Raw genomic sequence first — 72,089 nt, 5'->3', positions numbered from 1 at the left:
TTCAATAAACTTTGCACAAAACTTTCACATAACATTCGAACATGCACAACCACCTCCTCACAACTTTGTCTACACAACTACTTCTACACTCAATAATGCCCTTCAATTGGTCATTGACATTTGAAACTCTGCACACACTACCTTTGAATAACCAGCTTCGCACAAGCACCTTCGCACAACTCCTTTCGCATAACTACTTTTGTAGTTGTGAAAAATGTTCCTAAATAATAATTAAAAAAGAGACTTGTATATTTATTATTTTAATAAACCCTACACAAAGCGTTCCGCACATTCTTTTTACCGCACAACACTTCTTCTTCACACAAATCGAAAACATAGTCTATTTAGCACCCTTGTCTATGCAAAAGAGCCCCAATTCTCCCACACATACTCCTTAATAATATCAATTAGAGATTTGTTCAATGCCCCCACCCCCCACCTCTCCTCCCCAACCTATGTAAAAAACTTGCAACCGCACCAATTCTCACAACATTGATCAAAGCACTAACATAACATTGCCCCCTAATCGCATGCCACAATGATTAAAACACGATTTATTTAATATTGCATAATAAGAGTAGCTTTTATAGTCCAACAATTACAATGATTGCTAAAAAAAGCGATCCTAGCTCCCTCTACCCCCTTGTCAGTGTTAGAGCACCCCCATTTATGCAAAAGACCCCAATTCTACCGCACATACTCTATCCTCCGCACAGTAAAATTTCCACACAACGAAACCATACCAATTACTCTGTCCTTTGCACAAGGAAACATAATAATATTAATTCGACATTTGTGCCTATGCAAACAATCTGCAACTGCAACAATTCATGTATTATTGAACATAGCACTAACATAACAGTGTCTTGTGATTGCATCAATTCTTGCATCATTGAGCAAAGCACTAACATAATAGTGATAGTGTCAGAGTACTCACTGATGTAATGGCCACTCACAAAATTACTTTTATTTTAACTTTAAAATGAATTGTCACGCATTGAAAAAACGAAAATAAAATGCCCTCCACCAGGGGAATTATGTTCCATTAGAGCTTCCTCAGCTAATAAAAAATTAGAAATAAAATTTACTAAAAATTCGAAAAATATTTTTGAATTTATGCAAAAATAGAAATATTATGCATTTTCCCAAAATTTTAGTTAAAATTGCGAAAACACAACCAAATAATGCACAGTCAACACAACTTGACCACAAGGCGAATGTTATAGTAACGAGGCAGGGACCAATAATGATGTGAGAGTGTTGAGGAAAATATGTAAAGAAGGGACAAGGTTAAGGGGAAGAAAATTTCTTGAATTAAGATCAAATTCACCCTTAAGTGATAAAAGTAATAATAATTTTTTTTTTCTTTCAAAAATCATCAATATAGAGAAGATAAAAAAGTCAAAAGTATATATATATATATATATGTATGGAGTTGAACCAATATTTCAGATAGACATTCTATCCATCCTTACTTCCAAAAGAAGCTTTTTGAATGTGATAATAATAATAATATATTTTTTTTCAAAATAACTTTTGCTATTATCAAAAAAGTTATTTTTTGATAATATAAATATAAGAAAAAGATGTTGGTACAAGTATAAGTACAGGTGGCATTGTTCACCTAAGGTACAGGTGGCATTATGAGCTCAAGAAGGTGATCTTGAGGGAGTTTACCTACCTATGTATAATTTTTTCTTTTTTAAAGCTTGAAGGACTACATCTTCATTATGTCCAATATATCACTTTTATTGGAGCTAAGAATTGAACTGGTGACTTTACATCAAAGAGTGCTTTAAGAGAACACTCAATCACTATCTATCCAAAATCCCGTAAAAATATTAAGTTTTGATATAAAAAATAAAAATATTATGATAATATCTAACTAAGATGGATAATAAATTGCCAATTTTGTGAAGTATTACCCCCTATATGAGGAGATGATATTTTGATTCCTCTAAAATTACCAAGCTTAGAATAATTTTTTCTAAAATATTTATTAGATTTTTTTATTTAAAGCTTGGCAAGACTACCATCTTCATTATGTCTAATATATCACTTCCATTAGAGTTGAGAATTGTATCGATAACTTTACATTAAAAAATGCTTAAAACACTAGATCATTATTTATCCAAAATCCTATAAAAATATTAATTTTTGATATAAAATATAAAAATATTATTTTTTTTTATCAATAATATCTAACTGAGATGGATAATAAATTATCAATTTTCTGAAGTATTACACCCTATATGAGGAGAGGATATTTTGATTCCTCTAAAATGAGCAAGCTTACAATAAAATTCTCTTTCGCATAATTTAGGGTCTTAGTGTATGATAGACAAGGAATAAAATTATTAGCAAATATTGAACATCATTACGCATATTTTTTTCATATTATAGCATACGGGCACGCGTAATGATAATGAAATCATAAAAGTTAATATTTTGTGATATTATAGTCAACAAAATTATTTTGTAGATATGGAGATGAAGACTTATACCTGAATCAACGAACTTTCTATTTTGTTTTGTTGCATTATGTTTATGAATTTATTTATTTAGAACTTTCATAATCTTTATTTGTGTTTAATAATTTAGAATATAAATAAATATTTATATATTTTATTTTTTAAAATTGTTTTTACAAAAAAGATATATATATATATATATATATATATATATATATATATATGGAGAAGGTAAAAATAAAATCAATATCTATATAATCTATAAATAAAAAAATATTCGTTTTTTTCATTTTTTTTTAATAAGAAAATATTAACAAGCTTTTAATTAGATAAAAGTTTTTTATATATACTTGTTTGTCTATATCATCCTCATATTCTTATAATCCAACTTTTTAAGTATCACAATGTAGACTTTATGTCGGGTATATATCTAGATCATGGATCTTTAATTTCTTACAAAAAGTTATGTTGATCTACTTTCAACTTCTCACATTAATTAGACTTTCATATTTTCTGTATAATCTTTCTAGACAAAGAAATAAAAATTAAAAATCCATTAAAAACTACTATGCAAAGAAACTACATAAGTGAGTTGCTTGAGTCATCAAAAAGCAAACACTGTTGATTTTGAGTAGCTTGGGAGGTACTCCAAGCCCTAGGGTTCAGGGTTTGGAGGGAAAAGCGCCACAAGAGTCACTTGTGGGCTTGGAACCCAAGGTTGGGGTTTTGCACCCATCGTGATTTGGGCCAAAACCATGAGCACATTTCGACATGTGATGGATGAGGATGATAGCTCTTGTCGAGACGAATCTGACACAACGAAAATCATCTAATTTCGAGTTGTAGAAATGGAGATATGAATTTTTGAAGTTTATGGTTGGGTTTGCACATGAGGAGTCTAGGTCAGCTTGGTGTTAAGAAGGCATGTGACAGTTGTACAAGCCCTAATATGACGTTTTGAGGAGCCCTCTCTATGTGTATATATAGGAAGTGATTATGAGTTCATTTACTCATCCAAAAGTGCAACACATCACAAGTAAGGAGCTTGTTGGAGGAGAGGATAACTATGTTTTGGGCTACAGGCAAGAAGGATAGACCAACGAGGGTTTGAAGGATTGTTTGGGCTTCTTCTTAGTGTCTGGAGTGCAGAAAAGGAGGGTCGAGGTATTGTTCTAGAGAGTCGAGGCAAGAGGGACTTATTTATGGGTTGTTTGAGGGAGGAATATCCCTATTTGGGTAAGCCGCAGGCCTGTTCTAGGCAACATCGGAGGGTCATAAGGCTTATTCAAGGGTGTTGAAGCAATGGGACAGGCAGTGTAGGCCAAGGTCTTAAGGAAGAAGGGAATTTGCAGCAATAAAAGGATTATTGCATGGTTTTGTGAGGGTTGTTAGGCACAGTGTTTTGTGTCCTAACTAGACCCAGATTGCAGTAGTCAAGGAGACCTCAAACAGTGAGCTAAAGGTATGCATTTTGGTGCATCTTGTGAGTGTTGGATCTATGTTTTGTGGGTCATTTTGGATCAGTTTGTTTAGCAACCTGTGGGTGCCATTTGGAGGACTTTTTGTGGAGGTCAAAAGTCTATCCTAGGAGCAGAACTTGCAGTGAAGGATTGGGTTTCATTGATCTCGTGGAGGGTGGTGCGTTGGCTAGCCAAAGTAGCCCTAGACTAGTAGTCTCGAAGTGACAAAGATAGCTGAAGATTGGGTAAAGTTTGTAGCCTCATGAGCAGCACTTTGATGGGCGAAAGAGGCTACTAGAAGACAGATTGGAGTTTAGGTATTGGCTAGCCTAGAGAGCATATTAGATCAGCCCATGTACATGTAGCATGAGTGACTTGCAACAGTGTTAGGTTGTAGCTCGCTTAGAGTATTTATGTGTTGTCCTTTGAAGTACTAAGGGGCGACTAGAGAGCAGTACAAAAGTGAAGGACCAGCAAGACAAGATACAACATAGCCTACGCAACATGTTTATCATTGTATCTTGTATACCATAGGCTATTGTATTATTCAGATTGGTTTAATATAATGAATATTGGGTTGTACATTATTGTACAATATTTGTTAAAAATTGTGTATACTTGTGCATATGTGATTTACTTCTTTATATTTTCCATTGTGCAAAGTAGTTCTTGTTGATATTCTTGGTTTGATAGCATCAAAGATTTCAAGATTCTAACCGAGACCCAAGATCGTGGAAATTCAGCAGACTGAATATGTGATATTTATACTCCTAGAACTTCATAGAAAATCATTGAAAAAAGCTAAGAATTTAATCTCACCCAACAGCCTGCTACATCCCTCCTTAGACAAAGAATTTGCTAAATAATTATGTGCCCTGTAGATATGTGAAAATGACAAACTCTAGATATTATCGATCAACAATCTAATGTGATGCATCCAATTTATGAGAAAAGGTGGCTCAAACTTTGATCTCTTCAAAACCCAATTGATAATCACTTTGGAATCTCCATACATCCAGGGATCTAATGTCAAGACAACTTGCACAGAAGAAGACCCCCATAAAGCTAAAAGCTTTGCTCTATTCTTTGATCCAACACCACTATTCTAACTAAAGATATAATAAACTTAGAGCTTCAAAACAATATAAACCCCATTGCTACAAACACCATTTGATGTCACTCCATCAAAGAAACCGATTGGAAATCTTCTCCACATATCCACTAGCTGGAAATCCCTCCTAGATAATTTTTTTCATTTTCAGCCCAATCTCCATAAAAAAATTGTTATCTTCAAGCATGTGCCTCTTACATCTGCCGGTATTTCTTCAAAAGTGTATGCATTCTAACACCTCCTAATACCACATATAATATAAAAAATCAATGTACAATATTCCTTAAAGTTTGAGAACCATTGTTCAATACATTTCTCAATAGAACTCTTATCCTAATCAATAGAGATATTAAGTAATTTCAACACACCATACCATACAAAAACTACAAAGGGACAAGATAGGAAAAGATGCACCATATCTTCGCTATCTGCCCAACCAGGGAAAATTTTAAGGATGGAAAATTATCTTGAAGTTTAAAAACATTGGCGAATCTCACTAGTCTCTAATATGCAAACTATAAAATGTTTATTGATGTATTTGTATAATTATTCAAGTTTATAATGATTTTATATATACTCTCTATATAATGTTGTCGATTTTTAATGTAAAATAATTTTATATTGTAAAATTTGGGCAAATCATTTTTATAAAAGTGGAAATTAGAGAATCTTTTTTTTTGAAAAATCATGGAAAATTAGCCCACTTTCAAATATTAGCCCCTAATATTTTCCATGTGCGCAACATAAAATGCACCTCTCGAGACCCAAGAAGCCTCTTTTGAGAAGATTATCCCAAGTTAAGATTATGTCCCTCAAAAGTATCCAAGTGAAAAATTTTATCTTAAGAGGAATCTCCCACTTCCACATTTTCTAAAACCATAAACATTCCACCCTCGAGCTATAAAAAGGGGATAAATAGTTGTAAATGTCTTTTACCAATATTTTCCCCTTGAGTGAAATTCCATCCCATGTAATATTATCCACATATCTAAACTCACCATGTTTAAATGGAAAATATACTTCTCCCATTTTATGGCTAGCAACCCGGAAAGGCCAATCTCCCTTTCACATAACCATGAATGTGATAGAGAAAAAGAAACATAAGGCACATAGATTTGGTTTAGGAAAAAAATATCAGTATTATGAATGTACCTGAGAAGTGGAACAAATAGTGTATGATCACGACAAAATCCCTTAATGGAATCGAATATGATCTCTAGCAAGGATCTAGAGCTAACCTCCCATCTTTGGTTCCAAAGAAACCATAATTCAATCTTCATCATGCTCCTCCATATGAATGATGTTGAATTTTGGAACCGACTCGCTCTTTCTTTAATCCATGTGATCACATAATGCTTGTTTCTTAAGTATTTCTATTTGATTATCAGTGTCCAAATACCTTTTCCATACAAAGTCCTCCATAAATTCTTGACCAGCAATGCCTGAAGAAAACATTAAGTATCTTTAATACCCCATCCACCATCTTCCACATGTCGAGAAATATCTTTTAGAAGAATGAGGTGATTTTTCTTGACATCACCAATCCTTGCCCATAAGAATTTAGTGGTAATGGAATCAATGCATTTAAATATGCTCTTACGAAACATAAAGAGGTGCATCCAAAAAAAATAAATACTCTGTAAGACTAACTTTATCATAACCAACCTCCCTCCCATTGTGAGCCATTTATGTGACCATACAAACACCCTCTTCTAAAATTTTCCTATCATCCATTCTCAGTTTTCAATCCCATAGTTGTTAGGTTTCAAAATGAAGCCAAGATACTCCAAGTTGCAATGCATAAAAAATTGAAACCTCTGAAATCAAAACCTCATCTATAGATGCAGCAATCAAAGAAGATCTAGATTTGTTCATTTAGAGGCTTGGTGCATCACCAAAATAGGATAGGATCTGATGTAAAGCACACCATACAAGAATATAAATCTTCCCTATTAAAAGTACATCATCCACAAACATGAGGTGTAGAACGATTATATTTTTAGTCACCCTGTATCTGGAAATTATGCCCTGAGAGCATGTTAATGTGATCCTCCTACTCAGTCCATGAATGACCAACAAGAACAAGAGAGGGGAAAGAAAACATCCATGCCTTAAGCCTCTTGATGCTTTAAAAAATCGAGTAGGATACCCATTAACTATGACTGCAAAATTTACTAAACTAATGGAATGCCATTATCCAATCCACAACATGCACCCCGATACCAATCCTATGAAGGGTCATTCTTAAAAATTCCCAATCTATGCAATCATTAGCTTTTACTAAGTCAATTCTCATAAGACACACATCCACCTTACGCACCTTGATCAAATGAAGGCATCTTGAGTAATTTCTACCCATCTTGTATCTTCCTATTGTCCAGGAACCCAAATTACTCTGAAGAAATGTGTTTAGACAACGATGCTTTAATCCTAGAGGCTATGATCTTTGAAATCATTTTCTATACAATATTTCATAATGAAACGGGTCTATAATCTACAAAATAGGATGTAACTAACACTTTTGGAATAAGAGCTAAGAAATTCCTATTGAGTGAGCTAGTAGTTGAACATTGTGAATGCAACTCCTCAACCATGTTTAGAAGATCCTTTCTCATGATATCCAAGAAGTGTAAAAATCATTCCAATGTCCATCCATCTGGGCCAGGGCTCTTGGGCCTTGACCAATGTTTTTAAAACCACAATCGATTCTTACATTGTGATTGGCCTCCCAATTTGCTCACTTTCCTTTGCATTAAACATGTTAGGATACAAATGAATGAATTCCAACTGGTTTTAAATATTGATCCATTCCTTTGATTTATATTGATAACTGAAATATCGAACTACTTCCTGTTGAATTTATTTTTGTGTTGAAATGTAATTTCCCTTTCCATCCAAAGGGGCCCCAAATGAAGTTCTCTTTTCTTCTTTTTGATGCATGATTGTGACAATTTTTTGTGTTTTTGTCTCCTGCAGCTACCCAAATGGCACAAATTTTCAACAGTCATTCCTTCTCTTGTAACTTTAATATCTAACACTTGTGTTCCACAAGAAGAAAAATATATTTTTTTTGTAAGCTTGGCAAGATTACATCTTCAACATGTCCAATATATCACCCCGATCGGGGTGGGGAATTGAACCCGTGACTTCACATCAAGGAGTGCCTTAGCAGAGCACCCGATCACCGTCTACCCAAGGCCTCGCGGACCTCAAGAAGAAAAATATTATGTTTGGGACCTATAGAGAAATATTTCGGATCTGTTGGATTTCTTCTCTTATTATGTTGAGTTACTGTAGAAGAGTAAATTCATCATACTTATATGTAAGTAGTAAAATTTAGAAGAAGGTAATGTCTTACTATTTAGAACCTTTTTAGTTTGTGTTTAAAATCTAATTAGACAATCTTTGTGAGAAATGTAATTTTAGATTAATTAAATAGTTGTTATAACATTTATGTTAAATCCCGCTCTATCAAGCCCCGAGAGGATCAAATTTCTTGAGGTGCAAACTTTTTTTAAAGTGGAAAACTTGAAGAAAGGTTTGTATCTAGATAGACCGATGCTTAACATTGATTTATGTTGGTTATTTATATCTATGTTATGTGTCAAATCCATGCTAACCATGAAAGGAATTACACATAGCCATTATCTTGAGCAACACTAATAAAATGTTTTAACCATCAATTTTTTTCATTTACTTTACATATTCTATCTCTATTTACATTAAATTCTTATTACTATTTAAAATGTTACATAGAAACTCCATATTAAGCATGGAAGGAATTACTAAACTCTCCTCAAATTTTTTAAACTAATTTATTTAAATACCACATATCAACTCCTTATTAAAAATTGAATTAATTACACATTATTTTTTTTATTTTTTTATTTTTTTTATTTGGATTACTTTATATCTCCTTATATATAAAGTTTGATATAATTTTTTGTTAATATGGACATTGAAATATTTTATTTATGATTGACACTAATTTCTTTTGTTATCAATATAATTTTTTAAATTTGTAGTTAAATAATATACGAAATGACATTTTCTCAAGGTATTTTGTTCTGGGTAATTTTAACCAAAATTGGACAGATATTGTTAAAAACTTGAGAATTCAAGTACCCCAGGGGTTTTTGGGGACATCCATTTATGCATTCAAAAATATATTTTAAACAACAAAACATCACAATCTTGCTTGAAATTGTATCACTAGATTCCTGTGAGAAAGGTCATTCGTCTATAAGCTATATTGTACCATTTGTTAAATACCACATGCAACTAAACATAAAATGAATTATACATGTGTAATATCAATATTATTTTTAGATGTTACATATCAACTCCATATTAGGTAATGAAGGAACTACACATCTCCCTCATATTATAAAAACAATTATATAGGAAATTAGAATATATATCTATACATATAACTTTCAATTACTTTATCTCTCTATATAAAATTAAGATGAAAATTTAAGTATAATATTTATGGACAACATTGAAATATTTTGTTGTTGTTACTATTTGTTCATTTGTTAATGTAAATATTATTTTATTATTTTTAAGTGTAACATTACATAGCAACATCTCCCTTATATCGAGTTATGAGTTGTAGAGCACCTTTCAGTACAATCACAAAAATGGATTCAATGCCTTTGACCAAACCTTTAGTGCAATAGGATTGAGCAATTTTAACATTTGATATTTGTAATGTTGTCAATCCAAAATGATACAACTTGGATTTCAAATGAACATTGTTGGTTTTCCAAAATCTAAACTTTTCATATGGTTACTATTAAGAAACAAAAGGCCAACTTGCAATAATTTGATGCAAATTTCTTTCATTTAACGTGATATTTGTCCTTTATGTAGTGTTGATTAAAAAACAATAAAACATATGCCCTTTCACACAAATTTCTTCGAAAGAACTACAACAATTTTCTTGGGATGAACTATCCATTGAAGAGAACCTAAAAATATGGTTTAACAACACCAAAAATAGTAAGTTCAAAGAACTATTGCTTTTGGTAGTCAAGGTGGTCTAGTTGGAAAGAAATCATGCAACTTTTGAAGGAAAAATACCGAGCTCCACCAGGGAAGCCATAAACAACTTGAGGAAATCCAAAGCTTTAATTCATATTTCCAAAGAAAATGATCACTCCCATCGGAAAGAAATATAAATAAAAACAAATAGATCTTGGGCCTTCTTTGATGGTGTAGCCTAAGGCTCGCCACAACTAGGAGGGGTTGGAGGAATTCTCAACCTTAATGCAAATATCTCCGATCTCCATATTTGCAAACATCTTCCATGTAGAAATTTGATAGAAATTGCAACTGCTCAAGATTTCGAATTGAAAACAAGAGACACAATTCTACTCTACTAATCCATGAAATGAAATCACAATTTAGAACAAGATTCTTAGACATGCAACAAGAAAAACCACAAGTACACAGTGATTTCTAGGGGAACCCAACTGGGAAAAACCCTTCAAACCTCTTTGCATTAATCAGTTGAATAGAAAAACTATTACAATTGTTTGCTCCATATTTGAGCACAACCCGCAAAAGAATAATTGTTCTCTCTACTGATTAAGGACATCTAACCAACACTTAGCCACTTTATGCCTCCATTAGTCTCCTATTTCCTTGTGCAATCCTTGAGGAAATTAGCTCCTAAAAGATATGAATTTCCTCCTATTTTTCTTGTGCAATTCACAAGGATTGATCTCTTGACCTCATGCAACAACTGTACACTCAAACTAGTATATAACTCACGTTACACTTCCTTGTAATCTCCACTTTAGCTAAGACATTCAAATTCCATGCATGCATTAACTATTTTGGGTTGATTGTTCAGTTAGCAGACAAATCTGAGTTAGATTATTGTCCCACTGCACAACTGACCTTCAACTGACTCTATTAATTGTTAGAGGCCAGTTAACTGAGTACAACTAAAAATAAATGAACTAGATTGCTAAAATTTAACAGTCAACACATGCATGATTGAACTCTAAGCCTATAACTCGAATTTACTGAGTTCACTGAGTGAAAAGAGCCATGTCACAATAGTTAACTACCTCCAAGTTGTCCCACTGATGTGGAATTTTGATTTACTCAATTTGACTAAAGCTAAATTCAAATTGACCCTTTCTTGCTACATTTTCTAACATGCCATACTATGCAAAATTATTTGCTCTTAAAATCATACTTTAACTTGCCAAATACCAGGGGGTTTTCAAAATTACAGATTTATGGGGACTCTCAAATTGTTATAAAGTGGATGTTGGGTATAACATAAATTAAAATTTATTCTCTTTTACCTCTATTTCAAAAAGTATGTTAGTTGAGAGCTTATTTCAATGACATCTCTTTTGATCATGTTTATAGGCACAAGAATTTTGAAGTGAACGCCATTTCAAAAATTGGACTAGATATAGACCAAGGCCCATGAAATGTCTCTAAAAAGGAGAAATGACAGGAACACGAATATTGAAAAAATGCACAATTTAAATTGTCTTCTTGTTAATATTTTCTTACTGTCTTAAAATTTTGATGATATAAATGATGTTCCTATAAGGATGATAAGTTTTTTTTTTAAGATAGTCCATTGTTGGATAAAACATAGAAAGGATTTTGCATATTGACTAATCTGGAAAGAAAGATAGGGAATTAATATAGATATTTATGTGGTTTACACTTCTAAATATTTTTTTGATCATATAAATCTCCCTATAGAGATTTATATGGTTTTCTGGATACTTTGTCTTCTATTTTGTGATATAAATTATTAGATGGCTAAGAAATCGCCTTCCTTGGACTCAAGGAAACGGGTTAATGATGCAGAGACATCTCATAGGAGTGAAACTTTCCCCCCTAAGGACCACCAGCGGGTAATTCCACATGGTGTGGTTTTCCTTGAATAACAATGATGAGTCAACCTACATTCATTGATAGCAGCTAATGATAGTTATCCTCCAGATGGCGTGGTTTTCCTTGAGTAACAATGATGAGTCAACCTATATTCATTGATAGTAGCTAATGATAGTTATCCTCATTGATAGTTTGACAACTAAATTATGATAGATTGGTTTTCCTTAAATAACAATGATGAGTCAACCTACATTCATTGATAGCAACTAATGATAGTTATCCTCATTGATGATTTGACAACTAAATTATGATAAATTTTACAACTATTAAAAAAAACGAAACATAATTTTTAAAATTTATATAATATTTAAAAATTATTTTAACCAATATATAAATATAGTGTAAACATTTTATACTTAAATAATTGTTTTTTATAATTTTTCTTTTTATTAATTATAATATTTAAAAATGTTAAAACAAAATCTAACGCATATATATGAATTTTGTTTAATATATTTTCAAAAATGATTAGAATAATATATTCAAATTAATTATAATATTTAAAAATGTTAAAACAAAATCTAACGCATATATTTGAATTTTGTTTAATATATTTTCAAAAATGATTAGAATAATATATTCAAATTATAAAATAGGTCTAAATTAAATAAAAATAAATAAATAAATAAATATATATATATATATATATATATATATATATATATATTTTAATTTTTTATTTATTTTGTATTTAATTAAAAATAAATTTTAGGGGTGGGGAGTAGGTGGGTATTCTAACTAGATGGAAAAACTGAAATTAAGAATAGTTGGGGTTAGGTAATTGTGTAATTAATGTGGAATAGGCATATGGATTACTGCAAGTGCTCTTTTTGGCCAAAAAAACAAACATAAAAAATTTGGTGGTGTCCAAAGATTTGGAGTTGCTTATTAATCACCTCGTTCATGGATCTTTGCCTAAGGATTCCAAGTTGCTAAGCATTATCAATCAATCAGAATATGAGACTAGCCTTCTTTACTGTTAGTTTCTTTCATGTGTTGAGAATGAACAATTATGTTGTAGATGATCTAGCCAATAAATGTGTAAACTTGGACGCACGAGTCCTAATGAGAAATGACATTCCTTGCCTGACCACTATTCCTTAACAATGGGTTGCTATGCAATTGAAATTTTGTGGATATCTACACGTGTTTTGGAGCATCTAAACCTTCAAAAACCCTATGTCCTTTGGGATAGTAAAATGGCTAATAAATATTGAGAATAAAAACCATCATAAAAACTACTTACCTATTTATACTATTAAAAAACATAATACTCATCCACATTATGACCATATTTTCCACACATACGAGATCAATACCACCGAACGCCGATTCCTATGCTAAACCATTTTTACTACGGTACTAAACTTGTGCGTGCCTTCCAAAAATGAAAAACATTAAATATTTAATGCAATCGTATATTATAACTTACCGTGTGATTCATTCCATATAGTCAGGTTCATAGGGCTGAGCCGCAGTTCTCGCACCTCTCACCACCAATCAATTTAGGTCAATGATCCGGTCAGAAACCGAAAAGAGCGGTGGGTATTCTGAAATTAATTAAAATATTGTAAAACACGAAAGACCTTCTCACTGTAAAACCCATTAATAATCATAGTTTCAAATTAATTATTAAATGCCTCGCGGAGCACATAATCGACAATTTCCATGTCGGATCGACGACAAGAATGTTATACGAAACAATGGATCGAAAAAGTGTGTTACTGGCACCATCACGACAATCAATGCGGTCACATGGATCATTATTCCCATGGCATATGATGTCGAGACCGTGCAACTATCTAATCCGACGACCTAGAATCGCGCTGAGTAGGTTTGTCGGCGTTCTCTGTATGACACGTGCAAAAGACGCGGAGTTAGTCCGTCACCAGCGGTGGAGCCGGTCTCCCACTGTGCGACCCAGAGAGGCCCACCCAGTCCGGGCACTCGGAGGCTGAGTCCTTCATGCCTTCACCAAACAGCTACGCGTTTATCTTCTTTCTCCCATTTTCGAATCTTGAGAGTCGACGACTTTTACAGGAGATTGAAATTTCCGACGAACGATCTGGAGCGGTTTCATTTCATTTTCAAGGCGATTCGAGAGCTATGTTATGATTTTTTCCAGTACAATTTACAGGTAAAACGTTCGCTTTTGTCCTTGCCTCTTTTGAACTGCTGCGCATTACTTTTAACCTGACTGGCCTGAAATTTCTTTAAAGAGCTTAGCTTTTCAAGTGCTTTGTTTAAACTTTAATAGGATTTGAAGCTGTAGAGATGGCTATTTGATGCGAACGATATCGATTTTGGAGATTATAGGCGCCGTATTGCATCTTAATAGTTCTGTTCTCTACGTGACGGCTTGAAGAGGAAAGGGAAATCGACGTTTCCTGCTTTTTGTCGTGTGTGAGAAAATGATTATTAAGTTAGACGTGTTAAAGAGGTTATCTTGTGTGCCGATGGAGCTTGCAAAATATCCAGAGAGAGAATTGTTGAGAAGGATTTAAATTCCCCCCGGCGCATACTCTTGCAGAGTAGGAATTGTTGTGAAAATTGTAAATGGCCCGGAGCATATTCGACATAGGATCCTTGTAGCGTCGGATTTTGTTAATTTTCTTCGAAGTTTTGCTAGGCACGGTATCCTGATATTTTTAATTAGAATAATCACGAAGATTTTGTCCGATGAATTTGTATTAGAGATTTTCTGATCCGTTTTACTGGATCGGCTCTGCATTTGCTATAATCTCCTTATCGATAGCGAAATCGGTCGTAATTATATTCGCTTGAGGGTAAAGTTCTTGTTACATAATATTATCAAGAACCACGGAACAGGATTTGCAAAATTTAACTGAGAATCGGATTGAAAAATGATCTGTGCGGATGCACATATTTTACGGACCTTTACCCGATCCGATGTTCTCTTTTTAAAACTTGACATTTTCCTTTTCTCGGTTGGGCTATGGGCTAGGTAGGCCGGTGGGAGTCCACCCCAACAAACTGACTCAGGTGCACTGGTTCCATGATGAACTGAAAAGATCTGAAGCTCCTTCGGTGATCAGCATTCTCTGGTTAAGCATGCTTCTAAATCAAGCGTGCTTAGGATGTTTAGGGGAGCTTGGATGAATTTCTCTGCTGACAATGCATTTTAGCATAACAGGCTTGGACTGTTAAATTCGCAGAGGTTTCCTCATTTGAGAAAACTTGGAGGCAAATATCTTAATTTCGCTCAAGAATTTGCTCTTAGAATTCAGCATTTTGCTTGTTTATTCATGTTTTTGTGTGTAATCTACGATTTTTCTGGTTTCCAGGCCGGCACCGACACTGACACTGGTCACGTTTTCTTAAGGCATTCCCGTATCTTGAGGTAATTTGTCGCGAACTTCTAAAGATGTTATAGCTTTATCTTGCTTTAAGAAGGTACAAGTGACAATGTCCTTGACCAGAGCTGCCGTTCAAAACAGGCGCATCTTCTTGAACGCCAAAATATGGAACTGAAACGGTTCCATCGCTCTGAGCCGAACATTTACGCGATTGCAGCGGGGTTTCTGGCCGTGTCCAGCGTCTCCGCCGCACTATTTCTCTGGGGTCTCGGTAAGCTAAAAGCCAAAAAGTATATTATTTTCCCTTTTCTCTTCCGTTTCAAAAGTTGTAGAATTTGCAACACCTTAAAGTACGTGAGCTCATAAAGCTAGCTTCCGTCTCGAAAGTTGCAGAAGTTGCAGCACCTTAAAGAATTTGAGTTCATAAAGCTATCTTTATGCGAATTCTGTGCAGTGAAATGGCGTAAAAAGTCCAAAGAAAAAGCGTCAGTGTCTATTAACAGTCGAAGTGAAAATGCTTTAATTTTCCCAGCTCCGACGCTACCGCCATTACCGGCCTTTCCGCCCGAGTCCTACAATGTTCGTATCAGCGATTTTATCTTCGATCCTGAAATCGACTACGCACAGGTAAATCAACACATTGTGTTTGTCCCAATAATTATTTACTTTAATCATATTTCTTATCTTACTTAGTTTTGGTTGTGAGTGCAGGTCTTGGCTGAAGCTCAGAAATTCGTGGCCGAAGCAAACTTGCCAGAAACGGCGACGACGGCCTTATCCACAAAAGCACGGCCGTCTCAGGGCCATACGTCGAAGTCCGGACAAGCAAAACTATTGATGGATAACACTTTAGAGGAAAATAAGTCAAAATCCTCGTGGAAGAATTCGTGGCTATTTTGGCAGCGATCCAAACGCAACGACAGTGTGAATGCATATTGCAGCGTTTCAACGACGCCGGCATACCCGTCACGGAAAGCCCTAAAGAGATCCTTATCGGGGCCAATGGCGTCATATTCCAGCACCAGAAAATCCAGTTCCAATTCTGGCCCTATTTACAGTGACGGTTTGCCTCTTCGACCTGCAAATAGAAGCAGATCGGGTTCTCTCAGCGGCTCTGCCACGCCTGACCGTAGTTACGGTATAGAGTCACCGTATGAGCAATTGAACTCGAAGGCACATTCTACTTACAGACATCTGTATAAAGTCTAACACACCCTTCAATCTCTCTCCTTTTCTACTGGTCTCCAAATTTTATTGATGTAAACCCGCTTTCCGCCAAGAACGGCTTCGTGTCTTTTGTGCGAGTGTTTGATATTTTAACTAAAATATTTTATAGAAAGTATGAGAAATTTTATCGCTTCGACGTCAATGTGACAAAGTAATTTGTCAAAGAAATACAAATATTCTAAGTGCGCATTTGATTATTTTAGTGGATTTAATGATTTTTTTCAAAGATGCGTATGATATTGATCAATCATGCTGTGCATTATAATAACGTGCGACATAATCTAGATTTTCTTTTTTATTAGTCTTTACCATCGTAGTTTTCTATTCAAAGAATTTTTAACTAAAATGTTTTTTCGATTCAGTTGAAGTTTGAAATTGATTGAAAAATTAGAACCATTACTTTTCCCCGGATCTTACCCCATTGCACCTTGAAAGGAAGGGACACAATTTAATCCTGTGATTGCAACAACGAATTAGAGAGGGTTGTTGAATATGACATGGTCAGAACGATACATCCACAGCACCACCATTTCCAAAAGGCAATGGATAATTCCACTTGACTTTTGGTTTTTTTAGTTGTAACCATCATTCCAAAGCTTTGTTTGGAAACAACTGTATGTGTGAATGAAAATGGTGAAGACAACTGTATGCATGAAAGAAATTGGTGAAAACAACTGTTATTATGTATGATGAAAGAAAACGGAAATAACAGGGAATAGTTATAATAAAACAAAATAAGGAAAGTCGTTGTGACCCCATAAACAAAACAAAATAAGAAAAAGGCGTTGTGCATATCTAAGTTGAAGTTGAAATATGGAGCCCATCCTTCCCTCTGCACTTTATGCGGGGTCCATGCATTGAACGTAAAATAGCGTTCCCACTTTAACGCGTTGTGAGGCCTCGAGAAACCCTAAAAAATGGGAGGAGGTTTGAGAACGATGGTTTCGATGGAGGGATGTCTGAGCCATTACTACTTTGAAATGCGAATGAGTTGAATCACATCCGATGTTGGTCCTTGGATTATAAATGAGTTCTATTTTAATGCAAATTAAGTTTACGAGGTAGGTTATATTTTTAGGAACTGTTTATTTTAATAGACAACTTTCAAGTAATTGAGGGGAAAATAAGGTAGCTCCTTGCTTTCATGTTTGGCATCGTAGATTTATAAGTTCCTAAATTTTCATGTCAAGTTCAGGTTGTGGGTTTGGACAAAGCTCAGGTGTATTTACAGTTTGAGGGTGCACTTTTTAATTTTAATAAAAAATTAATTAAGTAAAATATGATCAATCTCGTGAGGTTATAGTGAGGTTTCTAATAAATCTAATAGAGATGGGTTTTTGAGGCATTTGAAGATGGTGGACATAATCAAATGTATTTCAAAGTTTTGGTGTTTTGGGAGATCTCTCAAGAGACAACATTATTAGTTAAGGTACATTCATTTTCAACTTCTAAAGGTGATACTTATATCACTAAAATCACAAGAATGGTCTATTTTGTGATCTTTTTGGTGTGCATGAGTCTTCTACCAAATCTTCTTCAATTACAACATTAGTAGAGGTGATTCCAAGGTTAGATATCATATGAGGTAAATGGAAATTCATATTTTGGTAGTGGACATGATCTTCTCTTTCTAGGACCATTAGACTCAATATTTATTACAACTCATTACTTTGTCCAATAGTGGTTCCAAAGTAATTAAATGGAAGGAAATGCCAAAATGATACTCTTGTAGTATTAGGGTTTCTCTAGGATTATTTTATTTCTAAAAAAGCCCATGGGAAGCTGGAAATCTATGCCTCATACTCCTTTTTGACATGATATGAATATATAAGGTTTTATTCCTTGTAAAAAAATTCCTTATCACTTAACCATTATTAAAAATCATCTTTTTTATAAAGAAGCCTTCAATCATTTAATGAGAGTAGCACATAAATTTGAGTAAAATAGATTTTTGTGTAAGTAATCTATATAGTTTCAAAGATCAACTTAGTGTCTCTCAAAGACACGGATAATGTTGGAGAGATGTGAAAACATCTTGCAAATCTCATGTAGCCAAAATTGACACTATACTAAACCCATGTATCAATAATAACAACCAATAGAAAGGTCAAGCATTGGAGACATGTGCACACCCAAGGTCAAAATGCACCTTGAATTCCTAAATAATGGAGGAAGATATATCTATGTAATAATACTTGAAAAGAGTTATATGTGTGTATTGATAATAGAATGGATGGTTACAGGTGATGGTAGAGACCCCTTTTGTAATGATGTCAACACAAAAATCCTAACCTGTGTCCCAAGTTACCTTCATGGGTTAATTTGACTCTTATTTAACTATTACCATTAATTGGACTAATTATCTATCTTAAGCCTTAATTAGCATAAGTGGCCATACACAAAAATATCAAATACTACACTATTACAAACTTATTAACTTGAATATAAAATATCTTATATATTTACTCCCTCACATTAAAATGTTGCATAATATGCCCTCCCTTTTGGGATGCTTTGTACCAAAGCTTGAGGAGTGAAGTGTAGCATAGTTGCGTCTTCTTCTCTTGTTGGGTTTTCTACCTTTTCTTAACTATCATCATATAAATGTGCTTAAATACATAGAAGTTTTGAGAGAGGGATTCCTTAATGAACTAAATGAAGTCATTGATTCTAATTTAAAATGCTCAACAAACTCATTATAACGATTTATTCAAGTACCATTCTGTCGCCGAGATGCTGGGAGCACTAAGATCAAAAACATCATCCACATAATTACAAAAGATTGGGTGTCAAGCTGGAAAGGTCTTAGAACTTTAAAAAACTACACGTGTTAAAATCAAATGAGTTTGTAAAGACTCAATTGCAAAAGAATCCATTAATCCACCACCATATAGACTCATTCTTGCAACATGAAACTTGAATAGCTCTTTGTTGGAGAAAATTAAAATAATATCCCAATGTAACAAGTTTGATATTATGTGAAACTCAAACAACAACTTAAATGACATCTAGATAAATTGTAATTAAATTGCATTTTCTTTATTACAAGCAAGGATCTTACTCCCATAAACTTTAAATACAATATGAAGTTCTTGGAAGAGATGAGAAGACATAATGATACCTAGATCTTCATGTTGTTGAGCATATATGGAAAACTTAATGGAAATGCAAATGTATAAGAATAGATAAGAGAAAACGTTGAGCACGTTGGTTCACAAGATCTTGTGGAAAGGTAAATTTGTCTTCATTAAAATCCCCTACCTCTTTTGATTGTGATTTTCTCCCTTTATCTTATATTCATCTTTGCAACTAGTTAACAAATAGGTTTTTTGAATGAAGATCCACTTTGAAAATATGAAGTTAGGCATTCATCTTCCAAATTGGGTCCCATTTTAGATATTTTAGATTTCCTTTCTAATAAATCATTTTCAAAGATAATTTAGTGATAGGCCCAAAATGATCATGAATGTTCTTTTAATTATATGAAATGACATCTGTAATTGTATCCATGGAAACCACTCCCAACATGTTCTTCATGCTTTTGAATTTCTAGAGAGCTCTTGTTTGCTCTATTTGAACATAGGGAGCTCGAATTATGGCTTCCAAAAGTTTGTGTTTTAGAAACCATCAATTTTTTTGAAGTTGGATCTTACTCATTGATCTACAAGTTTATCTTTTATCCCACATGCATAGTGGTAGCATACTTCAACATATTTATAAAGAGAACCTCCCTCACATTTTTCATGCATTAAGCATAAAGAGTCATGGAATTTTGTGTACTTTTTGGAGAGTGTAGACTTTTTTCCTTTGCCCACCAACTCATTGCCTAGTCATGAATGCCTAAACAATGCCCTCCAAATGTCACCCTTGAATATGTTTATCTTTTATCCCACATGCATAGTGGTAGCATACTTCAACATATTTATAAAGAGAACCTCCCTCACATTTTTCATGCATTAAGCATAAAGAGTCATGGAATTTTGTGTACTTTTTGGAGAGTGTAGACTTTTTTCCTTTGCCCACCAACTCATTGCCTAGTCATGAATGCCTAAACAATGCCCTCCAAATGTCACCCTTGAATATGTTTAACTAGCTACCATGTGTCATATGTCTAGTTATGTGATAGGAAGATATTCCAAAGGAACTTATGATAAAAAATGAGACATAATGGTTGATGACATCCTTCCCACCCAGATTCCTACTGGTGACATGATGAGCTTTGATGCCTTGATGATTATTGTTATAATGGCTTCTAGCCTAAGAAAAACACTCTTAAGTGTCGCTAGTGACATAATGAGCTTTGATGCATTATTTATTATTATTATAATGGCTTCTAGTATGAGAAAATTGCTCTTAAGTGAGTATAATTGGTGGTTGGCCTAGTACCAACAACCTCACTCTGCCCTGGGGTTGAGAGGGAGGTTGAATCTTCCCTTGGAAAATAAAAATTAAAAAAAGGTATATGGAAAAAGGATAAAAGAAGAGAAAGGATACAATAGATAAACTTAGGAAGGTAGAATGAAAATGGTTCACATGTTCTTGGATAAAATTGGCAAGGCAAAATAATAAATGGTAAACGTAAAAGATAAATGATTAAATGATAAAAGTAGAGAAATGGATACAATTGATAAACTGAGAAAGATAAAATGAAAATGATCTGTAGGTTTTTGTTTATCAAATTGGAAATATCTTAAGCAAATTCCCTCTATTTTTTATTCCATAAAGTGTTGGATGTAGTTGAGACATAAAACAATCAAATGAAAGGATGATATATGACTTCTTCCTGCTTAGTGACCCTTTAATAAACTAATTTTAAATTCCTAAACATTTTTGTTCTTACTTAGGGTCATTTAGCACATTCAAAAGAGAAAAATTTGACTTTCATTTTAACCAAGAGATGTTGATCAACAATGCTTCAACTGAAAATTATTCCCTATGTTTTTTTTGTTGCTTTGAAATGGAAAATTGGAATGTACTTTTTTGCCTACATACTCTTTTAGATATTGCAACTAATATGTTTTATTTTTGTCCAAATACATGAGAATTTGGAAAACCTTAAACCTTGAAACCCAAATATCTTGGTCAGTTGACCTTTAATTTGAGTGATTATTTTCCCAAATTGAGTATTTTTTGAGTGGAAACAAAGTAAGCAATTTTTTCAAAGATATACTTCTATAAAATATTCATATATTTCTTTTAGTGTTGCATCCCTATTGTTTTTTCCCCTCTTTTCTCTTCATTTCTTTGAAAATGCACAACTAAAGAAAAAATATCCTATCCTTCTTCAATGCCATCTTGCAAAATTTCTGTAACAAAAATGGATACTACATGTTACCATGAAATAATAATAACAAATATAAGAGAAATAAATCCAAACAAAAGAAAAATGATTATGAATACCCATTTTCTAACAATGTTGATGCAATACCCTAATTTTTAGCTCAAGTTACCTTTATGGGGTAACTAGGCTCTTTTTAACTAACTACTCATAAACAAACTAATTCTTTACATGATGGCATATTTAACATAAGTGGTCTTGTACAAAATATCGAAAAATACATTATTAGAAGATTATAATATTGCATACAAAATAGCTTGTATATTTCCTTGCATACATGAAAAGGTTGTGCTTAGCTATGCAATGCTTCTACCACTGTCATTATCTTCTTCCAAAACTCTAGACATATAGTTATGAAGGTCTTAACCAAGTTTTATAAAAAGTGGTCCAAAGTGCTCAATTGTAGATGAGGGTGTTGACTCTTCCAAAGTACTCATAATTTTAGTGAAAATCCCAACCCTATTTTCAATGACAAAGTGCATTAAATCCTTATCTATTTCTTCTAGCTCATTTTCTCATATTTCATTTTCTAAACTTATAATTTTCATCTACAAATAATTACATGTATAAATTTAGAAGTGTCTTGCTATGTGCACCATTTAATATTCCCCTAAGCCAATTCTTTAAGTTTTCATGTCATTTTTCTAAAATCTTACATAGATCATCTAACTTCGATATCTTCACATTTATATCTTCATTACAGATTCGGAAAGCATTAGAGTGTCATCAATTACTAAATTGATAGATTGTTTAATACCTTCTACAATACATGAAATCTCAAATCTAGGTATGTCTATTTGTTGTTCTTCAATTCTCTCTACTACACATTATTGTTGTCCCACGAAATTTCCAAGAGACAAGGAGTTGTTACCCCATAAATATAAACCTTTATCTGTCTAATTGTGGTTGTAACATGTGTGAATTACTAAGAATCAATACAAGCACATTAAAACTATGTCTATCTCATATTGTAATAAATATGCACTTGATCCCTCACATGCTAATGGAGGTGGTAGATTTGAAGCAACCCTGTAGATCTCGTTCCTCTCGCTCCTAGATCCAACCTCCTACACGCAATCACCACTAGAAAAGACAATTGTTCCTCCTTTGCAGAGGGGGAGTCAACATGCACAATAAAAATTCCAAACCACATATAATTATTAGAAATCATCCATGGGAAGGAAAATACACATATACTTTTATTAAATCAAAATAGCAGTATAACTTTTACCTCAGTTTCTTTGTGACCGCTCCTTAGTCCTCAACTCGACACCTTCCTTAACCACAACAAGATGAGGATATTCTCACATGAAACGAATTCTAATGGAAAATCATCAACGCAACCAAGCTATATTTTCTTTCTAACTGCCCTCTCCTCCTATCAGGGTCTCATTATTTCTATCCTTTGGGAGAATGTATATGGACACCTAGGGGGTTGAGAAGTTATGAACTTCTACAATAACTGACCCCTATCCAACTCATACACAAGTAAGTCGATTTTATCTCTTTGGGAATGATAAAATATAGATTATCTTTGACCACAACCACTCCCTACACAAAGAAAACTAAGGTATCATGTCTCTATGTTTTACATTGTCTAGTAGTGACCGTACACAATATGCCAATGTTGTGGGAATGATTTCCCTGATCAAGATAGCTAATAAAAAAGGATAAAGTATGCATCAAGTTAAAAAAGTTTGATGATGAATTATGGTCTCTCTTACTAACTCAAAGTGGGAAAAACAGGCTATAATAGATGCCCCCCTAATTCATGGAGTTGGAGGAGAATCTGGTGGACAAAATGCATTACTAAAACATGTAGTTAAAAATGAAAGGAATGAGTCAATATAAAATGAATAAATGGGAGTCATGTTGATACCAAAGTCTCAATCATAATAAGATCATCCCTATGTCAAGCATACCCATGCTTGACATATAGACAAACTGAATATGGACGCCAACTATATAGTATGGATCTTGACATGAAATGCTAGGACATGGCCATGAGAGATACACAATGGGTCTATGTTACAAACCAAAAGATCATAGCCACTAACAAATACAATGTGGATCTATGTCATAGTATACATGAGTAGGACTATGGACACATAAAAGAGAAGTTCCCTAGAGTAGTCCTCAAAGTACATAAATGGTACATAACTCCAATGCAGCTTGGGAAGGGTGCCATATAAGAATGAGATGTCCCTATCTAGAAGTCTTTTATTCAACCTTGATGGTACAAATATATAGCATGTGAATAGATGAGTTGATGTTGAGCATGGTAGCAATCATTTGATTACTGAACATTAATATATAATGTTAACAAACGCGAGGAGACCTACCAATGATGAGAATGGGCCCCAAGGTATCTAGCACAACCCACAAAGTGTGAATAAATGAGCTAATGTCAAACCATTGCAGACTCAATCGATCAGGTGTCAATAAGGTAAACCCATTGTCAATCATGAGAAATCCTGACACTAAGGTCTAAAATCTCCATGGTACTAATACTTCCTAAATCAAGCTCTTGGATAATGAGCTGAAGTCGATAGGATAAGATTCGTCATAGGAGGGCCTTGATGTATCCTCCATAAATTGACATGGAACCAACATAGAAATGATGTGAATGGGTGAATTCTTGAAGCACAACTGACATAGGGATATGAAACATAAAAGGTCAACAAGGACTGAAAATGGTCGAATGCGGCCGAGACTTCCCTTGAACATGTAATGACACGACACAAAAGTGACTTGGAAACATTCACTAATGAGAAGCACATGATATCGTGAAACAACACAGGAGGTATTAAAGCATGCTCCATAGTGACTATAAGAGTAACCATCTTGAGGAGTAAACAAATTCATATGTATGGTATGGATATTAGGGAAGCTAAAACCTAGTTGTGACGAATTAGCATAAACATGTGCCATGTTCAAGGTGTTGTGATTGACACTGGAATTTTGACTATTAGAATGAGTAAATTGGTTTCTCTTCCATTTTCTCTTTTTGATCTCCTTAATAGTTTAATGAGCATGAAAGAGAAGACAATTAAGCTTGATAGTGTCATTTTCATTCAGTTTTAATGAGCCCAAAAAAGAGACAAAAGGATACTTGATAACATATATCTCTTTCATGAGGGTCTAACGATCCCAAAAAATAGATAAAAATATGTTTGGTACACTTCAATGTTTAACGAGCATGATAAGGATTCAAAGGAAGCTCATCCTATAAGAATGAGTGGTATAAAGGGTAGTAACTATTTCCAAGATGATGGAAACACCCTAAGTGGAGAGAGGCAAAGAGGCTAGCAAAGGAGAACACTCATCACAACGGTCCCTCCAGGAAGGGTGGAAAAACCAAGCGAAAGAAAGTAAAAGGCCAAACACAATGTGATGTCAGTGGTGAAACAAGGACAAGGCTTATCAGTATGCCTAAGTAAGGGTAAGTGTAGCGACAACCACAAGGCACAAAGTGGGTGGAATCCTCCCAGGGTATAGCCAAAAAACAACAAAGAAGAGAAAATGAGGTTCATATTCTAAGTCATGTCAGGTCAAAAGGAGGGATTCATGAGTGATAAAATAACATAGCATGGACCCCAACATGGAAAAAAGGTGCTAATCTAAGGCATGCATGTATAGAAAAGCTCTAGTGCCAAGGTATGACACGCAAAAAGAGATGGGTTAATATCATCATTTAATGGGATCAAAGCTAGGGCATAATGAAGATGGAAATGGCAGTCAATAATGCAATAGATATGAAAGTGAGAGAGATACCCCTATATTCTAGGTTCATGAAAAACACACCTAAGGTTAGTTGTAGTCATAAAATCGCGAGAAACTCTAAGCATAATGACCAAAAATATGCTAAAATTCTACAAATAAAGGCATTAGTGGAGAAAAGATCAAAAACTTGGACCAAAATCATGGACAAAAAGGTTGGGGACAAGGTAAAAAAGACCAATGATGGGTGAAATTACCACATGTGTGAACTCCTAAGTGGTAGATATGAGGAAATGTGGCCAAGAAGGAGCTCATTTATGCATTTGAGTGTTGAAAGTGGAGTGAGAGGAGAAAATCACCCATTTTCCCTCAAACTTCCAATCAAGGTATCAAAGTCTACAAGCTACTATTTTTTGATCCATACTCACTAGGTAATTCTTTATATGACCCTCTTTCATTTGATATATATATATATATATATATATATATATATATATATATATATATATATCTATTATTTTTTTTTTTTAAATTTTAGTCAAGTTTCACCAGGGAATTTCTTTTCCCTAAGTTGCGAGTGTATGATCACGCCTAGGTAGGTTTATTCATTATGACCATGTTAGTCGAAGTAATAGGGAGAAACTGACTTGGAAACTAATGGAACTTTGTGAATAATGACACAATATCAACCATATCATGTGATTCAAAAAAAAGTAATGGAAGAAATGAACACATGTGGGTTTTTTCCTTTATAGTTTGACTAGGCGATTTGTTTGTATAATGCAAGCTTTTCACCATGATCAAGTGGAGGAAGCACAAACAGAAAGAAAATGACATTAGAGTCCTTACTAATCCCCCAACCCTATGGGCTCTCAGTGACTATGGATTACTGAAATTATTCAAAACCTAGAATATGAAGAGCCAAATAGGGTTATTGTAATGATTGGTGAAGATGTGGGATCCCCAAAACCAATGGTTCGTAGTGAGGGGAGAAATATTTTAGTTAGAGGTAGAAGGCATATACTTCTTGACAGGTTTATTAAGGTGAGGTTCTGCAACAATTTTGTTTGGTGTGAGGAGTATTGTAGACGGAAATGTGGATGAGTATGTAGTTAAGTATTATGGGCTACACAAGTGAGTAACAAGGTACCAATTAGAGATATAACTGGTCTCACCCTTCAAACCATACTCTTCACTATTCTCTTAATGTCAAGTATTCAACACCACACATAGGCTCTAATTCTCACATGGATCTTGCTATATAGTGCATGGAACCAACACTTCTAAACTGGTGTGAGGGATTGCTAGTGAACATGAAAGACCATCTCACCTGTAGATGGATGGGACGACAAAAAAATATGATTATGTTACTATCTTGGCATCTTTCTTCTTGGAGCAGGTCCCTATTATGAGATTGAGGGTAAATTACCCTGATCAAGATCTTATAGAGCCATGCATGGCATGTTGGAATGAGTTAATGGGGAGACTGGAGGGTGGACATGTTGAAAAATGGTTTAATAATTTTTCAAATGGTCGAGTTATGCCATCATATCTATTACTTATTATTCATATGAGGGTGTTAACTTTGTGAACGATCCAAACCTAGTCCTACCCCTTGACGTGCATTGAAATGCACTTGGAAAGAAATATTTTTTGGGTTTTTCTAATTTTTTTATTTTTTTGTATTTTTGCATGGGTATATAGTCCCTAACATTTGGATGGTGTGATATGAAATGTGGGAGCAACCCAATCACCAGGTCAATCACTTCTAAATTGCAAAGGAATGATTGCATGGGGTGGACGTGAAGCATCCAAGGAAGAGCGTGGAGAAGAGCACAATGTTTCACATGAGTTCACACATAATGTGGAGGGGTTGAATCTATGGCTACAATTATTATCTGTGGATGCCATACCTCCACAACTTTAGAGGAACACCATGGGAATACACTCCTCTCATTGTCAAGGCCTCCTATGATGTATTGCGCATGTTGTGATATGTTATCTCCAACATAGGGATTATTAGCTTCTTAGCATAGTGTTCCTACGATGTATTTTTTTATTTTGTATATGTATCAGCTTATATGCCTTGTTTGACTAACATACCCACGTGATATATATGATGTAAAAACTCTACTTTGACCTATATATATGACGATTTTGATGGTGTTTTTGTAACATGTTATAATGATTTTTTCGTTGATGTTGCTAATGAATGTATGTTATGCATGGTTTATAAACTTACTGTGACAAATTCCAATCCAAGATATAATTAGCTAATGAATTAACAAGTGTATTAGAGCCTCTAGGAATGTGAATGCAGTTAATGTTAAGAAAATTTTGTTCCAAGAGACATACCCTCAAATAATAATGAAAACAAGATTCCTCACAACTTAGACACTACGAGTTGTGGTTCAAGTTGGAAAATCAAGTGATGTATTCTAAGGGAAATAACCTCATACAAGAGTTCAATGATGACACTATCCACCACATTATTGGTCATCGAGCAAAGAAAAAAGCCCCTAAACTAACAAGCTCATGAGTGGGTGAAAAAAGGACCCAAGCAATGGAAGCGACATTCTAAGTACTATAGTTGGCATCGTATACAAAGCCTACATAAGTAGAAAAAGGACTTGGCATCTTCCAAACAAGCATCATGCATAAGAAAACACACAGAGGAACCATCGATACACACAAAATCAAAAGGGAAAAAAAATCACACTGCACTCAAACCTATATACAATATGTACAAGCAACATGCAACTAGAAGACTTATAGATATTACTTTTCTAGGTAGATCCCATTATATGGCTTCAATAAATATTTTCCATCATAATATACCAACTTTTTGAGCGCATGTTTAATAATATGGAGACCATGCCAAAGAGGTTCCCTCTTACCTACACCTAACTTATTGTGAGCTTAATCATATATCAAAAGTAGATCATCTTCTATAAAGACATGATGTTGAACGGATTTATCATTCTAAGGCTTGCACACTTTTTATAAGTTTCAATGGTTATTATAGCATAGAGATGTTGTTCGTCAAGATGGGCCAAGTGTAAGATATTCTCTTCCTCTCTAAAAGTGTCAGGGATTAATTCAATGGCTAGTTTTAAAGATTGGATCTCACACCAACCAAACGTACAACAACTCCATAAACCAACTATAAAGGAGTGAAACTCATGGAAGTTTCAATTGAGGTTCAATAGGCCCATAATGTGGAAAAAGCACGAGATCCCAACTTGACTTATGATTACCTGCCATCCTTTGGAACATGGTTTTCAAGACATGATTGATGGCCTCTACTTGATCGTTCACTTGGGGATAATACAGAGTCAATTGTTCTTGACAAAAACCCAACTGGGCTATTAAGTCCATTAGCATATGATTGTGAAAATGTGAACCATGACCAGTCATGATTGTTTTAGGCACCCCAAACCTAGTAATAATGTGGTTGAATATAAATAATACCATAGTGGTGCCATCATTAGAGAAGGTAGGCATGGCCTCAACCCACTTAGTCAAATAATCCATTGCTACAATAATGTTGTGTTGTTAGTTGGTTGAGTTTAGTTTACACTACATAAAATAAATAGCCCACTTAGTAAAGGGTATGAAAAACAACGAAAGGGTGAAGTAGATCAGGATGAGCATGCATATTCTTAGAAAATATTTGACATGGATGGAACTTTTAGACCATAGTAATAAAATACTTAAAGATTGAAGGCCAGAAGTAACTAATATGCAATATTTTCTAAGTAGTGGAAAACCTAAACAAATGAATGTTGCATGATCCACAATGGAAATCATTTAGGACTCATTCATGCTTCCTCATTAGTGATACATCGACATAAAACTACATGAACGCCATGATGATTAATAATATGGTCGATAATGGCATATTTCCTAACCTCATGGAATATACATCGACTTTCATCACGAGACAATTTGGACTAAAAACATTGAGTTTGGGGATAAAGTAAAACCTACTTATGCTATGGATCAGAGGAGCTAATGGGGAATAAGGGTTCATCATGAAAGAAATACTTAGCCACAACTTCTTCATCAACTCAAGGTAACACTAACAATAACTTAGTGAATGTCAAGGATTTCCTGGATTTAGCAACCACAAACTCCAAGTCAAACTTTTGAAGGATGAAAATCCACTTTGAGTACTTACCCTAATGATCTAATGATTAAAGATATGTTTCATGGGGTTGGAGTTAGTGATTACCATGGTTTTTCATAAGAGTTTGTAATTTTGTAAACATTGGACAACCACAATTGCTGCTAAAGCCAACTTTCCAATGTACGAATAACGAAGTTCTAGACCAATAAGACCCTTGCTAAGGTAGTAAATGGCATGTTCATTTTGCATCTCATCTTCTTGAGCAAGAGCCACATCGATAGTGGATTCATAGGCCATGAGATAGAGAAAAATGTCTCGATTAAATCCAAGAGGTTTAAGTAATGGGGAAAATAATAGGGCTCATTTCAAAGCATGAAAAGAATTTTGGGCTTGGTCATCCCATAAAAAAGGCACACATTTTTTCAACATAAACATAAAACAATTTTTTATCTCAACATAGTTGGAAATAAACCTATGCAAGAAATTAGCCTTCCCTTAAAGCATTTGAAGCTGGCAAATGATACATGGAGGAGGAAAATGGATGAGCCTCTATATTAGATGTGTCAGTAGTGGATCTCTTCCTTGGAAATTATGAAACCCAGAAAGCTCCCACACCATACACAAAAGACACATTTATGTGGGTTCAACTAAATCTTATAATAACGATACCAAAGAAAGACTTACTAAGATGGGCTACGTGATCCACACATCATAAAGACTGAGTAGCAAGGTTATCTAAATAAAATTCGACAATGTGTTCAATGTCATGGAATGCATAATACATGGCTTGTTGGAAAGTGGCACCAACATTTTTAGGACCAAAATGAAAATTTCAATAAGTAAATGTTCCCCATGGGAAGATAAAATCAGTTTTGTGTTGATCATCCAATTTGATCTAGATTTGATAATAGTAAAAAAAAACCATCCATAAAGGAAAATATATGGTTCCCAATGCATTCATCAAAAATTTGATCAGTCAAAGGGGTTGGATAAATATCCTTTAGACAAGAAAAATTTAGATCCTTATAATCAATGAAAACCCTAATCATTCCTTGTTTCTTATCAACTGGAACATAATTGGAAAATCATTACATCAAGGGTACTGGATAAATGAAACCAACATCTAAGGGTTTTTGAAATATAATTTAATGAAAATTGCTTTATGCGAATTAAATGACCTCATGCTTTGTCGAATGGGCTTGGCTCCATGATATATCTTAATTTTGTGTTGGACAATCCATGGGTCAATTTGAGCCATTTCATCATAAGACCAAGCAAAAACATCACATAATTCTTTGATAAGGGAAGTGTATATTTCAATCTCTAGGGGGCTACAATCTACTCTATTCATGGTATTTTCTACGATGTTGATTTTTGTAGCAATGTTGATGGGTATATTTGTAAATATTTTCCAAGTTCTCGTCCGAGAAAACATCATCAAGCATGATGGGGGACTAGGACCACTTAACACTGCTAGAGGAAGCCAATATTTTTGGTGACTCATCTAACTTGTCTATCAAGGAAAGGAAAGATGATCAATGATGCAATTCTCCCCAAGGAAAATTAGAGATCAAACTTCCATTATTGCTTCATCAATAGGAAGATCAATATCGAGAAAGCCATGAGACAATGGATGGTCAACTACCCTAATGGGAATAAATTAATCATCAAGTATTTCACTAGACGTGTCACCCGAATCAGAGGTGTCTGATTCCGAATGGATGATTTAGTAAGCAATCTTAGCTAGACTTAGAGGCATGTGCTCACCATACTAATCAACCTTCGAAGGAGAAGACAACACCCAAGGGTTAGGGGACTGATGGGATCCATTGGTGATATAAGAGATGATATGCATAGGAGTGACAAAAGTAGATGGAACATCGGTCGGGGGCATGGGGAAATCACCTTTAAGCAATGGGATTTTAAACTTTCCCAGATTGATATTTTCATAAGTCGAAGGGTTGTCTCCAACAAATGAAACAACAGTTCTCGCGGTGGTATACTTGGTCAATGGTACACAATATTATAGTTGATTAAGCATGACAAGCTTGCCTTCATGAGGAAAGAAAATCACACAAAACATTGATGACACAACAACAGTCATGGCATAGAACCAACTACAACCAAGGAGCAAGTTAACTTCAACAACTTCAAAACCTATGGTCACAATTTTTCCCCTTAGCTCGATGGAAAATGAAGGAAGAATTCCCTAAGGCACAAAGATATGTCTGTCAAAGGCTTGAAGCATTGTACTTGAACTAATGAGTGCTATAAAACCAAGAGATTTGTGTAATGGTGTGACCATAACCCAGGTTGAAGACCCTTCATCCACAAGTGTGCAATGTACACATAGATTAAATATCTACACCAAGATTTGGAAGGACACCTAATGGGGGAGTTTAAAGTGATGGGAATCAAGGTCAAACATAATCATAGTTTAATTTGAGAAATAAACCCCTCCAATAGCAATCAACAAACCTTTGTGTTGTGTGGGATATTTCTGTATAACCTCCAGAGCAAACATGGCATAAGGTGCTTGGGATAAATCCTCTACAATGTTATAGTGTTAAGAAACCCTTGCATTAGGATTGTGTGTTGAATTTCGAAGAACACCCTTAGATGGGAAAAATACTGGCTCCAAATATTATCTAATGTGAGGTCCATTTGGCACATTGACATTGATTAGGTCTTTAGAGTTAGAATTCAACTCTAGAGTGTCGTGGCATCTGGCTCTTGTGGAAAAGCTAATTTTATCATTACATGTAAGAACATGTGCGTGGGTTATAGGAAAATTATATTCACCCCATTGACCCTAAGTGGTGGTGGAGGAGCCTATACAACCAATTGTTTTTGTGGTTGGGCAGGGAATGGATGGGTCAACACGGTTGGTTTCTAGGTGGATATCAGTGGTACGAGGAAATAATGAATCTCATATGTACATGGACATTCATGATTTAAGTGATCCCTCTGACAAATTTTGTAAGGGAATTTTACCTTACGATGCTTCTCATTTGTGCCCCCACCCTAATTGGGTTTGTTTTGTTGGGTCTCTTGAGCAGGCTTAGGATTATTTTTTGCTTGATCTTTTTCTTTTTCCTACTAGGTTTTTGAGGATTCTTAGGTGGAATTTACGACATCATACGAACCTTGACAATTTTTTCATAAGATGGTGCTTATTAATAATTGAGCGCAATTGTCAAGGCTTGTGAAGTGATGTTCAATTGTCTCATTTGAGAAACTAACTAGCTCACAACATTGGAATCGATGAAATCAATCATACCATTAGAAAGTGGTCTTGGTTTAGGTCATGGTGGATCAAATGAAGGTCGAGGAGTATTAGGGATGATATCATATAAAGGTACCGATTGAGAATAAATCAAATCAAGATGTCGAGCACATAAAATGGCATGCTCCTAAGTTCCTACCTCTACCATGGTGACATCCTTGGATATAGGTGGAAGCAAGGATCGAGTGAACCAATATTTAAGTAATTGATCAAGAATCATATCCCTAACTAACCTCTTTTGTTTCCTCCACTCATGGATATGATCAAAAATATGAGTAGGGTGTCTTATTTGAATGTTTACAGGAGGTCAATTTCAAGCTCTTATTGCGGAGGTAATTGGAAATGGTTCAAGAAGGTTCATGCCAAGGAAACATAGTCACTATAGGACGCCCTATCAAGATCGATGTGACTATTTGGTGGCATTATTAGTCAGGTTACATTGAAAAAGACATAATTTCATATAATCATCTACTAAGGAATTTGAAGAGCACCAAAGATGGTAGGTGGTAATATGTGTAGCTAGGTTTTCTCTTAAATTCCCTTCAAATTTAGGAATATCAAATGGAAATTAGTGGGCGTGGGTGGCCACCTAAGATCATTTCATATGGGGTGATTTGTAAGTTTTAACAAGTACCAAAAATCAAGTGATACTAGAAATGGAAGTTTATGTTGGTTAAATGGACCAGTAGGTGAAAATGGATCCCTTGACGGGCCTTGTAGTCTCCCCATAGAAAAATAATAGAAAAAGGTTAACCAAGAGGTTGATAGATCAAAAGGAGTTTAATCCCTAGACCAATAGGCATGGTCAAATGATTTTGACCTCGAGGGACAAAAGAAAATTCAAAAGCATCATTGCTAATGATATTTTACCCGACCTTAGAAGAAGGACCTCCCAATACAAAAGCATTTTCATACGTGTAAAAACGTGTTGGCATAGTGGAACTAGTGGGGTTAATGTCCCTAGGTAACCTATCCCTTTTGAAGGAAATAAAAACTTGAGAGAAAGGCGTTCCTCCTAACATATAACTACCCTATGGATGAGATTTTCCTCCAAAAAAAATATTTTCCTTGCAATGACTAGGAACAAATGTAGACCCCCTTGCATCTTCCCTAAAGAAGAAAGACTCAAATTAAGCATTGAAATTGTGAGAGTAGGTGAGATTGGTGAAAAAAACTTGAATCCCATTGGTTGGCTTGGGTTTTACCCCATGCCAAATAAAAAGGTGGATGAATGTAGGGGTACAAAAACTCTTGGAAAACTTGTAGGGGTTTATGAAGAAATTGGTGGAATGCCCCATAAAGAGGACAAAGGTCTTGTTAATGTTGAGGAAGTTGGCCCTCTCACATTTATTGGTGGTAATGTAGACATAACATATGACACTCTTGATGTGGACGGAGATGGGGGACCCATCCCCCCCCATAGTAGAGGCACCACTTGTACCAGACATCAGATGAGAGAAAAAGGAAAAAGGTTCAAAAGAAAAGGCACTCAATTATACAAGTACAAGGTCAAATGGGTTGGTTAAATGGGGGTTGATATGTGGCAGTGAAATCTTGCATATAACCTCAAAATTAGCTAAGTATTCCCTCAAAAAACCAAGGTTATCCCTCTAACCCGGGTTTCATTTAAGTATTTCAATATTGGATCTATCTTACGTCTTTTAGGTGGTGGAAATTTTTCTTTGGGAGAAAGGTTTAAAAGTATTCAAGAATGTTGAATAGTTTGGTCAGACACAATAAATATATTTAATTATTTAACCAATTAATGTGAGACACCCTAAGGCCAACTAGACTCATACCAAACAATGCGCACTATAAAAATCCCTATGACATACAACAAGAAAACCTTTACAAAAGTACCTCCTAAATGACAAGACTCATAAGGTGAGGAAATCCCCACTTGTCTCGGAATAATGAATGAATGGAGAAGCAGTTACCCCAACCTACCTATATCAGCCTTAACCATTGCAAGTGACCTCAATGGGGTTAAGAATCACCCTCTAGGAGAATTGATATGGTGACTGATGTTTTCCTTAGGTATTATTGGGACTTCCCACCCATAGTCAACTAGGTAAGAGCCCTACAAGATATGCCACTAAGGTTACCACTTCACAATCACATGAATGGGGGAACATGTGTTATCATAACCATATATGTATATAGGGTATCTATCTCAAGAATAGTTATGATTCCCTTAATGCTATGGGCATGTTTGGTAATTTAATTGATGTTGATTTACTACATAAATTATCGACCATGGCTAGTATACCGATGAAGTGTATGTGCATTGTATGTACTAGAAGTCCTTATTATTCAAACAATTCCTAGATTAAATTGAGATATCGAGATGCACATGTTTTCTCTAACAACTATCACTCTTACATGAAAGTAAATATGTCACACTTAATAGAAATGAAACTAAGTTGATCACATTTGCTTAAAAGAAATATAAAACTAGAATTATCACACTTTCTCAAAAGAAATATCACAATTGCATAAATAAATATCTCACTTTGCTTAAAATAAATATCACACTGGCTTAACTAAATAATGAAATTAAATCTAAATCACTCTGATAGAAAAATAGAAATTAACTCTATAATCACTCTAGTTAGAAATTGAAATCTTCTTCACTCAAGTGTAATGCATCAATCCAAACTTGTTCATACTATTTTTCATGTGCATAAGAGATCTCAACTTCTCTCATTCATCCTACAACAAAATTATTTAAAAAACATAATTTTTTATGAATAATGCTATCACTGTCAAATGCATTTATTAACAATTGAAACTGAGAGGTTAGACAAAATAATTCAAAGCGAGTTAAAATGAAAAATTGAATGTTGTCTAAAAATAAATAAGACCTTATAGCTCCAAGGAGCCCTCTTGTGAGTTGTAGGTACACACGATTACTCAGAAACTAAATACACATCAAGACAATTGCTCAGAAGAATGATCGAACTCTCCTTTATAAATGCAAATAGAGTTTCAAAAACAATAATATTCAGGGATTCAGGTCTGTCTTTATCATGCCGAGAGGTAGATTTATAACCTCTATCAATAACTATTTTAGAGAAGTAAAAGCCTATCATACTCGACAGAGACTAAAAATAACATAAGAAGATAATATGTCAAGATTTTCTATCGGAGAAGCAAATCATGAGGCTAAATATATGCTTCCATTAATTTTCTTGCTCGCCTGATTCGCCTTCAACTCCTTCTTCGTTGGTTGACTTCCACGTTGACTAGGATTATGCGGTGTTATTATCATCAATCCAAGTCATGAATATAGGTAAATATCGTTATGTCAGCTATTAGCCACCTGCCCATATGTCTTGTTCCTCGGCTGGAGTTTCAGAACCCATCGAACCTTCAACTATGTTGCAAAATCAGTCATTAGCTACAGAATTGGTGCAATTCAGTAACTTATGCAAATATTGAGTTAAATAATAAAGAAAAATGAAACTTATGAAATAAAATATGTTTAAGTACATGTTATTTCCATGAACCTTGTAAACTAATGCTCAATTAGAGTTATTAGAGTAAAAAATAAAGAGGATGGAGTGTAAGAAGGTTGTCAAAAAGAGACAATTTTGGGCTTGAACATTCTCCCACACAGAAGACATTGCATGTCCTCATGCACAAAATTTCAAAATTTACAATCCTTCTCTATTACTGAGCTTCTTTAGAGTCTTGAGCAAGAACATCTAAGTTAGTCCTTCTTGCTTTCCTGATATTGACTGCTGCCATCCTTGGTTTCTTCATCAAGATTCTGTTATGCAAATTTGCGACCTTTTTCTTAAGAAATTTATTTTTATCTTTCAATTTATTATTTTTCTCATACCATAAACCAAGATGTAACAAGATATTTTTTTTTTTTCTAAGTAAAGACTACTGCTATATTAAAGAAAAGAAAATATTTACAAAGGTTTACATCCCGCGAGGAGACCGAAGCCAGTCCTCAAGCTGAAGAGCTTTGACCAATTCAAAAAACACAGACCATTGTAGTTCCTGGACATCATACAGTCTGGATTCAAGCTGACAAAAACTTCATATCTACTGGCAGGACAGAGCCAGTCTACATCATGAACCATTAACCAAAAATGACAAACTGCTGAGTCCTGAGACTTACAGCATTGGCCTAACCGAGCCCTAGGACTGAGTTGGACGCAAAAAAGGACCCAAAGACACAAGACGATTTGCATAACCATGACAGAAAGAAAACACAAAACAGAGCACCCGAGAATTAGACTGGCTGGTCGAAGGAGGCCTCCTGCTTTCCTTTGTCTGGGCTTGGCGAGTCAAGCCAAATCACCATCTCGTCCTCGTTCTGAACCGGCGCTCCGTGTTCTGGCGGATCACGTGCACTGAAGACCTCCATCTCCATGTTTGTAGTGGGTGGCGGCAAGACCTCTTGCACAGAGGCAGCGTAACCAGAGTTGCCCTGTATCGGAGCACAGGAGCTGAAGGCTGCCATCTCCATGTTGGGGTTAGGCGGCATCAGGACTTCTTGTAAAACTTGCTGGGCCTGAGCAGGTTGAAATGGAGCAACCGCGCGTCGCCGAGTTCGATACACAACGCCTTCCATATCACCCAGGAGGATATCGCTGCCTTGGACAATTTCAGCTGCAGGGGAGCTTGAATTTGACCGACCGGGCTCTTCTTCAGAGATGAAGACGGTAAAAGTGACTACCACTTCAGGTCTAACAAGGCGGCTTGGAAATCTGAATCTGAAGGTCTGGTAGGTGCCCTGAGGCAGAAGACATTCCTGCTCCGAACTGGGAGACGAGGGTGGCTCTGCAGCAATTGGCTCAATTGGGTATAGATCTTCCAGAACCACGCGGGTACCGGACCTTCCTCCACGCCTAGGAACCCCTCGACTGCGCGGCATGGCGTGTAACAGTAACGCAGCCAAACACTCAGTAATCCCTTGAGAATTTGCAGACAGTGAGCCCTCTCTCCGTGCTCCTAAAGCAACATAGGGTTGGTTCTGCAACATAACTAGCATTTCAAAGACAATATAACACATAACCTGCACTCGCAACACGGGGGAACGGCCTTGGGCCTTCCTCCCCTTTCGCATCAGAGCCTGAGCAGCCATGCTCGGCTTCAATGCTGCGTCCCTCCTCCTTTGTCGCCAACCAAGAACCATAACTCGATGCATTAACTGTCTGATCGTTGTACAGGGCTCCTTGTACAGACGTCGGCGCTTCATCCTGCCTCCAGGTGTCATGGCGCATGCCATGTTTAAGGGCTAGTAAAGACACCCGCATCCGGGTGCGAGGTTTGAATCTGTGGGCTTTCCTGAGAGATGATTGTCCTCAGTGTGTCTGATTGTTCTCTGGAAGGGAGGTTGTCTACAGCGCCTTCGAAGTGGTTATCTTTTGCTTCCACTCCCAGGTTGGCTAATAGATCGGCTAGCTTGTTTCCTTCCCGTCTGATATGCTTGAAGGCTATAGCTTGGTGCATGGATATCCAGTGGTTGATCAACTCAAGCCTCTGGGACATTCTCCAACTACTGCTTATTTTGTGAACTGGGGAGCCATGCTGAAGCTTTGTGATCATTCTGATTATTATCTGCGAGTCCCCTTCTATAATGAGAGGGAAGAAATTTTTCCTATGTGCTATTTTGAGCCCTCGCCATAGACCTTCCAATTCCGCAGAATTGTTAGTATCCCAGCCTATCGAGCCCAGGAAGATGCTTAGAGGATGACCATTGTGATCCCTGAACACGCCACCATAGCCTGCTTGTCCGGGGTTTCCTTTAGAGGCTCCGTCGAAGTTGAGTTGAATCATACCTGCCGGAGGAGGATTCCATGAACTTGCTTCCTGTCTGTGCTGGTTAGGAGTTCTATCTTTAGTTGAATATTGGTTTATACTCATTTTCCAGTTGTCCCATATGGATTTTTCTTGAGGTAGAGTCGAAAGGTCGTCAGGGTGCCAATCCTTGAGTGAGAGAGTTTCCTTAATGTTTTGATGGACAAGATTCCACAGTTTTTCCAGCGTCAGCGTTTGATCTTTAAATATTCTTCTGTTGCGCTCTTTCCACAAATTCCACATCAGGAAGCCGGGGATGAGTGTCCATAACTCATTGAGAATGGGACTTTGAAAGGGGGCTTGACTTCCTTTGTCGATGGTTCCTCTGAGGTCATCTTGGACTCGTCTCTCTTTTTGACAGCGGAATGCTATCTTTTCCCATAATTTCTTTCCCATTGCATAGTTCTGCATTAGATGTATAGCTGTTTCTTCCTCCTGTCGGCACATGTAGCACATGGATGGGCCTGAGAAAGTCCTCTTTCTGAGTTTGTCCCAAGTTAAAACTCTGTTATGACAGAGAAGCCAAAGAAATGTGGATACCTTTGGCCAGAGAGATTTATGCCAGACATTTCCCCAAACTCTGTCTTTGTGTATTTGCCCCTGTATGGTTATGTTATAAGCCTCCTTGGTAGTGAAAACTCCTTTTTCGCCGTGTCCCCATCTTAAGATGTCCAGTTCGTCCGAAACTCTTATCCGCCTTTTTTGAAGCTCTGCTTCGAGGAGTAGATGTGTCTGTTCTGTGCCATTCGGGAGGAGCAGGTGTATGTCTTTCCACTGCCTGTATTCTTGAGTAGCTTCGGAGGTCCAACATTGATTAACCTTGGCTTGATGGTCTATTCCTCTCGCGTTATCTGGAAGACCCTGAAGAATGTCACTGATTTTTGGCATCTGTTGCCACGAATCATTCCAAAAACGTGCTATACTTCCATCTTTGATTTCCCAGAAGCAGTGTTCTTGAATGAGAGATCTATTTTGTATGGCTGCGTTCCAGATTGCAGATCCTGAGTTTGTCTCAGTCATGCGTAGTCTTTCCTCCAATGGATGGTTGCTGGCATACTTGGCGGTCCAGAGGGAGGCCCATGGTGTTTTAGGGATCGCCAACCATCGCCACCAGATTTTGGCACCCATTGCTTTGTTGCTGTGCTCGGGATCTCTCAAACCTATGCCTCCTGCATATTTGGGTAAACATACTTTCTCCCACTTTAGAAGGGCCCACTTACGATTCTGTCCTGAGCCTCCCCATAGAAATCTTCGTTGTAGATTCTTGATTTCTTTTAGGACCCATTTAGGGGCCGCTAATATGGAGAAGAGATACAAAGGCATAGACTGGAGAACTGCTTTTATTAGGACTATTCTGCCGGCCATATTCAGAGATCGATTAGTCCAGAGGAACAGACGATCTTCTAATTTTTCTAAGAGATGCTTCCAGGAGGAGTGCTTGAGAGCGGAGCCGGTGAGCGGGGCCCCTAGATACTTGGATGGCAAGGAGGCTGAGGAGAAACCCAGAATGCGTTCAATTGCTCTTTGAGTGGTGACAGGGGTGTTGAAGAAGTAGATTTGGGATTTGACTTGATTGACGAGGGCGCCGGAAGCATCAGAGAAGGTGGAGAGAAGGGTTTTTATGAGGCGAGCTTCTTGGACCGAGGGATGGGCAAAAAGCATATTGTCATCTACAAATTGCTGGTGGGTATGGACCGGGGAGTTGTGAAAAGAGAGTCCTCTGAGCTTTCTATTGGTCTTGGCTGCTGTGATGCTTCTACCCAAACCCTCTGCCATGATGACGAAAAGGAAGGGGGATAAGGGATCTCCCTGCCTTATGCCTCTAGATGGGCGGAAAGTGGCTGAGGGGATGCCATTAATTAAAACTGAGAAGAACGCAGAGGATATTAGACTATAGATCCATCTAATCCAGGCGGGAGCAAAACCAAAAGCTGTAAGAATTTTGTGAATGTATACCCAACTTAAGCTGTCAAAAGCTTTGGAGAGATCTAGTTTAAGCAGCGTACCTGGTTTTTTTGTGACTTTTAGAGAGTGAATTAGCTCATGAGTGAGGATAATTCCATCTGTAGTTTGGCGTCCTTCAACATAGCCAGATTGCTCAGGCGAGATGATGAGGGGAAGAAGCGGTTTGAGCCTGTTAGCAATGACCTTTGAAATAATTTTGTATATCATGTTGCAGAGTGCAATAGGTCTATATTTGTCTGGTTTGTTGGAATCTTCTCCCTTAGGGACTAGAGCAATGAAAGTAGCATTTAGTCCTGGATACATCCACTTGAGCTCTCTGGACTCCTCGACCACCTACCATACTTCGTTATTTATCAGGTCCCAGAATTTGTGGAAGAAGTTTGCTGTGAAACCGTCCGGTCCGGGCGCTTTTCCTTCTCTCATCTGTTTAACCGCCTCTTCAACTTCCTGCATAGTGGTAGGTTGTATCAGTAATTTGTTGTGCTCCTCTGTTATGACCTTGGGTATGTTCCCAGTGAGTCGGTTGATAGTTGGCACTCGATTGATTTCGGGCTCTTGGTATGCTTTTGTGAAATGGTTGGTGAATTCCTTTTCTATGCCCTCATGTGTCTCAATCTTCTCTCCTTGCTCATTAGTGACATGAGTAATTTGATTCATCATTCTCCTTTGAACTGTGGTTTTGTGAAAGAATTTTGTATTTTTTTCCCCTTCTTTGAGCCATCTTATTCGGGATTTCTGTCGCCATAGGATTTCCTCCTGCTTAGCTCTTTCTAAGATTTTTGACTCTATATTTTGTTCCTGTTTGGAGAGTTCCTCTGTTTGCCCATTAGTGATAATTGCTTGTTGTATTTTCTTCATTTCAGAATGGAGTTGGGCCTGATCTGCAAAGATGTTGCCAAATGTCTTGTGGTTCCAGTTTTTGATGGCCATTTTGAGATTTTTCAGTTTTTGTTGGAACCTGGCCATTCTTGTACCCTCCTTTGTACTGAGATTTGTCCAGCATGATCTGACCATTTTTTCAAAGTCTGGATGAGAAAGCCAAAATTCCTCAAAACGAAAGGGGCGTTTGAGGTTTTGACCAGGCCTATTCCATTGGAGTTCTATGGGCCAATGATCTGATCCAGAACATGGGATAATGGAAGCTGTAAATTCTCCACCTACATGAGTTGCATTATTTGAAATGAGGTACCAATCAAGGTGCGATGCTATTTGTTGCGCTCCTACTCTCTTATTTGTCCAGGTGAAGATTCCGTTATTAGTTGGGACGTCCATTAGCCAGTTGTTGTTTATGAAGTTCTTTAGAAGACCGTCATCATTATTTGAGTTTATTCTACCTCCTCTTTTTTCGTCCATACTGGCTATCAAGTTATAATCTCCTCCAGAGATCCATAGTGGAAGAGGTCTGTCTCTATTGAGTTCTGACAAAGTGTTCAGAAGTTGGATTTTATGAGCTGTTTCTTGTGGGAAATACACATTAGTTAGCAGTCCACGAGCATTCGTACCTGAGAGATGGAATGTGGCCTGGATGAAGTTCTTATTAGCGTGAATGTTGCTGAGGTGGACTGTCCGGGCATCCCAAAGAATGGCTAAGCCTCCGGAAGCGCCGTGTGCATCTACTGCTGTGACTAGCCCTCCTGGCCAGGCCTTCGCAGCGATTCTTTCCAGAACTGTGGAGTTACACTTCGTCTCTTGTAGAAAGAGAATACTGGGTTTTTCTTGCTTTAACATGTTTTTTAGGATTCTTCCTTTCCTGGGGCCGTTAAGCCCTCTAATATTCCAAGAGATTAACTTCATTGAGAAAGGTTGGGGTGTACATTGAAGTACTTAGTCAATTTGGCATATCGCCCTGACTCCACCAGAATCTCTCCTATCTTGATTGTTCTTTCTAGGGTGGTTTTCCATCCCCTTTTTTTGCTGTCCTTGGTTATGAACTTGCCGTCCCATGGACTGCCAATCTGTACCCCTAGAGAATGCTTTTTCTGTGCCTTGCTTAATACTGCTACTAGATTGTCCACCTGCTGCTCCGGGATTTTTTCGAAGTTCTTTGTACGACAAGCTTGTTCCAGACCTAGGATATCCAGCTCCCCAATATCCAGGGTCTCCAGGTCCTCATCCATCACATGGGGCGATTGAAGAATATCCTCTGTTTCTGTCGAAGCTTTTCCGCTTAGTTGAGTGTACTCCATATCCATTTTTTCAGTTGATTTTGACATGTTATTATGAGGTTCTTTCAGGTGCTCTTGATGGATGATCTTTTCCCCTCCTTGCATTGATGTTTCCCCCGGTTGTTGTTGCTGGACTGCTTCGTCTTTCTCCTGTTCCTCATCCGAACCTTTCTCATCTGTTTTGTTCAGAACTTCGTATCTGTTACTAGTTGTTGCCTTGTTGCTAGGGTTTGCTTTGGGAGTGTTGGTGGGCTTTTTGTTTCCTCTTCTTCGATTGACAACCTTTGTGAATCCATCAGGAGAATGATTGCTGGGTTTGTCCAGCATGGAGGGTGGCTTATTTAGTGGGCAGTCTCTATACAGGTGTCCTATCTCATGGCATTTCCTACATCGAAAGGGCACCTGTTCATAGTCTATAACTTGAACCCATTCAGAGTCTTCGTGAAAGAAGCTTACCGTATCTGGCAATGGTTGTTTGAGATCCATGTAAACACATATCCGGGCGTATGAAATCTGCTTGCGAAGTCTTGTTTCCTCTGCTGCCCTTACAAATTCGCCAATAGCGTTGCCGATCTCCTTCAGTGAAGTTTCCTCCCAGTATTCCATAGGCAAAGAGTAAAGCCTTATCCATACTGACGCGAAGCTCAAATCCTCCTTGTCTGGATTGAATCTTTCCACCCAACCTTTGAGAAATAGGCCTGCCGAATTGAAGAAATATGGCCCTCCTTCCAGGATTCTTGTTCGATCTTCTAAACAGTTGAAGACGGCAGTGAAGAAGCCCTATGCTCCTAAATGCAGCGATATGTCTCCTTTTGGATGCCAAACAGTACTGATCCAAGCCCTCAGAGCTCGTTCTGTAGGCCAAATCCCTATAAACTTGCCGATCAAAGCATGATCCCGCATATACTGTATTCGGGCGTTGATTCTTTCACTTGGGAAGTATACCTTTGGTCGATTAGTGGCTACAGGTTTGCAAGTTGAGGAACTTGCTTTAGTTCTATTCTCTGTCTCAGATTCTTTATCCCTCTGCTGATCATTGTGCCTGGTACTTTCGCTGACCTCATTCGGTTTGTCCCCATCTGTCTTTTGCCGTGCTCTCGCGTCCGGAGAGGGGGGAGGTTCCTGGCCCTCCCCCTGGGGGGGAAACATTGTTGCCGCCCTTATGGTTCCGTTCACCAGCGCTCTGCCTCAACGGTGTTTACCGCAGGTCTCTGGCTCGACAGGCCTGCTGCCTGCAGGGTACTGTCAAAACCCTAAGGAAACCTGTGATGCTCCATTCGCTTCGCTCCACAGCTCAGGATCGGATGGAATCGGGACATGCTTAGACTATAACATTAAGATGTAACAAGATATTATCATTTTGAGTTATTTTCATTTCATTTTTTACCTTTAGTGTTTCATCTTCCTGCTTCAAATCTCTATTTAACACCTCCAATTAAGATATTTCCTGCTTAAGAGTGTTTACAATTTGGGGTTCTTCTGGAGGATCAAAATGAATTCCTTCACTTAAAATTTCTTCTCAGTTTAAGGATGATTCAACAATTTTTCCTGTAGCTCTTTGTTCCAGAGATTTTATGTAGTCATATATTTCTTGCTAGACAGGATCAATTTCCAGAGTTCTCCTAGCTAGACTTGCAACTAGTGATGGAACTCTTGGTTCCTCTTCTTCTTCTAAATTGACTAATTCTAGAGATTGCTAAGATTGTGCATGTATTGGTTTTTTAAGCCTTGCACTTCTTCTTATAGTTGATGATGACTTTTCAGTAGTACAGGGACGCTTTTTAACCTTTTATTATTTTGTTTCTCCTTTTGATGTACTTTCCCCTTTATTGTTGGCTATCTTTCTTCTAACATTTTTCTGTTTAAGGGTTTCCAACACACTTACAAGAGGGGTTTCATCATCAAAATATTGATCTTGTTGTGTTTCTTGTGTAGGTGATTTTTCCTTAGGGTTTGAGGGAAACTTTCTTCTACTCTTTCTTGTTTTATTACTAGGCTCTTCTTGTTCAACTTCTTTGAAATGATTTCTAATCAGAAAATCTTCCCAGTTATCCCCTTTTCTTTTTAGATGGGCCTCAATTAAAATTTTCACTAACCCCGGATGGTACAAGGCATTATCTATAGACTTTATTTTCCTCTGAATGTTTCCAACCATTTTTCTCAAACTACGAAGCAGGAAGTATGGTAGGTTGATTTCATTACCATCAATAAAATTCATCATCATGCGAGCATGGTAAAATAACATGTTTCCAAACCTACCTTCACAAGTTATGAAATTTTGAATAATAAATAGAAAATTTCTCCATTTATTCTTTAAGGATGCGACTAGAATTCCTTTCTTAAAGATAAGGATATCCATACCTGGATTTCTAAGGAATACTTCCCATTCTTTCTCCTTAATCTTCCGGTTCTTGAACTAGCTTTCCCTGATTCTCAGTAATCTAGTAGCTTCTGCTACAAATGAATCTATTAGAACCAATTTAATGTCTCCAATGTCTACTTCTATACCATCATATGCCTAAGAAAATGATTTCATAACTTCTTTCTCATGCCCATCAAAATTTTCAACAGATCCTAACTGCTACACTTACTAGAATTGTTGTTTCACCTACGGGTATCCTTCAAGAAATTTAATCCCATTCGGGTTTGAGCGTACAATTACTCCCATGATGAAGAAGTATTAGCCCCTAATTGTTATCTTTGACAGGGTTATGGAGTAGGTCAAAGAGACGAAATTTGGGTAATGGATGAGGTGTTTTCGGCAATGGAATAGGGTCGAGTGGAATATATATGATGTAAGGAACTGTGATGGTATGGGAAGGAAGTGGGATGATATATGGAAGGAAAGGAGTAAATTTGAATGATAACAAGGTTTCATATCGGGTGCATATCCTTTTGACAATATATTTTCGTTAGAACCGAAGTCATGTCGTAATGAAGGTAATCATTATACAAAATGGCGGCAGTAATGGTCATTCATCTATTTAATTTCATAATTCAATGTTTTTCCCTTTATTATCTAACTAATATTTACATACCTGTTATCTTGCCTGACTGATTTTGGATTTTTCCTTTTGTAGGTTGTACTTAGATTTCTTTAGTTGTGATCTACATTCAATTTTATTTTGCCATGATCTTCATTTCCCCTGATTGCAATCTGTCAAGTTAGTTATGGAATTCCATGAGAGCTGCAGATTATTGACAATTCTGTAGCTATCTTATTTTTTTCAAAAGAGGAATAAAAATAAATGGGACAAGAATAGGGAATTAAAAAGAAGATCTATGCTGCCAAGAATTCTTGGTTTTCAACTTATATTTTCTGTATAAACATGCCAACAATATTGGTTTTCGTGTTTATACAGAAAAAAAATATTTTCATTTTTTTTTGAAAAAGAAAGTAGAAGGCTAAGTTGGAGAGGAAGAAGAATATTTATTGACAAACCTCAAATCAAGATTATCTTGCAGATTTCTTATGAACTCTTCCTTTGCTAATGGTTTATGATATATTTGTAATCTATGGCCATTTACAAGGAAGGTTACTTTTTCTTCATCAATGGTTCTGATTCTGACTGCTCCATTATCAAAGATAGTTTCGATCTCATGAGGACCAAGCCAATGAGTTTGAAATTTTCCTTGAAAATATTTAAACTTTGAATAAAAAAGAAATGCCTAATCACCAGGCTAGAATTTATTTCTTTGATAAACTTATCATGCCACCTGGATCTTTATTGTCGGACTATATTGGTTCTATGAATATCATCTTGTCGTATCTCATCAATTTCATTCAATTTCTCCATTCTTTGTCTTTGAGCTTCTGATAGATCAAGACCCGATTTGGTAATTCATTTAAAAGTATTTAACTGGAACTCAATAGGAAACGTGACTTACTTTCCATAAACAAGTTCATAAGGAGTGTGTCCTGTTGTGTTTCTCCATGTGGTACGATATGCCCATAAAGGTTTTGGAAGCTTTTCTGCCCAATTCCGTCTATGCAGATGCACAATACTGGTAAGAATTGCTTCTATTACTTTATTGGTAGATTCAACTTGACCATTTGCTTGTGGATGATATGGAGTAGACTTCTGATGTTTGATTTTATACTCCTCAATTATCTTCTATACCGACTTGGATGTAAATTGAGTACCTTGGTCTGTCACAATTTCCCTTGGGACACCAAAACGAGTGAAAATGTCCTCAAAAATAAATGAAACTACAACATTTTCAGTATCAAAAGGAAGTGCTTTAGCTTCTACCCGTTTTTTGACATAATCTGTACAAACAAGAATGTACCTTTTTTTTCTTGATGGTGGATTGTTTGGACCAACAAAATATAAATACCATTTCTCAAAAGGTTCAATAAGTACCTGAGGTTGTAGAGGCATTTCACAAAATAAAAAAGCTTTCCCATTCTTTGAAAAATGTCACCTCTTATCATATTCTTTAGCATCCTTTAAAAGAGAAGGTCAATAGTATCCTAAGAGAAGGACTTTATAGGTAGTTCTTTTATTAGAGAAATTTCATCCACATGGTTCATGATGACAAGCTTTTAATATCTCTGGTACTTCATTCTCTCTAACACATCTTCGAATGATTAAGTCAGGGCCTGTTTTGTACAATTCTTCATTTATCCATGAATAAGATGCACTAGTTTGAATAACTTTCATTTTCTCTCAAGGAGACAAGTAGGATAGTAACTTCCTTGTAGCCAAATAATTAGCGAAATATGAAAACCAAGGGGATTTAATAGATACTGCAAAAAGATATTCATCAGGAAAATGATCTTCTACAGGAGCATTGTTATTATCATTTTGGATTCTAGACAGAAAATTAGAAATTGTGTTTTTCTTCCCAGGTGTATCCAAAATAGTAATACTTAATTCTTGTATTAACTATAACCATCATGTAAGTCTTCCATTAGTAATTGATTTATTCATTAAGTATCTAATTGCATAATGATATGTGTGAATGAAGGTTTCATAACCAGTGATATAAAAACTAAAAACTCTTTTTCTGTTACAGTGAAATTTAACTCAGCAGGGGTCAAATTTTTTCTTGTATAGTAAATGTCATAAGGAGTTAAATATTTCTGTCCTAATACATATCATAAAGCTATATCTGAGGCATCAGTCGAAATGTGAAAATTTAGTTTCCAGTCTGGTCCTCTTAAAATGGGTGCTTCAGAAATATTTTCTTTCTGTTGGCATTATGATCATGTGTTGTAATTGATGGCAACCCACTTGTAGCATAACAAATCACTTATATATGGTAACTATATGAATCTACAGAAAAGATATTAGATGTGACAAAATGCATGGAAGTTGTGTTTACAGATGTGACAAAATGTAGGGAAGTTCAAAGGAATCAGTTCAGAAATAATGTACAATGGAAACTCTCTCAGTTGACAGTTCATAGTGCAACACGTTAACAACAAAGGATTATAGACCAGACGCCAAAGAATGAAGAAAGAGAGGTATACGTTGGTTCACTTTGTCCAAGGAGTGTGACACACGGGTTAACAAAACCAAAGAAGCGTATAACATATACACGCAGTTTCACAAAAGGGAAAGCACGTACATACTGGAAAACCAAAGTTTTGGACTGAGATATTTAGTCCAAGGTATTGATCCAAGGTACTTGGTTCGAGGTATTGACCCTAGATATTTGGACCAAGGTATTGGTCCTAAGTGGTTTTGGTCCAAGGTATTGAGAAAATCCTAAAACTATATAAGGAGGAGAAGATCATTAGGCCAAGTGTGCAAGTATTGCATATCTTCTGAAGTGTTAGATCATATATGCAGGTTATGAGCTTCTAATGCATTGTTTGATCTAATCTAAGGATGCTCCCATGTGGTTGATGATGGTTGATGGATTGGAACCATAAAGCCTTAAATGTATTATCATTATGTGGTTTGATCATGGACAGTCTAGATCTGAATATTGATGCATGTTTTATTCTGCAAATGATATGATCTGGGTATGACTAAAGTCTGGAATGTCTGTGAAGTTTTAAGTTAGTATTTGCAGATATGTACATTGTTTCGCTTTAGTAAAAGTGCATATACATGCTAGTTCGACACATCAAAGTAGCGTATACCTTATGAACTATGATGTTTGAAGTTACAGTTGGTTCTGGTTGTTGATGCAGAGTTCTGGGTTTTGCTTTATGTTTTGGTGACAATGTTCAGATTGATTAATTGTGATTTTCTTCAGTGATGATGGATGAGATCTAATGATGTATAAGGATCATAATGACTAATAATTATGTGATCTGATGGGCTAGATCTGATTGCTAAAACATGTTTTATCCTTTATATTTAATGATCTGGGTATGTCTGAAGTCGGGAATTCCAACGAAGTTATAAGTAAGTATTTGTAGTTCTATATGCTGGTTCGCTTTGATGAAGTTGTGTATACACGCTGGTTTGGCTCTTCCAAGTTGTGTATCCACTCTGATGCATGTTTTTGAGGTTACAACAAGTTCTGAATGATGATGCAGTATTCTGGGTTCAAATCTGTGTATTGGTTACAGTGATCTATCTGTTCCAGTGGATTTGTTGAAGTTGATTAAGTATGAATGAATGGTTGATTCAGTTGTGTCAAAGGTTCAGAGGTTGTCAGTGATTGATTGAGTTTGGTTGATTCAAAGAGTGATGATTGAGTTTCAGTGATTGGTTGATGCAGATGTAGTTGATGGTTGTATTGCAATGATGATTGATTCTAAGCTTCAATGTTGTTGATGGGTCCAGTATGAAAATTGGATGAAACAAGGCCTTCATGTGTATTGTTGTGTACTAGGAGCATCTAGTCTGAAAATTTATGAAACGTGGTCCCTGGAGGAAGAAAGAAGGTCATAGATTTCTGTAGGTTGGCGCCTACGTACTAGTAAACATATTGGCTAGTACAAGAGCTAGGGGGTTGTAGCTCCATTCCAGTAGCAGCTGGAGAACGAGAGAAGGTTGTAACCTTCCGCAGGTAGAAGCCTGCGTACTGGTATGATTATGCACCAGTACAATGTTGTAAACATAATTTCTTATTATTAAAAGAAGACAGAGACGACAACAGCAGGTGGTTTTCACCCACATTGGGTTTCCACCTTAAATCTTAGTGTTCATGTGTGTTGCTTATGTGTGATGGTTCATTCTATTATTAACTACACATGGTTACTATTTAATGTTTAATAAAGTACTGATGCACATATTAAATATCAACATATGATGAATTAACTGAATCATAAGTTCACTAGATATACGTTGGTTGCCTTAAGAACAGTTGCGTGCACACGCGAGTTCCCTTCACTGAAGTAGCATATATAAATCTGATTATGGAAATGAAAAACATATTGATTTGCAAATACTGATTCACCCTCCCCAGTGTTATTTCCAAAAATTGGTATCAGAGTAGGTCCTTTGGCAGAAGCTTGATCACTTGAAGGAGATCTGTAGAAACAATGGGAAAGAAGAAAGCACCTCAAAAGAAGAAGGCATCTCAAAGGAACTATGACAGTGGGAGAGTCGATTGGGGATTATGTTGAAGCAACTCTTCAGATTCAGAATCACCTCAGAATGAAGATGAACAAGCAAAAGAACTATCAGGTATGAATTTGTTATCCTCTGGTGATACATTTCTCTGTCCATTTGAAGATGATGAAAGTGACAGTGAAACAACTAAATTTTCTCTTATGGGTGAAAGAGAAAGATATCAAATAGAGGCAGAATTTAAAAAATTCACAAATAAAATTAGAGATCAACAAGAACTATTGGACAAAAGGGAGTGTGCCTCCAAAGAAGAAGCTACCAGACTAAAAGCTCAACTGGAGGAAGGAAACAAAGTAAGGAAGTAGTACAAGGAAAATGAAGATCAATATCAAAAGCTACAAGATGAAGTGACATCATTAAGAAATGAAGTAAATAAAAGGATCACAACAATCAAGAAACTTAAAGATAGATCAAGTTACTATGAAAGTCTTGAAGCTAAGATCCTCTCTCTAAAAAAAGATCTTGAAAAATCAAATAAATAGAATGAAGAACTACTCCAAGCTCTTGAAGAACAAGAAAATGAAGTTCTCGAATTAAGGCAACAAGTGGAAGAAGGAAGAAAAGCTGAAGAAATCATGAAGAAACAGTATCTTGAAAAGGAAGAGCAATATTAGGTTGAGGTAAATATCCTAAAAGGTAAATTAGAAGAAAAGGATAAGATTTTACAATTTCAAGATAGTACTAAGATTTTGGATGATATTCTTAGTAGTCAAAGGTCTCCTGCCATCAAAACTGGTCTTGGTTTTCATGAATCTGTTGAAGGTGAATCTAGCTCACAAAGTGAGGCAAGGAAATCTAATGCAAAATCTGAAATGCTCAACAAGGAGATGAGAGGTCAACCCCATCAACAACCAAGGAAAGAAATTCTTCAAAGAAAATCTTTTACTCCTAACTATGGAAGTGATAGTCAGTTATTTCCTCAAATGAATAATTTTGAATGTTTTATATGTCATAATTTTGGACATGTTGCAGTGAGATGCAAAAGTAGAGTGGTTCAAGACCGTCACATAGAAATATCATCAACTTCCAGGTACTTTAAGGGATATTGTTTTTCTTGCAATATGTTTGGTCACAAAGCCATTGACTACTATAGAAGGAATATGAAACATGTAATATGTTATGCATGTGACAAGTTTGGACATATAGCAAACGAATGCAGGAGAAAATTTCAGGCACCATACGAAAAGGAGAAAACATCATCACACTCAAAGATATGGAAGAAGAAGGAAGTACAGTAAGAAAAATGTGGCATGGCACAATGTACAGACATAACAGACTCAGGGGGAGTTGAAAGTGTGAAACTTCAATGTTCTAAATCACATATGCAAGTTTCGTGAAGACAAGTCACGTATATATGCGAGTTAGAAGCTGCATAATCGTGTATATGTGGTTTGAGGAAAAATGCAGTGGGATAGACTCATAAAAACTGATTTGATATGATTCAGACAATTATCAGTTATCTTTTCTGTCGTGATGATAGATGACTACAGTCTGTGGATGTTATTTAGAAGTGCTTTTGATCCTCACAAGTTGTTTATAACTTGATGTATATCTGATTGATGATGATGCCTTAATACCTCTTACTGATATATGCAATGATCAGATCTGACAATGAATAAGTGGAACAAGTTCAGGGGGAGAACATGTTATGCTTCTAATATAGCATTGTTGGCATTATGTTTAGAAGTCTTTGGTACCTAATCAATGATGATGATGCTTATATGGCTAAATGATACATCTTGCTATGTTACGGTTATGAGTTGCCGATGATAAAATCTCAGATGATACTTGGGGTCACATAGTTGCTATTCAGATCAGATTTATGGATGATTGTGAATGAATTTTTGATGATGCATATAGTACATATATGTTTCTTACATTGTGATCTTCATAAGGACAAGAAGTACAAAGCTTGAGTACACAACTTCATTATTTGATGATGAGACACTCATTTATTTTATGATGCTGTCATCATGCCTTCAAAGATGCATAAAGTTCATATGGTGCAGTTATGATGTAGGATTCCTATAGTTCTTGGCTCTCACATGGTTGAGGATTGTTGTTGTTGATGATATCAAGAAATCTTGACAAAAGACCATGAGCTCATGGTTTTCTAGACACATATTTCTATCTCTTTGATGGATATACAATATGCTAGATACATGGATGATTACTTAAGTTACATATTGATAAATATTGTTGGTTGGCCAAGAGAATGGTGTTATTGCAGGTCACATGAAGACATAGCTATTTGAAGACATGGATATTCGAAGACATGGCTTACTTAGACACATAATGATGATGAGTTCTTACCTTATGATGATAGGTTGATACTCACATATGTTTATTAACATGATTGATGCTTATCAGATGTGGGATGTTCCCTAGTGATGATACATGGTTGATATATTAAGGGTTCTTGTGAAAGATCATGCAGTTCTTGATGATGATGTGATGACTATGGTGTTTTCACATATGATATGATGTGAATGATTTTGTGTTACTTCTTGGAGATATGACATATGCTTAGTTGATTCACGGAAGGTTATGATAAGGTTTCTACTAAGGAAACAAAGCAAGTTGATCTTTATGAGATCAAGAGGATGAGTTGATATCTATATATGGCATACTTAGTCACAGGTTGATGATATTTACTTTGTCATATCTTCAGAACTGATGATGGACATATACAGGTTACAGGTCTGGATGTTGTTGACAGATGCTTATGGTGCAGATCATACATGGTGTATGATAGTTGTTGATGACTATCATGGTCTTGTTTAGATATTTGGTCTCTATTATAAATGTCATGTATATCATTCAATGTAAAGGTCATATAAAGACCCATGATGTAATAATTTGTCTTTGTCTTTTGATGAGTCCTTTTTGGTCACATGATGTAATTTGTATCCCCACTTTGCATGGGATGGATGATGTAATTATATTTCTGTCATGTATAAAAAATTGGTATATCCCAACTTGGTTGGGAGGATGAGTCAAATTCGGTATATCCCCACTTGGTTTGGAGATTGATATATGTATGAGTCATTGGTGATAGGAAGGTCAAAGTCACTTAGTTGAGTTATAGAGTCATGTTATTCTTTTGGAAAATATTTGCAGCCTCTGCATATGTTCAGGGGGAGCATGGATGATATAGTGCATATCAGCATGTACAAAGGGGAGTTTAATCAGAGAATTCAACATGTGATTAGGGGGAGCATGATCAATGTTTATATTCAGCTGTTCAAATATGAAAGTCTTCTTTTTGGTCAGCCCTTTGCCCTTGATATCAAAAGGGGAGAATATCTTGGTTCGCCCTTTGCCCTTGATGTCAAAGGGGGAGAGTATTTTGGTGTTGCTTGTTATCTCTAACAGTTTCTATAGCTTGCGGTAATCAACACCAACATGGTTGCCATCAAGTCCAAAGGGGGAGATTGTTGGCATTATGATGCATGTGTTGTACTTGATGGCAACCCACTTGTAGCAGAACAACTCACTTGTATATGGTAACTAGATGAATCTACAGAAGAGATATCAGATGTGATAGAATGCATGGCAGTTGTGTTTACAGATGTGACAAAATGCAGGGCAGTTCAAAGGAATTAGTTTAGAAGTAATGTACAATGGAAACTCTCTCAGATGACAGTTCACAGTGCAGCAGGTTAACAACAAAGGATTACAGATCAGACTCCAAAGAATGAAGAAAGAGAGGTATACGCTAGTTCAATTTGTCCAAGGAGCATATACACGCGGGTTAACAAAACCAAAGAAGCGTATAACATATACACGCAGTTTCATAAAAGGAAAAACATGTACATATTGGAAAACCAAAGTTTTGGACCAAGGCATTTGGCCCAAGGTATTGATCCAAGATACTTGGTCCAAGGTATTGACCCTAGGTCTTTGGACCAAGGTATTGGTCCTAAGTGGTTTTGGTCCAAGGTATTGAGAAAAGCCTAAAACTATATAAGGAGGAGAAGATCATTAGGCCAAGTATGCAAGTATTGAATATCTTTTGAAATGTTAGATCATATATGCAGGTTATGGGCTTTTGATGCGTTGCTTGATCTGATCTAAGGATGCACCCATGTGGTTGATGATGGTTGATTGATCCGGATCATAAAGCCTTAAATGTATTATCATTATGTGGTTTGATCATGGACAGTCTAGATATTAATACTGACTCATGTTTTATTCTGCAAATGATATGATCTGGGTATGACTCAAGTCTGGAATGTCTGTGAAGTTTTAAGTTAGTATTTGCAGATATGTATGCTATTTTGCTTTGGTAAAAGCGCGTATACACCCTGGTTCAACACATCGAAGTAGCGTATACCTTATGAACTATGATGTTTGAAGTTGCAGTTGGTTCTGGTTGTTGATGCAAAGTTCTAGGTTTTGCTTTGTGTTCTGGTGATTGCATTCTGGTGACAGTGTTCAGATTGATTGATTTTGATTTGCTTCAGTGATGATGGATGAGATCTAATGATGGATCAGGATCATAATGACTAATCATTATGTGATCTGATGGGCTAGATCTGATTGCTAACACATGTTTTATCCTTTATATTTAATGATCTGGGTATGTCTGAAGTCAGGAAGTGCAGTGAAGTTATAAGTAAGTATTTGTAGATCTATACGCTGGTTCACTTTGATGAAGTTGCATATACACGCTGGTTTGGCTCTTCCAAGTTGCGTACACACTCTGATGCATATTTTTGAGGTTACAATTAGTTTTGAATGATGATGCAGTATTCTAGGTTCAAATTTGTGTACTGGTTACAGTGATCTATCTGTTCCAGTGGATTTGTTAAAGTTGATTAAGTATGAATGAATGGTTGATTCAGTTGCGTTAGAGGTTGTCAGTGATTGATTGAGTTTGGTTGATTCAGAGAGTGATGATTGAGTTTCAGTGATTGGTTGATGCAAATGTAGTTGATGGTTGTATTGCAATGATGATTGATTCTAAGCTTCAATGTTGTTGATGGGTCCAATATGAAAATTAGATGAAACAAGGCCTTCATGTGTATTGTTGTGTACCAGGAGCATCCTGTCTGAAAATTTATGAAACGTGGTCCCTAAAGGAAGAAAGAAGGTCATAGCCTTCTGTAGGTTGGCGCCTATGTACTAGTAAACATATCGGCTAGTACAAGAGCTAGGGGGTTGTAGCTCCCTTCCAGTAGAATCTAGAGAACGAGAGAAGGTTGTAACCTTCTGTAGGTAGAAGCCTGCATACTGGTATGAGTCTACACTAGTACAATGTTGTAAGCAGATTTTCTTATTATTAAAAGAAGACAGAGACGACAACAACAGGTGGTTTTCACGCACATTGGGTTTCCACCTTAAATCTTGGTGTTCATGTGTGTTTCTTATGTGTGATGGTTCATTCTGTTATTAATTGCACATGGTTACTGTTTAGTGTTTAATAAAGTACTGATGCATAATTTAAAGATCAACATATGATGAATTAACTGAATCATAAGTTCACTATATATACGCTGGTTGCCTTAAGAATAGTTGCGTGCATACATGAGTTCCCTTCACTGAAGTAGCATATATAAATCTAATTATGGAAATGAAAAACGTATTGATTTGTAAATGCTGAGTCACCCCCCCTCTCAGTATTATTTCCAACACTTTCAATGTTTCAAAGGATTTTTGGCAGTCATAATTCTAGATGAATTCACAATCTTTTGTAAGAAATTTGAAAAGTGGAGAGTCTATCTTCATAAATTTTTCTTCAAATCTTCTATAATAGCCAGTAAAACCAAGAAAAATTCTAACATCGCTTTGAAAAGTCTGTTAGAATATGTATTTGTATCCTTAGATTCTTGGGAATATCTTGTTTACTTCATGATCTTGACACTTGAGAATGATCTAAGAGGACACCCATTGATTCTAGGTAATGGTTGTTGAAAAGTGGCAACAAGAAATGCTAAAAATAGAAGTGCTAAAAATAGCACTGTTAAAAATAGCAGTTTGGGTACCAGTGCTGGATTGGGAAACAGGGAATGAAAAATGGAAGTGCTAAAAATAGCATTCTATTTTTAGTAGTTCAGGATGGATTCTTATTTTAGTTAGTCCCTGGACTAAAAATAGGAAGTAAAATTCGAATTTGAACTTAACAGATGTTTGAAAATAAATAAATTAATTCTCCATGAGTTAATTAGTTGTGAAAAATCAAACATGAAGTCTATGTGAGGACATGGAACAATTTATCTATTAATTGAGGAATTTATCCATCAGTTAAAGAGATAAGGATGAGTTCTAATTTGGGTATTAATTAGTTGGCTTAGTTAACTGAGTCAAGTCCAGTTAGATTGATTTAAATAGTTTGTTTAAATTAATGTGAGTTCAGTTAGTTAATGCATGCTAGCATATAACTGTTGTACTTCAAGTTACTGAAGATTCTCTCATGAATAACTCGTGCATGTTAGTTCAGACAAATACCTAGTTGAGATCAGAGAAGGGACAATGTACTATCAGTTGGATGAATATTTTTCCTATAAAGGAAGCTCTTTCATGATGAGGATTTATCTCCTTCAGGACTACGTAGTTGGATCAGAGGTTAGTGAGTGTGTGAAGAGGCCAATTCACACAAGTGGCTGCACTAGACCCCAATCAGAATTGCACAAAGAAATAGGAGGCTTGGAGGGCAGACCAGAGGTTAGATAGATGCCTTTGACTGTCTATGAGCAGCAGAGGTATTGCAGAGAGAGCAGGATAGCTTTTGAGTTGATTCTTTTTGTAATATTGGTTATATTTCCACTTGTATGATAATACAGAGTTGGGGTTTTAGGCTGAGGCTTTCCCTAGGTTATATCTTCTGTGTTATGTGTGATTGATTCCTTCTTATCAACTATATGTGTTCTTATTGATGTTTCTCATGTTCAATTAAGCTTCCGCTAAATTGTTTGTAGAAGTAGATCAAGTGTTTTGCTTTAGTATATTGCATTACCAAGTGATCTACAGGTGGGAATTTCTACAATGGTCTACCTAGAATAACCCTGTTAAAAAAATTACCTGTTATGAAAGATCACACTTGCATAAATAAATATCTCACTTTGCTTAAAATGAATATCACACTTGCTTAACTAAATAATGAAATTAAATCTAAATCACTGTGGCATAAAAAGAGAAATTAACTCTATAATCACACTAATTAGAAATTGAAATCTTCTTCACTGAAATGTAATGTAAATTAATCCACACTTGGTTATAATATTTTCATTCCCCTGATCCATTAAGTGACGATGTTGGGGGCCCACAAGAAGCAATCACATTGGTAATTTTTTCTCTTTGTAAAAGGTTAAGTGGGAATCCAATAGGCCAACCTATAACTAATTTTAATTGTATTATTAGAGTGTTCTGAGTTGTGTTTTGCACATGTTTCCTTTGAAATTTCTCCATTATATTACAGCCTTTCCGTTGTGAATTTTAGCATGGATTTGGAATCCTAGGGTTTAAAGGAAGTTCCTTTTAAAGGGAATAACTCCTAGAGGGACTGATTTAAGCAAATCATCATTGATATTTTCATCAAGTGGTATCAGAGTAGACCCTACATCTGCTTCATGAATAGGAAAAGGAATCGTGCCGCCCAGAGTTGAGATAGGTGTTGAACGAGGCACAAGAGGACACAGATAGAGACTAGTTTCCAACAGAGAAGTGTTAAGAGTGATGCAATGGCTAGAGGAATGAATGGCAGTGATGGAGACTAGTCAACATAGAGAAGCAGAGCTTGGAAATGAGAATTCTAAAGATGAATAAATTACAGAAGAAGAAGTATCAGAAGAACCAGCAAAGGCTAAGGTTCTAAGAGAAATTTTAGGTTCTGTCATGAAACCAAAACCAGATCTATCTTCCCACATAATCAATATGAATCCATAGGAGTTGATTGGTAGCTATAAAGACAATATTTTGTGTCATGTGATGTTAATGGATGCGTGTCACATTTTTCTTGGAAGACCATGGCAATTTAACAGAAGTTTGGTGCATGATGGCAAGACGAACACTTATAATTTATAGAATGATGGCATGAAGCATACTTTGTTTTCATTGCAGGAAGAAGGGGCTTGTGGAAGCAATGATTCAAATGCATTGTTGTTGAGTAGCAAGGAATTTCTATCGCAAATGAAGTGAGAAGAGGTAATTTTTGTTATTGTTTGTAAGCCTACAGTTCTTACTTCTATTACTATATTTGATTTTCATGTAGAAATTCAAGAGGTTTTGGATGAGTATCATGATATTGTTGTGGATCATCTACCGAGTGAATTTCCACTAGTAAGGAGTATCATTCATCACATTGACTTGATACCAAGAGTTAGTTTGCCTAATCCTACTGCATGAAACCTAAGGAGAATGAAGAAGTTAGAAAACAAGTGTAGTAGTTGTTGGCTAAGGGACTGACCAAAGAGAGTTTTAGTCCATGTGAAATATCCACAGTGTTGACTCCAAAGAAGGATGGTGGATGGCGCATGTGTACAGACTCTAGATCGCTAAAAAAAATAGAATCGATTATTTTCCCTTACCACATATTGATGATTTATTGGATAGTTTGAGTAGTTTCAGCTGGTTTTCTAAAATTTATTTGAAGAGTGGATACCATCAAATCATAATCAGATAGGTGGACAAGTGGAAGATTAGATTTAAGACTGGTGAGGGTTTGTATGAATGGATGGCCATGCCATTTGGTTTGTCTAATGCACCTAGTACTTTCATGAGGTTGACAAATGAAGTGTTGAAGGAGTTTAAATGGAAGTTTGTGATTTTCTACCTGGATGACATTTTAGTGTATAGTTAGACAAAGGAGGAGCGTTTGAGGCATTTGAGGTATGTATTAGAGAAGTTGCAGCAAGAGAATTTGCTTGTAAATTTGAAGAAATGTTCCTTTTTGAAGTTAGAATTGGTATATCTGGGGTTTGTAATTTCTAGGGAAGGATTGAATATGGATCTAGGTAAGGTGAAATCTATCCTTGAATGAACCTCTCCCAAAAGTGTTTTTGAAGTTAGAAGTTTTCATGGCTTGGCGCGTTTTTATAGGAAATTTATTCGAATCTTCAGCGAGATGAATGCACAAATTGTAGAGACAGTGAATAAGAATAAAAACCATTTAGGTGGACTAATGAAGCTAAAAAAGGGTTTCTGATGTTGAAGAGGAAGATCATAGAGAATTCATTGCTTGCTCTTCCAAATTTTAATAAGCCCTTTCAAGTAAAGAATGATGCCAGTAATAATACAATTGGAGCAGTTCTTAGTTAGGAGGACAAACCTATAGCCTATTACAATGAGAATTTGAATGAGGCCAAAAGAAAGTACACAACCTATGACAAATAATTCTATGTAGTGGTTCAAGCTCTTAAGAAATGGAGGCATTATTTGTTGTCTAAATAATTTATTTTATAAATTGGTAATCATGCTATATAGTATATAATGTAGCAACCTAAGTTGAACCAAAAACATATTATGCGGGTTGAATACTTACAGAGTTTTACATTTTTTTTAAAGCACATCAGTGGGAATTCTAATAAAATTGCAGATGCTTTGAGTAGGAGACATCTTTTATTGCAGGAGAGTCAAATTCAAGTGTTGGGATTCGACTTTATAAAGGAGTTGTATGAACAAGTTGTAGGCTCCAAGGAAGCCTTTGAATCTTGTAATAGTCCAACTTCACAAGATAGGATTCCATGGAACGATTACATGATTCAAGATGGCCTGCTTTAAAAAAACCAACTGTGTATTCCAAATTGTTCCATGAGGGAGAAAATGATTAAGGATAAACACAATGGAGGCCTTGGAGGATGTTTTTAGAAAGACATGACTTGTGACTTGCTGAGGAAACATTACTATTGGCCAAAACTAAGATATGATGTGAAAAAGTTTATGAAGAGGTGCAAAATTCGTCAGTATGCAAAAGGAAGAAGCTAGAACATTGGATTGTATACCCCATTTCCAATTCCAGAGAAGCCTTGGGCTTCAATAATTATGGATTTTGTTTTGGGATCACCTAAAACATAGAAATGTAATGATTTTGTCTTTTTGGTTGTAGATAGGTTTTCAAAAATGGCTCATTTTATTCCTTGTGCTAAGACTAGTGATGCTAGCCATATTGCTAATTTGTTCTTTAAAGAAGTAGTAAGGCTACATGGAATTCCCAAGAGCATTGATTCAGATAGGGATACTAAATTCTTGGAACATTTATGGAGAATCTCGTGGAATAAATTTGACACAAAACTACAGTTTAGCTCATCATATCACCCATAGATTGATGGTCAGACTGAAGTTGTGATTAGAATATTAGGAAACACTATGCACAGTCTAATTGGAAGTCACCCTAAATAGTGGGATCAAATTCTAGCACAGGCTAAATATTCTTATAATGACACTCCTAAAAAAGGACTAGAGAAATCCCTTTCCATATTGTGTATGGGATGAACCCAATAGGAATACATGAACTCATAAATTTGGGAAGAACATAGTAGATTAGTGCAATAGGAGAGGATTTTCTTATGCAACCGGCTCACAAACTAGAAGAAAAGATAGATCAACGACTTCAAAAATGAGGGGGAAACCTCATTTACATCACATAAATGAACAATTATTAGATGATACAAATGACAAGACCTCCTTCGTATATATAGGAGTCTAAGGGGTCACAATATAATCAGATCCAACATAACAATAATAATGTAATGGCACAAAAATAACAATAGTGGGCTTCTATGGGGCACAACAATAGCAATATGGGGGCTGCATGTGCACAACAAGAACAATAGGGGGCTACACTAATAATAACATTAAGGGGGCTACACTAGTGCTATAGGGACCTAACATGCCCTTCTCCTTCAAAAAAAGTATTGTCCTAAATGCTTGAGCAGTTTTCGATGCTTCTGTATAAAATTCTCATCCTCCCATATGGAACCTTCAGCAGGTAAGTTATTCCACTTAATGAGATACTCTAAAATTGATTGATTTTGTAGATGTTGGATTCTTGTTTCCATGATTTCTTTAGGCCCCAACATGATTTCTCATTCTTCATCAAGTTATGGCAATACTATTTGAACCATGAGCTTGTCACCTATAACATTCTTTAAGCATGAAACACGGAAAACTAGATGTACTCAGGAAGATGCAAGAAACTCCAATTTGTATTCCATATACTAATCTTTTGCAATAATTTATAAGGACCATAATACTTGGGTGATAATTTATTATCCTTCTTAGCTTGCTTGAGGGATAGTTGTTTGTATGGTTGTAGCCTTAAAAATACCCAGTTGCCTACAACAAAACTTCTTTCACTACGATGTTGTTTTATCTATTATTTCATTCAATTTTGTGCCAAAGTGAAGTTATCCTTTAATATTCAGAGAATTTATTGTTGATGCTCATCTTGAAACTTGGAATTTACTCTTAAAGATGATGTGATGGATGGTGGATGATATCCATAAAGTTCCATAAATGGGGTAATTTTTTCTAAAGTATAGAAGAAAGCGTTATACCACCATTCAACTAGAGGTAAGCACTTGACCCATTGTGTTTGTTTATTTGATAGAAAGCAACGAATATATACTTCCAAAATTTTGTTCACTATCTCAATTTTCCCATCAGATTGAGGATGATAAGATGAGATATGAGCTAATTGGGTACCAATACAAGAAAATAATTTCGTCCAAAAATTTCTAGTGCAAATGGGATCTTTTTCACTTACAATAATCTTTGAGTTTCCATGTAGCTTTTCAATTATTTCCATAAATGTGGTAGACATTATACTGGATATAAAAGGATGAGATAATTCACAAAAGTGTGCATACTTTGTAAGTCTATCAACTACCACCATGATGACACTCTTTCCTTCAGACTTGGGTAAACCTGTGATAAAATCAAGTGAGAAATCCTCCCAGCACTGACTTGGAATGGCTAAAGGTTGCAATAGACCCGGGGTCTTAAATATCTCAAATTTACTTTGTTGGAAAAAAAAACATTCTTCCAAAAACTTCTAAATATCATATTTAAGGCCATCCTAAAAAAAATCATTCTTGACCCCGTGGTAAGTTTTTAAAAATCCTGAGTGCCCTCCCAAGGGGGAGGTGTGCAATTCCAAAAGAATATTTTGTTTGGGTTGGGAATCGTTATAGAGATATAAGTGATCTTTGTAACATAATGAATCATTTTTCTAGAAAAATGTATCAAATGTACTCGGATCTTGCTACAACTTTTGAATGAGTGTCCACACCTCTTCATCATTCTTCCATTCATCCCTTGCTTTAGTTATCTAATCAGGTTAGATAATAGAAATGACATAGAGAAATACTTCCACATCCTCATCCTTTCTTGAGAGTGCATTTATGAAAACATTTTCTTCCATTTTTGTGGATGATTCAAATTCATAACACACCATCTTTGTGGCCCACTTTTGCTGCTCTTTTGAAGATAATTTTTGTTCCAAAAAGTATTTAAGACTATCATGATTTGTTTTTACCTTGAATTTTCTTCCCCTTAGGTAAGGTCGCCATTGGTTTAGTGCATGTAGTATTTCCAACATTTACTTCTCATAAATAGGTTTGTGTAAATACCTTCCCTTGATTGTGTGACTTCCAAAAGCAATGTGTCTTGATCCTTCTTACATTAAAACAACACCAATTCCATTTCATGAGGCATCACGTTCCATAATAAGGGTTTTTGTGAAGTCTTACGTACCTAAGACCGATGCTTGGCACATTACCTATTTAAGATGTTCAAATGCCTTAATTGCATCTAGAGTCCAAGAAAATTCATTTTTCTTTAGTAATGTTGTTAGCGGTGTTGTTATTCTCCCATAATTTTTAACAAACTTGCAATAATACCCTGTCAACCCGATAAATCCTGAAAGATGCTTTTAGGGTTGTGGGGATTTTCCATTCCTTAATGGCTTTAATTTTATTAAGGTCTACCTTAACATCCTCATGAGAAACAATATGACCCAAATGTTCCACCTCATGTACTCCAAAGAAACATTTGGAGTTTTTTGCATATAATTGTTTCTCCTCCAATAGTTTGTGTAATATTCCTGGTGAAATTCCATGTAAATAAAGTTAATAAAGGAAAAACAATAACCAAGGTCATGGGACACATATTCCAAATTGATTGTTGGGAAAAAAATCCTAGTGTGGGTGTTCTTTGGTTTATTATGGCTAAGTAAATTGGCAAAGGCAATGGCAAAGGCTTTGGAAAGGCATGGGGCATTAATTGACATTTTATTTATGAAAATAATGGAAAATAGGAGAAAAGGAAGGTGAAAGGTCACAAGTTTCATGTGAGGAGGAAAATGAAGGAAAATAATGGAAAATTGAAGAAAATAGAGGCCTCATTAATAAAAAAGCTTATGGGGATCAGTTGGTACCTTTTGTCAGTTCAACCTTTTTGTCAGTTTAGTTTTGGAGTTCTCTCTCTCTATTCTTTCTCTCCCACACTCTTGGACACTTAGATAATTATTGGAACACTCTAGCATTGGATCAAGGAAAGAAAAGATCAAGCAAGGAAGAACAACATCTAGTAGTTGCAACGAGATTATTTGTAGGTATCGAATTGCATGTGTGATTTCTTTGCTAGTTTTGGCATGCATGGTACATGCATGTGCGTATTTGGTTCTCTTGTTGTCATTGGCATGGGTTTTTCCAGGTGTGATAGTGTTCTTCATCCTTGCCTTTCCATTTCCAAATAGCCATGGTGTGATGGGTTCTCTTGTATTTGGTTGAGTTGGATTGCTGGATAGTTTCGAAACTGAGTGAGGTGGTCTCTGAAAGAAAGAACACATGGCCTAGGAATCCCTGAACTAGACTGGGATTGTGATAAAGCTAGAATTTGTGTGCCTCAATGGGCATAGAAATCCTTGACCAGTGAATGGAACGATATATGGTAAAACCTAGATGTGATTGCCCTCGAATAGGCATAGGAATCCTTGAATGGTGAATGGCGGGATATATGGTAAAACTTGGAGAGTGGGGTCTTGATTAGGCCTAGGAATCCTCGCTTGTTGTATGGCGAGGTATACAATAAAACCCAGAGACTAGGAGACACGAAAATTCCTCGTGGTATATGTGGAATCCATGCTTGTTTAGGGCCTAGTGATCTGGTGGGGATTGTGGTAAAGCCTGAGAAAACTTGGTTTTGGTTTGGTTTTGAGTCCCACATTCATGCTTGGAATATGGCATGGGGATGATTGGATGAAAGAAAGATTTGGTTCAACTAATCTATGGTTAGGTGGTTCGTAGAAGTCCCAAACCTAGTTGGCTTTTGCATTCATTAATAATAGTTTCTTCTCCTTTCTATTTCATGTGTAAATGTACCGGCATATATGTGGATTATATGGTTGTTATACCCTTGTTATTTCTGTTGGTTATATGTTGGCTATGAGTATGTTTTATGACATGCTTGATCTATGGATCTCATCATGTTTTAATTAGTAATTAAAAGTATAATGAATATATGACCTAATAGATGATAATGCGGTTATTGTGATATGACATTAATGCTTCTTTACGAATTGCAGATAAGTATGAGACACCTATACTCAGATATGTTGTTATGACCTGTAGAATGCATATTGTCACATGTTTGATGAAATTCCTATCATGGCTATTAGGGGTCCAATCAATCCATGGATCAAGTGTTTTCATTAGTACCTTTGATTCAATGTTATTTATCATTTTTGAAAGTTTCATGAAGTTCTGGGTAGTGGTCTGAGTCCTGGTCTTGAAAAAGTGGCACAAAATCTGGGATCGCTGGATCAGAACTAGCTGAAAAAGTCCATAGTCATTGGCATGCCCTTGCTGTGGGAGAGACTAGAAGGCCTCAGTTGTATGCATGGCTTGTCATGAGAGCGGTTGGGGATCCAAATTAGTAAAATTTCAAGTTTCCTCAAGGGTTGGTCACTTGGAAGGGTTGATTGGCTCCTGAAGGTTTTGTAGCATGTGTGGAGGGTCGGATTGGTTTGGTTTTGTTTGTTACACTTCCTTAAATGTACATGCGAAGTTGAATGACATCATAGTATCCTCTCATCACATGTTTACCCCAATGGGCAGTTAACTTGAGTAAATGTGGGAGGAGGGTGTTATAGAGTGGTATCAGAGCATGGTTCACCCCTTGGACTAGATGGGTGGTGTGTTAGTCATGCATTCATGTCGGTTTCATATATGTGTTCTTTATGCTTGTGGTCTATGTACTTGTTGTGTATGCATGGTGTTGGTCATGGTTGCATTTGTGTCACCATGTGAAAGTGGATGGTGTGTTTTTGGATGTGATCATCATGAGTGTATGTTGGTTATGCATTGGTTATGCATGTATGTCATTATATATTGTTATGCATACATTGATATGGGTGTAGTTATCATGCCTAGGGTCATGGTATGTGGTTGGTATGATGAAGAATTGATAACTGGATAGTGGTTAAACTGGTGCTATATGCTGATGTGATTATGATTATACATGTATCATGCTAATCTAGTGGATCTTGCAAATGAGATATCCTCCCCTAAACTATACTAAGGTATGTTGATTATGTTATGTTTTGGTTTTAGCTGACATAGTGTACTTGAAGGAAAGAGATGAAATATGACTAGCAATATGGTAGACTATAGTTCACGAGATTCTCCCTATGGGTCAGAGGAGAAATGTGGTGTTGGGAATTTGTCTAACTTAGCAGAGAAATTGAGAAGCTTGAAGGCAGAAATAAGGAGTTGCAAGGAAGATAATGACAAGATCATTTAGGCATAGGAGAAACAAGAAGAAGTCAATGTAGTAATCCTTCAAAGTTTGTCAGAATTGCAGAGACAGGGACCACTTCAAATCAGCCTTGGCTAGGAGGACAGAACAAATGGGGCATACGGTAGTAGATCTCATGGTGGTCACAAGTCAGATAGAGATGACATAATCAAATATGGTAGGCTCTTGGATACTATGGATAGGAAAGGTGATGGAAATTTTTTTTATTCTAGTTCTAGTTCTGAAAGGCACTGTGATCATCATCGTTATCATCCTTACAGGAGGAGTGTTAGGGGATATTTTCTAGATGAGTTCAAGAAAGCGAAGCCACCTACCTTTGATGGGGATTTGAAGAAGCTGAAGGATGTAGAAGCATGGCTACTTTGGATGAATAAATTCTTTGAGTTGCATGATTACACAAAGAACATGAAGTCTAGAATACTTATCTTCAGTCTCAAATGGAAAGCAGACATCTGGTGGGAAGATGTGAAGCAGGTTAGAGACATCAGGATAGAGGAGTTGAGTTGGCATGAATTCAAGAGACTTTTCAGGAATAATTTACTTATCAGAGTTGTACTACTACAACAAATCCAATGAGTTTTATGAGGTAAATATCGGACCAATGACAGATGAGGAGTATATTCCCAAGTTCTTGGAGTTATTGAGGTATGTACCATATCTTAAGGATGAGAAGGCCAAAGTTCAGATATTTTTCAGTGGATTGCCATTAGCATTTAGAGATTGGATTGAGTACGATGAGCCTCGGTCACTTGAGGAAGTTATTGGGAAATTAAATCATTGTTACGAACAGTCAAAGCATAATGAAAAATCTTAGTAAGGTTGGAAAGGGAAAGACAAAGTTAAAAGTAAATGGTAGCCAAAAAGAATAAGGCCTTAGGATGTAGGTGAGAAAGAAAATGTTGCACCTTACAAGAAGTTTAATGGGTCACAACATGTAGGGTAGTAGAATAAAGGTGATGGTACAAGATGGTTGCAGCGTTGGACATATGGTAAGGATCATCTTAAGAGGGATTGTCTGCAGAATCAGGGTGGTGGGCCTCAGACTTATAGTGCACAAGAAGCATAGACATTTGGGGATGTTGGGAAGAGAATTCCATGCATTTACGCAACGTTGGATAACAAGTAGGCAGATCAACAAGAAGCTATTATCGAGATGGACAGTAAGCTTTGTGATAAATTTGTTTCCATTTTGATTGGTCATCGATCTAATTATAGTTATGTTAGTCCTGACCTACTGGATAAGTGTGGTTTGCATAAAGAAGTGCATGAAAAATCCTGGTTAGTGCAGTTGGCTATAGGTACAAAGAAGAGAGTATATTACTAGGTAAGAGCTTGTGCATTCGAGTTGAATGGTATGCCTACCTTAGCACATTTTAATGTATTGTCATTGGGATCATATAATATGCATTTCGATATGGACTGGTTGTATCTTCATAGGACCAAAGTGAATTGTTATGACAAGTCCATTGGGTGCTTGGGTGACAAGGGAGAACGAAGGATCTTGCAAGGTAAGAAGAAGGCAACATCAGTTAGAATGGTGATAACTATGCAAGAAAATTGCAGTCGCTAAAACGGGTGTGTGTTATTTACAGCGCATATTTCTAGTGATAAAGTTAAAGATGTTGAGGATGTAGAGGTATTGAGTAGGTACCCGTTCGTGCAACAATTTCAGGTTGTGTTTCCAGCAGATATTTCAGAGTTACTACATCACAGAGAAGTGGACTTTTCCATTGAGTTGGTACCAGGGGTAGCACCAGAATTGAAGGCACCATACAAGATGAACACACTAGAGTTATTAGAGCTAAAGTTACAGTTGAAGGTAATTCTTGACAAGGTATACATTAGGCCAAGTGTATCACCTTGGGGTGAACCGATATTGTTTGTGAAGAAAAAGCATGGTACTCTCAGGTTATTCATTGATTACAGGTAGTTGAAAAAAGTGACCATTAAGAATAAGTATCCATTGTCAAGGATTGATGACTTGTTTGATCAGTTTAAGGGAGCAACATTGTTCTCGAAGATTGATCTAAGATTGGGATATTATCAGGTATGCATTAAAGAATATTACATCTACAAGACTACTTTCTGGACTAAGTATGGGCATTATGACTTTGTTGTAGTTCCATTTGGTTTAACTAATGCTCCAACTACTTTCATGTGCTTGATGAATAGTGTGTTGTGTCCTTATCTAGATAGGTTTGTTATTGTATTCATTGATGACATTTTGATATATTCTAAAAATGAGGAAGAGCATGTCAAGCACTTAGTAGCAGTGTTGAGACCACTGAGAGAGCATCAATTGTATGCCAAGATTAACAAATGTAATTTCTTTCAGAAAAAGGTACATTACTTGGGACATGTTGTTTCCAAGGAAGGCATAACAGTAGATACAGAGAAGATAAGAGCTATCACGGAGTGGGTAGCTCCTAGAAATGTGGATGAGGTAAGGTCATTCATGGGGTTAGTACGTTATTATAGGAGGTTCACAAGGAACTTCTCTCACATTGCATATCTAATTACATCACTGAAGAGGCAAGGTAAGAAATGTAAATGGACAAAGGAATGTGTAGCACGCTTGAGCAATTGAAGTAGTTGTTGAGAAATGCTCCAATGTTAAAGATTGCAGATTCAGACAAATAATTTGTGGTGTGCATAGATTCTTGCAGGAGAGGACTTGGTGGAGTCATTATGCAAGAAGGACATGTAGTATGTTATGAGTCACAAAAATTAAATGAGCATGAGCATAATTATCTGACACATGATATTGAGTTGGCAACAATCGTTCGTGCTTTGAATATGTGAGACATTATCTTCTTGGCAAGTGATTCATATTGATGAGTGATCATAGTGGATTGAGGTATCTATTTGACCAACCGAATCTGAATTCCATACAAGCTAGATGGTTGGCCACGATCAATGAATTCAACTTTGAGATTAGCTACATCAAAGGTAAGGAGAACAAGGTTGCAAACGCTCTTAGCAGGAAAGTATAGTTGAATCACATAACATTTATGAGTTCTTATGGGATAGACTTACATGATTGGATCTTACATGCAAGACAATAGGATGGCAGGTACATGGAGCTTATGCAAATGTTACAACAGGGTACAGGTGGTTAGGATGCGGACTATCATCTTATAGTAGTTGGTTTGGTAAGATTTAGGGACAAGATATATGCGCTAGACAACAGTGAGCTGAAGAAGGCTATCTTGTTTGGGTTTCACGCAAAATTGTATTCAGGTCGCCTAGGATACTAGAAGACATTGACAACAGTGAAGAAGTTTTATCATTACCGAATTTGAAGAAGGATGTGGCAGAGTTTGTGGCTAGATGTTGGATTGTTAATAGGTGAAAGAAGAATATAAGCATCCAGGTGGACTTCTACAACCAATTCTCATTCCTGAGTGGAAGTGAGAGGTCATTTCCATGGATTTCATTACAGGTTTACCTAGGAAATCTAGAAAAAATGATTCGATCATGGTTGTGGTGGACAGATTGACTAAGGTAGCACACTTCATTCCAGTGAAGTCTATATATTCAACTAGTGATATGGAACAGGTATTCATTAGAGATGTAGTGAGGTTGCATGTTGTTCCAAGGAATATTGTGTTAGACATGGATGCTAAGTTCACATCCAAGTTTTGGAAGGAGTTGTTGGCAGGTTTGGGTACAAATTTGGCCTTCAGAACAACTTATCTTCTGCAAATAGATGGACAGACAAAGAGGGTCAACAGGATATTGGAGGACATGTTGAGGATGTATTGATGCATTAACAACGGAAGTGGGAAGAGTACCTTCCTTTGGTTGAGTTTTCTTATAACAATGGGTATGAGGAGTCACTGAGCATGAGTTTGTTTAAGGCACTATATGGGCGAAGTTGTAATACTCCCATCAATTGAAGTGATCTAGTGAAAAGGGTGTTGATTGGACCATATATGTTGGCAGAGATGGAACATGAAATGCAAGTTATCAAGAAGAATATGAAGGCAGCATAGACCGACAAAAAAGTTATGTAGATCTGAACATATTGTTTAAGGAGTTTCAGATTGGGGAATAAGTGTATTTTCACATCAAGCCCAAGAAGATCTCCTAGAGGATTGGATCATATGCTAGGTTGGCACCTCGGCTTTGTGGACCTTTCAAGATTCTTGAAAGGATTAGACCAGTAGCATATCAACTTGCACTGCCTTTGATAGTGAAATTCCATGATGTTTTCCATGTGTCAATGCTTAAGAAGTATGTTAAAGATGTTGATCATGTGAATGATTGATCTATATTGTAGGTGGAGCCAAATGGTTAATTATAGCCATAACCTCGGTGTGTATTGCAGAAAAAGATGCTCATGCTCTAGAACCAAGAAATCGAGCAAGTAAATTGCAGTGGAAGCACTTTGGGCCCGATGAAGCTATATGGGAGATGGCGAATTAGATGCAGGCTATGTATCCTTCTCTATTCGTTGGTTGGGTGGATGTTTTTGGTATATTATTTGGTGTGATGTTTTGGTATATGTATATATGTATATGGATGTAAATACCACCATGATTTGTGTTATAAAGCTCCAATAAGAAGTATGGGTGTCATGACATTGATGAGCCTCGGTATTGCAACAAGAATGATGCAACTCCCAAGGATAACGACTTTAATTATCAACCCGAGGTTTGTACAAACTTAAGAGGTATCAACACTATATGTGCAACATACAATGTATCCTTCCTTTTCTGTCATGAGAGAAAATAAATGTTGCCTAATTACAGGAATGAAAGACTGAATTTAAAAATGCTTGTAAAGTAACATGAAATCCTCTATCTACTTATTAACACACTTTGATTGCAAAAGAACCCTATTTTAACCCTATTTGTCACATGTGATGTTTTAACTAATATAAGCATGAAATATGATCTAGAGAGTACTAACTGCTATGTGCATGTGTAAATGTAAAAGAACTCATTTTTTTAATCTTTTTTCTTTATAAATGCAAATGCTAATCTTTCCTTGATCTTTGGCAGGGGAGACAGCTGTGGAGGAAGAAGGGTACAATGATTTTGATGGCTTGGAGGTCAATTAGGGGCCTAATCCCAGCTTCAATGATGTTTTTTCTCAATTCGGGCTCAAAATAGGCCACTACAAGATTTCCTATAGGATGTACTAGTTCTCCTACATGATCCTCTAGTTCTCCTACAGGATCCCCTATTTTAATATAGGATATTATAGTTTTACTATACAAAATTATAATTCATCGAATGACCAAGAAAATCAAATCCAAATTGGATGGGAAAATTTTTGTTATTTGCTAGGATATCTTAGGTCCCCATTCCAAGTAGAATCAATCAAAAATACCTCTGTTAACCCATGCTATAAAATAGCAAAAAATTACCAGTTGAAAATCTAGAAATTCGAGAACTAGTGAGCTAGTAAATCTATAAAATGCATGACCTAATCAAGTGGAAATACAATGGGGTAATTTTTGTTATGAACTAGAATGTTTTTTTGATCTAATGCAAGTGGAACCAAATCAATTGAAGCTCGTTAGCATGTCTAAAAAATAGCAGAAATTTATTGTTCTTTGCCACAAAGGAATTCCAGAAATCTAGATTTGGGGATAAGAAAACTAATCCAAGTAGCTCAATGATTACTATGACCTTCCAAATCTTTTACAAGGATGAAATGATGCTTGTGATCCTACAAAATTACTTACATTAACCATTTAACCCAATCCTACAATAAGAAATCATTAATACTAAATGTAGAAATAGAAAGAAACAAGAACAAGAGATGCATGTGAATAAGAAGTGAAAAGAAGAAAATAAAATGATACAAAAGGGATCTGAGGCTCCTGGGATGGCCAAGCCTAAGGAAGCT

General features: G+C 36.2%; 1 protein-coding gene across 6 annotated transcripts; it reads left to right on the top strand.

Annotated features, from left to right (window-relative positions):
• Positions 1 to 13,976: 13,976 nt before the first annotated feature.
• On the top strand, positions 13,977 to 16,648 carry LOC149205762 (uncharacterized). Of its 6 annotated transcripts, none has more exons than XM_089393545.1 (5): positions 13,977 to 14,112; positions 15,281 to 15,336; positions 15,434 to 15,563; positions 15,747 to 15,919; positions 16,004 to 16,648. In XM_089393545.1, the coding sequence occupies exons 3-5, from the start codon at positions 15,458 to 15,460 to the stop codon at positions 16,499 to 16,501; spliced, it is 777 nt and encodes a 258-aa protein (XP_089249671.1). In that variant the 5' UTR covers positions 13,977 to 14,112; positions 15,281 to 15,336; positions 15,434 to 15,457; the 3' UTR covers positions 16,502 to 16,648. The 6 variants fall into 6 exon arrangements, with proteins under 6 accessions (XP_089249671.1, XP_089249673.1, XP_089249676.1 ...); XM_089393547.1 differs by having other exon boundaries at positions 15,416 to 15,563; XM_089393550.1 differs by lacking the exon at positions 13,977 to 14,112 and adding an exon at positions 14,139 to 14,506 and having other exon boundaries at positions 15,416 to 15,563.
• The last annotated feature ends 55,441 nt before the right edge of the window (positions 16,649 to 72,089 follow it).

The sequence above is a fragment of the Pinus tabuliformis genome, chromosome 1_2 (genome assembly GCF_031772625.1).
Source record: "Pinus tabuliformis cultivar Carrire ecotype Pingquan chromosome 1_2, CPIR1, whole genome shotgun sequence".
NCBI classification, from domain to species: Eukaryota; Viridiplantae; Streptophyta; class Pinopsida; order Pinales; family Pinaceae; genus Pinus; species Pinus tabuliformis.
This window is presented reverse-complemented; position numbering and strand designations above follow the sequence as displayed.

Coding starts and splice junctions, on each gene's coding strand:
- LOC149205762 (XM_089393545.1), top strand. CDS start 15,458: ATGGAACTGAAACGGTTCCATCGCTCTGAGCCGAACATTTACGCGATT. Junction 15,564..15,746: donor ACTATTTCTCTGGGGTCTCG/GTAAGCTAAAAG, acceptor AATTCTGTGCAG/TGAAATGGCGTAAAAAGTCC. Junction 15,920..16,003: donor CTGAAATCGACTACGCACAG/GTAAATCAACAC, acceptor TTGTGAGTGCAG/GTCTTGGCTGAAGCTCAGAA.